General features: G+C 51.1%; 1 protein-coding gene across 1 annotated transcript; it reads left to right on the forward strand.

Moving 5' to 3' along the window:
• The first annotated feature begins 7,545 nt into the window (after window positions 1–7,545).
• LZTS3 (leucine zipper tumor suppressor family member 3) lies at window positions 7,546–59,243 on the forward strand. The gene is made up of 4 exons (XM_058803868.1): window positions 7,546–7,700; window positions 51,955–52,446; window positions 53,955–54,785; window positions 55,899–59,243. The coding sequence occupies exons 2-4, from the start codon at window positions 51,994–51,996 to the stop codon at window positions 56,610–56,612; spliced, it is 1,998 nt and encodes a 665-aa protein (XP_058659851.1). The 5' UTR covers window positions 7,546–7,700; window positions 51,955–51,993; the 3' UTR covers window positions 56,613–59,243.
• The last annotated feature ends 1,705 nt before the right edge of the window (window positions 59,244–60,948 follow it).

A 60,948-nucleotide genomic window follows, 5' to 3' on the forward strand; every position in this document is an offset into this window, starting at 1 on the left:
TGAGTGAACATCTCTGTAATTGACACACAGATGATATAGAGATACAGGGTAAAGATTAGGTTTTGGACCAAAATGTTGATGGACCAAAGGCCCAAATGGACCAAAATGTTTGGACTGAAGGCCCTGGAGCCTTTCTGTGGCAAAGAGGCAGAGATTTCCACCTTGCTGGAGTAGCTGATGTGGAGAGCCCAGAGCCTACACTAAGAAGAGCTGGAAGATGTTCTTCTGCCACTCAGATGTGTGAGGAGAGGGGCTAAAATGACCCCAGAAATCTTCTCTGCAGGGAAGTCCACATGAAAACTGGCTGTGGCTCTCTGGCATGAGTGTGGATATGGGCACAGGGAGCTGAGGTGGCCCAAACTCCATCTCCCACCTCAAGAATATGGAAACACTTGTACTAGACTTGTCCTAGACTCACAGAATTATTCAGGTTGGAAAAGAGCTCCCAGATCAAGCCCAGCCTTTGACTGACTGCCGCTCCCACTAAGACACAGCCCCACATCTCATTTTTTGAACACTTCCAGTCATGGCAACTCCACCACTTCCTGAGGAGCCTGTTCCAATAATTAACCACTGTCTCAGTGAGGAGATTTTCCTAATATCCAACAAAAACCTCAACTCAGTGAGGTTTTGACCTGAGCCTCAAAACATGCAGTGTTATCTCCAGCAAGGATCTCCACCACAGGTGATGCCAATGGAGACCCCATTCCGTGTCTGCCTCCTCCTTGTAGGTGCCTCAGATATTCTGGGACACCTACAAAGCCCTTGGACACCACTTGGAAAACTGAAATGAGCTCAGATCAACACAGACAAGGAGCTGGGATTGCTGCTCACCTGGCACTGGTGTGGACACCAAGGTGTGGTCAGCAGAATGTCCTTGAGGAGTGACAGCCTCAGGAGTGGCAGTCTGCACCCAGGAATGTCCAGCACTGCAGCCTGAAAATCAGGGATCTTGGTATGGAAAGATACTAAGGAAGTGCTAAGGAAGGCAGGAGCCTTCCCTGAAATGGAGAATGTAAACCCCCTCCCTCGGAATTGTTATAAATTTGAAATTAAGGGGCTCTCAGGCAAAGATAAGGCAATAGGAATAACAGTTCTTTATTAGGGAAGAAAATAAAAATAAAATAAAAATGCAGTGATACAAAACAACACTGACAGATTCAGAACACAACCTGACACCCTGTGGGTCAGGGTGGTGGCATAGTCCCATTGGAATTGTGGCTGCAGCCCTCCTGCAGTGCCAGCTGTGGTTCTGCTGGGGCAAGGGGTTCTGTGGAAAGGTGTATTCTTCCTCTGAAGATCCAGTGGAAGAGGCAGCTGCTGTTCCTCTGGGGAATCCAGTGGAAAGGCTGTGCTGGTGTTCCAAACCTCAGATTGTATCCAGGTAGGAATGCTTGGCTCCTCCCCTGGGTGGAGCATCTTCCCATGGGATGGTGGGATTGGATCAGCCGTGCAGGGACACTCACTGGCCATGGACAGAAGATAATTAATGATTAATGGTCCATGAACAGAAGAGATCTTCTGGAGAGAGGATTGGTGGTGGAAGAGATAAAGAAAACTGCCCAAAGAACAGAGGATAACTGCCCCACCTCTGACAGATGGGAACAGAGCACACACATTGCCTTGCAATCTGGGACATCAGGAAATCATAGAGTCACAGCTGGAAGGGACCTTAAAGACCATCCAGTTCCAACCTGGGGCTTTCCACCTTCCACCATCCCAGGTTGCTCCAAGCCCTGTCCAACCTGGCCTTGGGCATTTCCAGTGATCCAGGGGCAGCCACAGCTTCTCTGAGCACCCTGTGCCAGGGCCCACCACCCTCACAGGGAATGATTCCTTCCCGAAGGAGCAGCCCTCAGTGCCCAATCTTTGCTATCTTTAACAACAACCAGCTCCCACTGACTCCAGCATGATCCCAAGGATGCCCTGCAGCCTCCAGGGCTGCACACCCCTTGGAACACACTCCCAAAGAAAAGGTTCCTTGCTCTTTCCCCACTAAACATGAACCCATAGAGGTGTAAAAGCTGCCAAACCCGAGCTGTGCCTGCAGCCTGGCATGATGGATGGCAGGGCTCAGCTGGGAGCTGTTTAATTTGGGTGAAAGACACTGTGTGGGAAGCAGCCCTGCCTGAGTTCCAAGGTGTGTAGGAGCCAGCTCGGTTTCATCTCAGCTGATTCTAGCAGCAGAGCGTTGCTTTGGAGAAAAGCGAAATGCCAGGAGCTGTGGAGGGGGATGGAGGTCAGGACAAATCTCCCCATTCACTTTTGCAGGGATGAGAGAGCAGCAGTGATGCTTTCAATGGGATTTTTTCCATGAAAGGACTGTGAGAGATCTGGTGTGGTGCTGAAAAAGGAGATAACCTGCAGCCTGCCTGCCTTGGCCAGCTCACCAGGCTCATAGCCCTGCACCCTCACCTGGAGGAAGCCCTGAGGTTATTCCCAGCAAAGCCAGCAGTGTCCGCTGAGCATAAAATCACTGATTGGTTTGAGTTACAGAAGTCTTTTATAGGTCATTTAATCCCACTGCTGCCATGGGCTGGGACACCTTCCACCAGCCCAGGTGGCTCCAAGCCCCATCCAGCCTGGCCTTGGGCACTTCCAGGGATCCAGGGGCAGCCACAGCTTCTCTGGGCACCAGAACAAGTTGTTGTTCAACACCAACCCACAAAAACCTCTCAGGGCTTTCCCATCCTCACAGGGAACAATTCCTTCCCAATATCCCATCCAACCCTGCCCCCTGGCAGTGGGAAGTCATTCCCCTTGTTCTGTCACTCCCTTGCCCAAAGCCCATCTCCAACATCAGTTCTTCAAATTCCTTTGGAGAAGAAGAATTAAAGAGAACTTTACAGAACCCCATAACCCATAGATCTCTCCTTCTTTGCATGACTCCCCAAACATCTCAATTTCTGGTCCTTCTCCTCAAAATCCAGCAAAACCACCAATATCCCCAAGAAAGACCTCCTGCTTCTCCCCAATACTTGGAGAGACCTCCTTGCTCCTGAGCATGTTCAGCCTGCCATGATGAGACAGCCCTTGGCACTGGTATTTCTGAGCACCCCCAAACCATCTGCTCTCCTTTCATCCCTCTTCTGGGTCCCTGTGAGGAGGAGGAGACTCCAGCTGAGAGAAAGGGACAGGCCGCCCACTTGTGCTGAGTAACCATTGCCAAATTGGATGCCAGCACACACACACACACACACACACACACACACACACACGCACACGCACATGCACACACACACAAATATTTCCACCAAGGCTGCTCTGAACAATGGTCCCTTGATGATTTGTTGTCTCAAACTCTTCTGCCTTTGGCAGCGCTCCATGGGGAACAGGCAGTTCAGCACTGCCCTCCACATCCATTGTGCCACGGGCAAGGAACAGGACACAGTGATCCCTGCCCTGGGAATTTGCAAGATGAAGGCTGGCACGTGGGCAAGGGCAGAGCTGCATCCTCATCGGTGCTGGGGAGAAAATTCCTCCTCCTCCTCATCACCACTGGGCCTTCACTGCCCAATTGGAAAGCCTGGACACAACCCCAGCCCCACTTTGTAATCATCTTCCCAGATTTCCTTCAAACATTGCTGTAGTGTCTACAAACCCATGGGAAGAAGTTAGGGAATGCCCAGCCAAGGTTGGGCAGCCCATTTTTCCGAGGGTGTGACAGAGTAGTGACACCCTGAGTGGCACCAGAGTCACATCCTGATGATGTCCTACCTGGAAGGTGAGCACCAGTGACGGAGGAAGCACTGGGAGATGTGTGAACCCAGGAAATGGGGTGAGCTGAGCAAAGTCCTGCTTGCACAAGGTGAGAACGAGTTCATGGTTCAGGGAATGCAGAGATCAGAGCAGAGGGAAAAAGGACTTTTTTCTTCTGAGGTTCTAAGAAACCAAATGTTTGATCTGATTATTATTTGTGATATTCAGAGGTCTTTGCCCAGCCCTGGATTCTCTGCCCTGCTGGTTCCTGCTTGCCTGGAGAGATCCTTCCAGAAGAGACCCCATCCATCTGCACGCAGCGATCCCGGCTTTTGCACCGTCTACAAATAGTTGGTGCATGCTGAAAAGAGCAGATCTGAAGCCACAGTTGGCAAATTGCACCAACAAGCATATTCCCAGCGAGGCTTTGTTCCAGTTTGTATATGTCTGAAAAGAACTGTTCAGGCATATGTTAAAGTTGGCACCTTCTCCCAGGGACTCGCTGCAAGCTAACGGCTGGAGCATGATCACCACAGCAAGGCACACAAAACACTCAGCAAATAAGGGAAAACAGAGTCCACTCAGGGTTTGAGCAGGGCCAGGATGAGGATGAGGAGTGGGGGCAGAGTGCTGTCCCCTGGGGAGAGAGTTCATCCTACCCTGCCATAGGGAATCTGCAATGAATGGAGGGGGATTGGTGTTGAGGGGGAGAGTGAAAATCCTGCACATAAAACACTCAGCAAATAAGGGAAAACAAAGTCCAAATTTGGGGTTTTAGAAGGGGCAGGATGAGGATGAGGAGTGGGGGCAGAGTGCTGTCCCCTGGGGAGAGAGTTCATCCCAACCTGCCACAGGGAATGTGCAATGAATGGAAGGGGACTAGTGTAGAGGGGGAGAGTGAAAATCCTGCACATAAAACAATCAGCAAATGAGGGAAAACAGAGTCCACTCAGGATTTGAGCAGGGCCAGGATGAAGATGAGGATGAGGATGAGGATGAGGATGAGGATGAGGATGAGGATGAGGATGAGGATGAGGATGAGGATGCTGTCCTCTGGGGAGAGAACTCATCCCACCCTGCCATAGGGAATCTGCAATGAATGGAGGGGGATTGGTGTTGAGGGGGAGAGTGAAAATCCTGCACACAAAACACTCAGCAAATAAGGGAAAACAGAGTCCACTCAGGATTTGAGCAGGGCCAGGATGAGGATGAGGATGAGGATGAGGATGAGGATGAGGAGTGGGGGCAGAGTGCTGTTCCCTGGGGAGAGAGCTCACCCCACCTTGCCACAGGAGATCTGCATCTGCCAGCACTTGGAAAGGGATTGGTATAGAGGAGGAGAGCGAAGATCCTGCAGCCCCAGTGCTGGTCCCAAGATAAACCTTATCAAAAGGCTCAGTGATTGGAATGGGAGGGAATGGGGGTGTCCTACAGGCTCTGGGTTTCAACCCACCCAAGGAGGCAGCACCTTGCAGGGGATGGACTCACAGCACACTGAGGGTTCTCAGCTCCCAGGGATGTCTGGACCTGGCAAAAACTTCTTCCTTGGAGGTGCTGGAGACTGCCAAGAGGAAATATTGACCTGTTTCAGTCTTCCTTGGGTGTCCAATGACAGCTGCAGCTGGAGACAGAATGCTGGGCCTGGTGGAGCTGTTACACCATCAGAGCATCTCCTCTTAGCAGGGCTGGGTTAACTTTTGGACTCAGTGATCTCAGGGGCCTTTTCCAACCTAAATGATTCTGTGATTCTGATTCTCAGCTGCAAAACTGGACCTGTCCCAGCCTAGGAATGACCCATTTTGGGTTGGGAGACTCATGCAGGCTCCCTCAGGGTGTCCAGGAGCACTCCAGTGTCCCTTGCAGAGGGCAGCTGGAGCTCATCTCCCATCAGGTGCAGCTCCAGGTTGGTGCTCAGTCCTGGACATGTGTGGTGGGGTGACAACTGGAGCAGGGCTCATCTGAAGCTGGAGTAGCACAAAAATCTCCATGAGCTTCCTGTAGGACACCTCCTACCTTTGCATGGTCCCCAAAAGAGGCAGCACTGCCAGGCTCAGAGCAGACCAGGCTGCCCAGGAGGGCCAGGACAGACCCCTCCAGGTTGTCCATGCAGGATCTGAATTGCTCCACAGCTTGGCAGTGCTGGTGGGAAGCAGCAGAGTCCCACCCACAGCAGAGGTGGCTTTGCCCAGCCAGTCTAATCCTGGTCCTCAGAGGCTGTAAGTAAATCGGGGAGCCTCAGCTGCCCTTTCCATCCCAGCAGGATCACACACAGCCCCTGGAGCTCTGTCAGCAACAACCTGTGCAGGGAGATTCTCACAGCCTGAGGTTCTGGGGGAGCAGCCGAGGGCCTGGCCAGCACCATTAGCAGCAATAATTAATTACCTGCTCTGCTGTTTCACTGGAAAGCTGCAGAATTCAGTAGCAGCAATTCCTGCCTCTTTCCTCCCTCCTGGGACTCCTGAAGATGAGCAGGAGGGGTGCAACCTCCATCTATCGATGGAAAGGCTGAGGGCAGAGTGTGCTGCAGGACCTGAACTGGGAGCGTTGTGCCACCAACCTCTCCATGGGCAGCACCATGAGCTTTTCCTTTCCCTTTCCCTTTTCCCTTCCCCTTTCCCTTCCCCTTCCCCTTTCCCTTCCCCTTCCCCTTCCCTTTCCCCTTCCCCTTCCCCTTCCCCTTCCCCTTCCCCTTCCCCTTTCCCTTCCCCTTCCCCTTTCCCTTCCCCTTTCCCTTCCCTTTTCCCTTTCCCTTTTCCTCCCCTTTCCTTTTTCCCTTTCCATTTCCCTTCCCCTTCCCCTTCCCTTTCCCCTTCCCCTTTCCCCTTTCCCTTCCCCTTCCCCTTCCCCTTTCCCTTTCCCTTCCCCTTTCCCTTCCCTTTCCCCTTCCCCTTTCCCTTTCCCTTTTCCTTTCCCTTTCCCTTTCCCTCCCCTTTACTTTTTCCCTTTCCCTTTTCCTCCCCTTTCCTTTTTCCCTTTCCATTTCCCTTCCCCTTCCCCTTCCCCTTCCCCTTCCCCTTCCCCTTCCCCTTCCCCTTTCCTTTTCCTTTCCCTTTCCCTTTCCCTCCCCTTTACTTTTTCCCTTTCCCTTTTCCTCCCCTTTCCTTTTTCCCTTTCCATTTCCCTTCCCCTTCCCCTTTCCCTTTTGGACCTCTCATTTCTCCTTGGAGAAGACAATCAGTGCAGTGTCACAGTCAGGAGCTGCCCTGCCTTCAGCCCTTGCCCATTTAGATGTCCCTTTCTCAGCTCATCCGTGTCAGAGGGAATTTGGGAAGTTTTCCCCACCCCCTGCCAGCTCAGATCCTTGAATTCTCCGTGGGATGGGAGAAGTTGTTTCCTCCCCCACACTGACCTTACATCCCCATCGGGGTTCAGGCTGTGCCCCCTCCACCCCAAAGGGAAATGGGGGGGAAACAGGGACCAGAATGGGATTTTCATGGTGGATCCAGGCAGGCAGACTTGGCTCCCACCCCGGGGCTGCCCGAGCTCCTCCAACCCCAGCCGTGCCCCCCAGACACCCCCTGCCCCACTGCCGGGCTCTGTTCGGGGGCTCTTTTTTGGGGGGCATAAAGCAGGGGACAGAACCAGGGCACCGGCACACCCCAGACATCCCGGAGCCCTGCTGGGGGGACGGCGGCAAGGCGAGGGAGGTGCGAGCATCATCCCAGGCGGGTCGGCGGGGACAGAGCCCTGTCCTGGGGGTGGCGAGGCAAGAGTTAAAGGGAAGGCGAGCAGATCCTCCTCCATCCTGCCGGTGCTCGCTGTTAGGCTGCTGCTGTGACAGGGGGTGGGGTCGGGGCTGGCCGCCGTTTGCCGCAAGAAGGGGGGGGAAACGTGGCTGCGAGTGAATGTGAGTGTGTGTGTGTGTGTGTGTGTGTGTGAGTGCGAGTGTTGGTGACACAGGACAAAATGAGATAATGAGACCCCTCGGACGGGAGCGGCCGCCCGGCTGCCACCAGCCCTGATCGCGGCCCCATCGCTGCTGCCCGGCATCCCCGCCAAGAGTAAGGCTGGGAAGCGACTGGGAGCAACTGGGAGAGGGGGGAGGTGGGATGGGGATGGGGGTGATGATGAGGGGGGGTCTCCCGCGGGTGGGGTGCACGGAGGGAGAGGTTTGATCTGATTATTATTTGGGACCTGATGCTGGAGCTTGGCGCGCCCGAACCACCCACCCAGATGTGATTTGGGGAGGGGGGAGGGGAGGAGGATTTTGGGGAGGGGGTGGGGTGGAGGATGGGCTGGCAGCGCCGATTTCGGGTGTGATGGAGGGGAGGGAGCCGTGTTTGTGCCTAAAGTCGCAGCTGCCTGGATTTGGCCCCGCGGGGCCATCGGGATGTGACAGCACCCAAAAATAGAGTGCGAGGCGGGGAGGAGCGGCGAGGGGAGGGGGGGCAGACTCGTGTGCCAGTGCCAGGGCCGGGTTATTCCCCTTCGTCACCTTTCCCTCGCCTTCTCTCATTTATTTCTTTGATGTCGGGGAGGGGAGCGGTGCCTGGGGCTGGGGGTTGGACAGGAGGCTCGCAGGGCTTGCTGGCGGCCGGGTGATTAACGTGCAGTTGCTGGGAATTATGTCATTGCCTCGGTGCTGGGTGGCCCTCGCCCAGCAGCGGCGGTGGGGAGGGACGGAGGGAGGGAGCACGTCATGGCAGGGGGGTCCCCGCCTGAGGCTTCACCCCGGCTCGGTGGGCGCCCAGCGTTGCTCCCCATCCCCGCTTGGGACATCCCCCCAGGAGGCTGGGCAGGGATGGAACAGCGGCCCCCAGGCCAGGGGTGCACGCCCACCCCGCTGCCCCTGGGGGTCCCGGGCCCCATCTCCCGTTGTGGCCGCTCCCCGTGGCTCATCCCGCTCGGAGCAGGGGGAGGTGAAGGTGGGCAGCCCCTCTGCCACCTCCCACCCCGGCAGACAGCGGGGCTGGAGCTGCTGCAGTGCAGCACAGAGCCCCATCCGCGCCCTGGGTGTGCCCGGGGCGAGCAGGGACCCTCTTTGCCACCCCGTCCCCTCCTCGGAGCAGAGGAGAGAGCCTGGGGACCTGTGGCTGCCTGCGGCCCCCCGGGCCAGATTGGTCCTCTGCTTCAGAGGAGGGTGTTGGGCTGCTGGATGCTCCACACCCTCCTGGGCATCCCCCTGGACATTCCTTGAGTACCCCCTGAGCACCCTCTGGGCATTCCCTGAGTACTCCCCGAGCATCTCCTGAGCATTCCTTGAGTACCCCCTGAGCATCCCCTGGACATCCCCCTGGGCATTCCTTGAGTACTCCCCGAGCATACCCTGAGCATCCCCTGGGCATCTCCCTGAGTATCCCCTGAGCACTCCCTTGAACACTCCCCTGAGAATACCGTGAGCACCCCCTGAGCATTCCCCCCTGGTTATCTCCCCTTGAATATCCCCTGAGCACCCCCTGAGCATTCCCTGAGTACCCCCTGAGCATTCCCTGAGTACCCCCTGGGCATTCCCCCCTAAGCATCACCTTGAATATTCCCTGAGCACCCCCTGAGCATCCCCTGAGCACTCCCTGAGTATCCCCTTGAACACTGCCTGAGCACCCCCTCAGCATCCCCTAGGCATCCCCTGAGTACCCTGGAGCACCTCCTGAGCACCCCCTGAGCATCCCCATCCCCTTCCCCACATGTGGAGCTGGGGAGGGAGCACAAGGCCCTGCCAGTGAGCCAGGTACAGACCCTGCTGCCCATCCACAACCTCTTCCCTCTGCTCCACACCCCGTGAACCCCAGGGCAGCTCCGTGGATGCACAGGCAGCTCAGTGGAGCCCGGGGCAGCTCCATGGAGCCCAGGGCAGCTCCGTGAACCCCCGGGCAGCTCCGTGGATCCCCAAACAGCTCCCTGGATCCCGGGGCAGCTCCGTGGATCCCAGGGCAGTTCCGTGGGTGCCCAGGCAGTTCCATGAACCCCAGGGCAGCTCCGTGAATCCCCAGGCAGCTCCGAGCTCCACGGCAGAGGCTCGGACAGGGAGGGAAGCAGGCAGGAAAGCTGCAGGGAGATGAGCAGTGGAGGTGGGAAGGGAGAGCACGGCTCTAGCGGGGCATTTCTGGCATTTTCTGCCCCACAGGAGGGAGGGGATGCCGACAGCTCCCTGAATTCCAGCTGGGAGCCAGAGGTGCAATGGCAGCCGGAGATGCCGCTTGCCCCGCGGGATAACCTTTGGCATCTCCCTCCGCTCCCAACACCCTCCGGCACATCCTTCATCCTCAAAGCTGCTCAGGCAGAGGATTGTGCCGGCCAAGCCCTCCAGGGAGGTGCTGGCATGACGGGGGAGAGCAGGGCACCCCAAATTTGGGGCAGGCAGGAGCGGGAGGCCGCTCCATCCCCCGGCCGTGCCCTCTCCGGGCGGGCTGGGTTTGTTTATGTGTGGCCCTGGTTGGAGCGGCGATCTGGCGTGGCTAAATATAGCAGCGATGTTGTCATCCGAGTTCAGCCTGGCTGGGGAATTTATTTTCTGCAAAGGCTGCGAGGCGAACGGGCTGGGAACAGGCGTGGAAATGCCGGAGCCGTGCGGTGGTGCCCTGGCTGCAAGGGCAGCGGGCACCTTGTCCCCAGTGTCGCCTTTGTGATGGCAACAGGGCACAGGAGGGGTGGTGGAGGGGCTCAAATTGGCCCTGCTGGCTCGCTGGGCATTTAAACACAGCGCGGTGCCTGTGTGGCTTCAGTTGTTCGTGCAGGGATCCCCTCCTCCTCTTCCTCCTCCTCCTCCTCCTCCTCCTCTAATTCTTCCTTGCTGGCGTTCCTAGGGATCAACTCCCAGCCCTCTCAAATGGAAAAGTCCCACATGTGGCTGTGGGTATCTGTGAGAGAGCAGCAGCTTGTCCTACAAGAAGTGGGATTGGAGAGCCCTCCATCCCTGGGGGCTGCAGCATCAGCCCCGGGCATCCCCTGCTGCTTCCATCATGGTGAAAAGAGCACCTTTGATCACCCATCCCGGGAAAAAACGGGAAAAGAGAGAGAAAGACTGGTCCCCTGACTTGCAAAAACACACCAGGCAGATGGGGAGGGTGTTTTCCACACATGCACTGTGAAAACCACGTTGCATCAGCTGTCGGAGCTCCATGTGGATGGAGCAGGAATGTGGATAAACTGGCTGCAAAAAAAGTTTCTGAATGGAGTTCTATCGCGACAGGGAGGGTTAAGAGTTAAGGGGGTGTTGCTGGAGCTGGTGAACGGTTTAAAATCTGCTTTCTCCCAGGGCTGTCAGAGAAACCCAGCAAACAAAGGGTAAAACAAGGAGATTTCTTGTTTCCCTTCTCAGAGGATCTTTACCATTAGTCATTCCTGTCACAGGAGCTGGCAAACACGGTTATTATTTGAGGGATCTGAAAGTGAAATGGAGGCACACGAGGCCAGGAGCCCAGACACCCTTGTCCCTGGGATTGGGGAGCAGGCAGGCACCCCCCAATGCCTCTGGCTCCCCTACACCCCTGCTCCATGCTGGGTAAAGCCCCTGGATTCACCCTCTGGTTGTGGGAGCCCTTTCCAAGGTCTAGGGAGTGGTATCCCTGGTCCCTCCCATCCCAAACCCAGAATTCCAGGGTTCCAGCAGGACAAGGTGGCACCAGGAGCCATAGGTAGCCATAGGTGGTAGACCAAAACCTTGAGATCCTGCAATAATCCTCAAAGCTGCTTCCCCAAAGCACCCAAAACTCAGCTCTTCCATCACCCCATAGCCCTGGGCACCCTCATGGGGGAAAGGACCAGGCTGGGCCCCCCCAACCCCTCTGGCTCCCCCACACGCCTGCTCCATGCTGGGTAAAGCCCCTGGATTCACCCTCTGGTTGTGGGAGCTCTTTCCAAGGTCTAGGGAATGGCATCCCTGGTCCTTCCCATCCCAAATCATTCCAAGGTTCCAGCAGGACAAGGTGGCACCAGGAGCCATAAGTTGGGATGCTCCATCCTGGAGGTGGTGGTGGACCAAACACCTTGAGATCCTGCAGTAATCCAGGTGCTTCCCCAAAGCACCCAAAACTCAGCTCTTCCATCACCCCATAGCACCAGGCACCTCCAAGGGGGAGAGGACCAGGCTGAGCCATGGGTGGGAGGAAGGTCCAAGGAGCTCCCTGAAGAGCAAGGAAAGCAAAGGTAACTGTAAGGCAGCCATCAGGAAATTGGGATTGCTCGTGCCTTGTGATCTGGGCTGGAGCCAAGAGCTGTCCTGGCAGAAGGAGCTGAAGGTCCCCTTGGGCCATGCAGGAGCTGCAGAAGTTCCTGCAGGGCTGCAAGGCTGGGGATCAGGTTCTCAGGGATTGTGGCTGAGTTTCCAGCTCACAAAACTGTGGTTTTGCCATGAAGATGTGAGTCCTGTTGGCTTTTTCTGGTTCCTGAGGCAGAAGGATGAGTTTTGTCTGGGCCCATTATGAGCCTCTCTTTCCTGCAGGGTCAAATCCTGATCACAGGCCAATGAGAAGCTCCAGAGCCAGCAGATTGGTTTAGACAGGTGTGATCCCAGAATCCCAGAGTCACTCAGGCTGGAAAACACCTCTGGGATCACCGAGTACCAACCTTTGACCAAGAACCACCACCCCAACAAAACCAGAGCGCTGAGTGCCTCATCCACTCATTCCTGGGGTAATTCCAGGGACTGTGACCCCACCACCTCCTTGGAAAACCCTTTCCAATGCTTAGCAACCCTTCCCACGAAGAAATTCTCCCTGATGTCCACCCTGAGCCTCCCCTGGCCCAGCCTGAGGCCGTTCCCTCTCCTCCTGTCCCTGTTCCCCCCGGCTGTCCCCTCCTGTCAGGAGCTGTGCAGAGCCACAAGGTCCCCCCTGAGCCTCCTTTGCTCCAGGCTGAGCCCCTTCCCAGCTCCCTCAGCCCCTCCTGGTGCTCCAGACCCTTCCCCAGCTCTGTTCCCTTCCCTGGATTCTCTCCACTCCCTCCAGCTCTCTCTTGTTTTGGGAGGCCCAGAAGTTTCCCCAGCACTGGAGGTGCCCCAGCAGTGCCAGCACAGGGGACAGGCACTTCCCTGGCCCTGCTGCCACCCCAATTCTGAAAAATTCCAGGTGCCATTGGCCTCCTGCCCACCTGAGCACACCTGGGCTGGTGTCCAGCCCCAGCACCTCCAGCTCCTGTGGCACCAATGGGCAACAGAGCCCGTTCCCTTTGCAGGAAAAAGGCAATCAGATCATTAACACATGCTGCTCTTCACACAACCAACCTCACAAATATTTATCAGCTGGAGAAACACACGGGCTCACAAGTTGCCAAGTAACATAACAAGAGGAGCTTTTAAATAAATATCTGTGCTTCTGTGGGTGAGGAATTAACCAAATCCCTTGGTGTGTGGCCCAAAGAGCTGCTTTCCTCTGGAAGGAGGAAAATAATGATCAGGAATAAAAAGAATGATCCAAAGCAGGAATGAAAACCTGGGATAAGCAGTGACTGTCTGTCTGTCTGTCCAGCATTGGAGAGAATTCCTGCTGGGAAGGTCTGGGGAGTGATGCCAAAAGTTGGGAGCAGGATGGGATGGGGGGCTTTATTTAGGAGGGGAGGTGAGAACAAGCCCAATGCACCAGGCTGGGTCTCATCCTGCACCCTGTGCCTCTCCTGAACACCCACAGGACTCATCTTCCCTGTAGGCTCAGGATTTCTTGTTGTACGAGGTTGTTTCTACAACCTCATTGTTGTTCTCCATGTTCCCTCCAGCCCTCAGCAGAATCCATCATTTCCTCTCCTAACCAGCTGGGAATGTCCCAGAAATCCAGCAGGAATATTGGGGTGGGCAATCCCCCTGTCTGTTTCCCAGCAGAGCCCAGACAAACTCATCTCCTGCAGCTCAGGAGGCTTTGGGACCAGCCAAACCCAGCCTGCCCTCATTCCTCAGCCTGCCCAGGTGTGTTCTGCACTGCCCAAATAGCCAGGCTTGGTTCCCCTGGTGCTAAATCCTATTAAATCCTTGCTCTGAGGTCAGTTTGGAGGTCTTGGGGGTTTTTTGGGGGAGTCAGTGCTGCCAGAGGAGACCAGGTGGGTTTGCAGATGGATGGAGGTCTCTCATCCAGTTCCTTCTTCCATGGGGAAACTCTGACTTGTGGGGTTGGGATTTCATGGACTGGACCTTAAAACCATCTCTTTCCACCCCTTGCCATGGGCAGAGACACCTCCCACCATCCCAGGTCGCTCCAAGCCCTGTCCAACCTGGCCTTGGACGCTTCCAGAGATCCAGGGGCTTCTCTGAGCACCCTGTGCCAGGGCCTCACCACAGGGAGGAATTTTCCCCTAATATCCCATTTGAGTCCCTCTCCAGCTTTCTTGGAGGCCCTTTAGGCACTGGAAGGTGCTGGAAGATCTCTCCAGAGTCTTCTCCAATCTGAACACCCCCAGCTCTCCCACTCTGTCACCTCATCTTCTGGAGATGTTCCCATACAAATCCACCATCTCCAGGCCTTGGCCTGAGGGTTTTGCAAGTAGATTATAATTTTGGGCCCATTTGGGGTCATTTTGGGCCCATTTGGGGGCCATTTTGGGCCTATTTGCGGTGTCATTTTGGGCCCATTTGGGATCATTTGGGGGCCATTTGGGCCTATTTGGGGAAAATTTGGGGGTTCTTGCCTGAACCAAAACATGAGGAGACACAACCTGGACATGGAGCTGGTTGGTAAAGTCAACTTGGAGAGTGGTTTTGGGGGGCAGACGCTGCCCAGTCCCGGTGGGCCTGTCTGGGCCCAGTCCCCATTGGCCTTCCTGGGCCCAGTCCCAGTTGGCCCTCCCGGGCCCAGTCCTGGTGGGCCCAGCTGAGGGGGTGAGAGGACCCTGACTGGCTGAGGTGATGGTGGTGGGTGTCACCACCCAGAGCAGATGTAGATGCCCCATCCCTGGAAAATCTGGGATGTAGGAGCTCCTCCCTGTGCCCCAAACCATGGCAGTGCCCCCAAGCACAGGGGGAGGAGGTCAGAGCTTTTCTTAGCTCAACTGCTGGAGCTGGGAAAATCAGCCCAGCTTTTGGGCACAGGAGCTCATCTCCTTGTCCCTGCTTTCTAATTATATCAGCTGATCTAGCACAGGCTCCTTCACTCCCCACGGGCTGCTGCCTTCATTCCATCCCTGGCTGTGCCCTTGGCAAGCTCTTGGAGGAGCAGCCAAGGCATCCCAGAGGAGATGTTGGCATGGCAGGAGTGGCTGCCTCACCTCAGGTGTTCTCCTGCAGTGCAGTCCCTGCCTCCAGCACTGCCAGGAATGGCAAGGGGACAAGGGACAGGGGACAGGTGAAATATGGGTCTCTTTGAGCCAGCTCTCCATAAGCTCTTGGAGATCTATTTCACACCCAAGATAGCTCAGCTACCTTAGAAGGAATAAAATCAGCAGGATGGCTTCTGTGGCAGTGTTGGAAACAAAAAGGTTTTAATAAAAAGCAAAATAACAAAACTCTTTACAGGAAAAACCAAGCCAGGTGCAAGAGGTCTACTTGCTCTTGGTAAAACACCTCACAAAAGTGATTATTTCCTTTTGTTCTCTTCTTTTTATAGTGAATTACTCAGGTGGGACTTTTTGCCTTCTGTCCAATTGGCCATCCTTAAGTTTGAGGTGAAGTCTCCAAAGTCCTATGAGATATCTTTTCACTTAATTGAGGAGAGAAACTTCTGGGCTTTTTTCCTTTTTGTGGGGACAAAGGATAGTTTTGTCACTCTGTTAACAGGGGGCACATTCCTATATCTCACCCTTTCTATATATCTAAAAAGAAAGAGGAGAAAAGAATATGATTTGAAAAAGTTTTATTTTTGTCTGTAGGAATGGAAATATTCCTGTGCACCAAAGTGTGGGATGGGAAGACAGCAAATGCTGTTCCCATTATGGAGATTGGCTGGGATGGCTTCTCAAGGTGGCTCAGAGATACCAGGGCAGAAAGGAGAGGGTGGAAACATCCCCCAAAATCATCAGGGATGCTGGGATGAGATGGGCAGAGCTGCATCCCCACAGGCCCCTGCACCCCAAGGCTCTCCTGCCCAGGGGAGGGGGTCCCTGGTGGTCCAGGAAAAGACGAGGATCTGTTCTTGGCTCAAATCTCTCCCTCCTCCAACAAACACATTTCCCAAAAGGTCTCTGCTAGGAAAACCCACATCTCCACCCTGTGCAGCTCAGCAAGGACACAAACACCCGTCTGCAGGAGCAGGCTGAGCACAGTGCCAGGCTCAGGGAGGCCCTGATGCTCTCCCAGCTCCTCCAGCAATGTAAATAAATCACTGCTGCCCAGCTGGTGCCCAGCCAGCCCCTGCACAGCAGGACTTTGTTCCTCTCCTTCCTCCCATCTGCTCTTCCTCCCTCCTGGTGCTTTCCCAAACCTCAGGGCTTGATCTCTTTGGGGATCAGGGTGTCCCCAACATGCAGGAGTGTTTTCAGTGCTGCTGAATTCCAAGTGGAAAGTTTTTAATCTGTTTTTTTTTTCCCTGCTGCTGGCACTCAGCGCCGTTCTTGGCGCATTCCTCAACCTCAGTTTCCCTCTGCAGCCTCCCAAGGGGTTGTACAGACTGGGGGCTAATCTGGGGACTAGGATGAGGTATTTCCAAACCAGACTTTGTGGCTGCAGGTGTTTGGGGTGGGTAAATCCCCCTGTGTGTTTCCCAGCAGAGCCCAGACAAACTCATCTCCTGCAGCTCAGAAGGGCTTTGGGAAGAGCCAAACCCAGCTTGTTGACATTCTTCAGTGCCAGCCAAGAGCTTTGCCTTCCCCTCCACGCTCTCAGGGGCCCAAATTAGCTTTTAATAATAATATTTCATTAGAAAAAAAAATATTAAATAAATAAATCCCCGTGCAAACAATCCGGCCTTGGCGCCCGCCGGGACAGCAAACACTCCCCGAGGGGCACCAGGTGTGGTGCATTCCTGATAGCTGGAAAAGAAAGGAGCCATTATTCCATTATTCCATTCTTTCCCTCTCTGTGCCATGTCAGGGTGAGCAGGAGCAGCCAGCCCGGCTCCAGGCACTGTGGGAGGTGGGTACCTGGCTTTGGGAAGAGCTCCCTGAGCCAAGCCCTGAGCTCCAGAGCTGATTAATGGTGGCGTTTCTTTGTTCCACACGTTTCCTCCTGGCGGAGGTGAGGCGTTTCAGGCGATAAAAGGGATCTGTTTGTTTTAAAAACGAGCCCTGCAAGTCGCCCCAGCGATCCCTGAGTGCCCACGTTCCTGGCACAGCCATCCCAACCTTTGTGTGGATGTATCCACCACTCAGGTTATTCCTCACAGCTGGAAAACTTGATTTTTCCTTCTTTAATGAAGTTTCCCATCAATCCATTGTTGTCTTTCCCTCTCATCATCAGAAGAAAAGAAAAGCTGAGGACAGGCAGGACACGGTGTTACAGCCCCAACCCCAGCTTTGACCAGGATAAAAAGCAGGGAAAACCCTTTCCTCCAGCTCTCCATCCTTGCCTTTGGAAAGCAAAGAATTTTGCACCCCTCCAGGGTTTAAAAGGCAGGCAGAGATTTATTTGGGCTGCTGGATAATGTTTCTCTGGGCCAGCTGCTGGGATAAAACCAGGGCATCTGGCAGCTCCTGAGCCAGGCAGCTGAGCTCCTGCCTGAATTCCAGCATGGCCTCAGAATCACAGAATTCACAAAATTCACAGTCACAGAATTCACTGAATTGACAGAATCACAGAATTCACAGAATTCACAGAATCCACAGAATTCTCAGAATCACATAATCCACAGGATCATAGAATGCACAGAATCGCAAAATTCACAGAATCCAGAGAATTCAGAAACTCGCAGAATTCACAGAATTCGCAGAATCATAGAATTACCAAATTCACATAATCACAGAATAAGGGAATCACAGAATTCACAGAATCACAGAATAACAGAATTCACAGAATAATAGAATTCACAGTATTTACAGAATCACAGAATTCACAGAATGTGAGAATCAGAATTCACAGATTCCATAGAATTCACAGAATCACAAAATCATAGAATTTACAGAATCACAGAATTTACAGAATTCACAGAACGACCAGGTTGGAAGAGACCTTCAAGATCATCCAGTCCAACCCAGCCCCAACACCCCAACCAAACCCTGGGCCCCAGTGCCACATCCAGGCTTTGTTAAACACACCCAGGGATGGGGACTCCACCACCTCCCTGGGCAGAACATTCCAGAACTTTATCACCTTTCTGTGAAAAACTTTTCCCTGCTATCCAACCTGGATTTCCCTTGGTGCAGCATCCGAGGGGCAGCACGGGGAAGGTGACACCCACCCTTCATGGGGACATCCCAGCGGGAGCAGGGTCTCCCTTTCATGCCCCGCTGCGGGGACAAGAACCCCTTCATTTCCTTCGGATGCTTTATCCTCTAAGGATCTTGATCCCGGGGGCGAGCGACAAAAACACCCTTTAAATCCATCCCAGGGGCTTAGGGGAGGATTAGCAGATGTCTCTGCAGGCTTTACACCAGGGTGTCCCATCCTCATCCAGCTTCAGGCTTCCGGAGGAGAAATGATGGATAGAGCCAGCCTGGCTGGAATTGCCCTCGGGACATCGCTGCATCCCAGGCAAGCCCAGGCTGGTCACTCGTTCCCAAAATTTGCCATCGATTTTCACCACAGAGCTGGTTCCGGTGGGTGTCCTGTGGCACAGAGCTCTTCCCAGGGTGTTGTCACAGACATCTTTTATGAAAAATCCTTTCCTTAGGTTTTTCCCTGCTGAGAAGCCGAGATGCCTCAGGAACAAAATGTAAACAATGGTTATCTGCTGCTGTGGAATGCAACAATTAGATCTTTGATTAGCCCATGTTGGTTGTTTCTAATTAATGGCAAATCACAGTCAGCTGGCTCGGACAGAGAGCTGAGCCACAAGCCTTTGTTACCATTCTTTCCTATTCTATTCTTAGCCAGCCTTCTGAGGAAATCCTTTCTCCTATTCTTTTAGTATAGTTTTAATATAATATATATCATAAAATAATAAATCAGCCTTCTGAAATATGGAGTCAGATCCTCGTCTCTTCCCTCATCCTAAGACCCCTGTGAACAGCACCACAGGGTGTTTCACCCTGGAATTTTCCGGGAGGGAGAAGCTCCCCCGTTTCCAACCTTTGGGGGATCCCTAGAGAGGGGCCCGGGTAATTCCCCAGTGAAAATCTGACTTCTCATCCCAGCCTGGCTGGTGGCGATCGCCTCTCTCCATCACCCCTTTTGTGTTCACGAGTCATTAATTACTGCCTCACTTTCCATTCCCAACACTTTTCCTCCTTAATTTGTCTCAGCACTGGCGTTTTCTCCCCCTTAATTTCCCTGCTCCCCTCACATCCCTTTTAGGTCTCCTCAATTCCCGTCCCCGAGGGCTTTTTGACTCTCAGGATACCTTTCCTCCGGCAGACACAAGCTTGCATAATAGCTGTTGACACCACAACTTCATTTGAATCGATCTTGTTTGCTAATTAGCTGATTGCAGTAATTGGCATGCATTACCTTGAGGGATTCTGCCTTGCTGGGAGTGGTCAGTGGCCAGCCCCAAAAAGGTGTGAATGGCATCAGGAAGGTGATTCCTGCTCCAGAAACACCTTTTGCAGGTATCCCGGGGATTCCTGGAGCTGCAGAGGAATTTCCAGAGGGAAACCACAGCCTGGTGCAGGGGTTTTTAACTCCTCAGAGCCACCAAAATGTCCAGAGTAGTTAAAATGAGTTAAAGTTCCTGTTCCTGGGGCGAAGGGATGAGGATGTGACTCCACTCTGCCTCAAAATGCAACTGGAGATGACTCAAACGCTGGGTTAAAGACAAACCGAGTGAAGCAGCTTTTCTCAGAGGTCATAATTCCCTTCTGGAAACTCCCTGCCACAAATTCATGGAGGGTGAAACAGCATTAGAGTGAGCGAGGGGGGAGCAGGCAGCATCAGGGACAGTGTGCTCTGATGGCAGCAAACCTTGGGGGGATCCAAAGACAGCTTTGGGTGGGAGGCACCCCTGAAAAGCTCTGGGAAGGGATCAGTGAGGTTCTCATCTTCCCAGCCCCTTTTCCTCCAAGCAGCAGCTGCACAGGGAGGAGTGAGGATCATCCCAGTCCCATGGGATCCAGTCAAGATCCAACACTGCTTGTTGTGAAATTCAGTGACAAAAGGAGAGGGACAGCAAGGGCAGGTAGGGAGTGACAAGACAAGGGGAATGGCTTTAAACTGCCAGAGGGCAGATTTACCTAAATACTGGGAAGGAATCCTACCCTGGGAGGGTGGGCAGGCCCTGGCACAGGGTGCCCAGAGCAGCTGTGGCTGCCCCTGGATCCCTGGAAGTGCCCAAGGCCAGGATGGATGGGGCTTGGAGTACCCTGGGATGGTGGAAGGTGTCCCTGCCCACATCAGGGGGTTGGAAATGGGATGAGATTTAAGGTCCCTTCCCACCCAAACCATTCCATGCTTCTGGAATAACTAATTTTTAAACAACACCCCGAACCAAAGCTCCTCACAGGGGCACATTTCCATCTGTGCTGCTGCTGGGGTCCCCTGATCCTGACCTGCCCCTGGTGAGGCTGAAGGAGTCTGTGAAATGCTGTTTTTTTATGAGCCATCTATTTATATTGACAGCTTCCCACGCTCCATCCCTCTAATCCTGCATCCCTTTCTACCAGGCTAAGCTGCATCATCCCAATTCTTCAATCCCCACCCCCCTTTTTTTTTTTTTTTTAATATTGCCCTGTAATTATCATCTTTCCACCCTTCTGGGATCTGAGAGAAATCCCAGAACTTCTTAGAGAGGATGAGCACAGCCCAGAGGTCTCCTTGTCCTGTTTCCAGGGGCTCTTGGGAACAAATTAATCTGAACCTGCTGTTTAAAAATGTTTCTCCTCAGGCCATGCCATTTAGTGTCTTCCTGGGTTACTAATGGACTAGAAAGCACTTCCTTGTCCCTGTGCAATATGAGATCATCAGCTTGCTTTTTTCAAAGCCAGAACAAAAATTATTGAGCTTTTTTAAATTTTTTTTCCCCTTCGTCGTTATCAGTGATTTTCTGATCCCTAGCTTGAGGACAGGCATTGCTGCTGCTGTTGTTTTGCTGCTCTTAATTTTGTAAAATCAAATTAAAAGTAATTTCCTCCCTGTGAATGTCCAGGAGAGACCTGATATGGCCAATTGCAAACTGAATTGTGGAGTAAATTCCAGAGCTTTATTGAGCCAGAATGCCACTAAGTTTAGTTTTGGTTACCAGTGCTGATTCTTAAGTATTTTGGGTGGAAAAGAGAGAGCCCAGATGAAAACTGAGCTCTGTGAGACCCTTTGGTGGGTCAGGAGGCCACATCAGGTTGGGTATTAGGAAAAAAATGTTTATGGGAACAGTGATAAAGTTCTGGAATTTTGTGCCTGGGGAGGTGGTGCAGTCCCCATCCCTGGGTGTGTTTAACAAAGCCTGGATGTGGCACTGGGTGCCAGGGTTTAGTTGAGGGGTTGGGGCTGGGTTGGACTGGATGATCTTGGAGGTCTCTTCCAACTTGGTCATTCTGGGAATTCTGTGATCAACCAGAGCTTATTTTATTTTATTTTATTTTTTATTAATTTTTAATTTTTTAAAATTTTTTATTTTATTTTTATTCTATTTTAAATTTTATTTATTTTTTACTTATTTGTATTTATTTTTTAATTTATTTTTTATTTATTTAAAATTTATTTTTAATTTATTTTTGATTTATTTTTAATTTTATTTTTAATTTTGAAAGTTTTCTTAATTTTTTTTTAATTTTTAAAAAATTTTATTATTTTTTTATTTTATTTTATTACTTTATTTGATTTCATTTTATTTTCTATTTTATTCTTTATTATAAGACCTTGCAAACACACAAGAAGCAGCTGGCTCCACCTGTGGGGTCCATGTGGGGATTTTGTGGTGACTTTGATCAGAGGGTGAAGGGGCTGGGTCAGACCTGGCCAGGGCATGGATATCCCAATTTCCCACTCCACAGGAGCTGTGCTGGTGGAGCTGTCACCCAGCGAGGGTGACAAGTGACACGAGTGGGGATGGCTGGGGACACAGCAGGAGAAGGAGAATTCAGAATTCTCTGCTTTCCCCCTCCCCCGGAGGTCTGCAAGGCTGGACACAATGAAATTCCCTCCTCCCTCCCCTGCCCGAGGCAGCCACATCCCAGGAGGAATTCAATGCTGCCTCCGGGCCCATTCAAAACACGCCAGGGTCAAACCTTTATGAGGCAACAAAGAAAATAAACCCAAAGACAAAAAGCTATTCTGGAGGAGGGCAGGAGAAGGAAATGGCTCCCAAAATATCAGTGAGAACCTTTCAGTTGAGCCCAGCTGTGGGATGGGAGTCTGCTCTGGTGGGACTGAGCAGGGCAGGTGTGAGGAGATCCTTCTGCACCTTCCTCTTGGTGGGAGGTGACCAAAGTGTAGAGTTTTGGGAATGTTGGGTGAGGATCATGAGGATCTGGGTGCTGGAGAAGGGACAGCTCTTGGTGGGATGTGTCCTGCAGGGAGAAGGAGGTTGGCTGGCACCAAAGGACCATGGACCCCTCCTCTCCCCCATTTCCTGTGCTCACCACTTCCCTGATGGCTGTGAGGGCTCCTGGTGGCTTTCAGAGGTTCTGTTGCTCCTGGCTGTGACCCCAGAGGCAGCTGGACACACCCCCAGAATCATTTGGGTTTTTTCCTTTAATTTCTGTTTTATAGCTGGGAGCACTGAGTGAGGCTTTTTGAGAGATATTTTGAATTGTTCCTATGTGAAATTAAAGCTCTGACACATGGGAAGGGATGGGAGAGGAAATATCAGTGAGAACCTTTCCTCTGAGCCCAGCTGTGGGATGGGGGTCTCTGTCTGGTGGGATTGAGTAGGGCAGGTGTGAGCAGGTCCTTCTGCACCTTCCCCTTGGTGGGAGAGGTGCAGAGTTTGGGGAATGTTGGGTTAGGATCATGAATGTTGGGTGAGGACCATGAGGATCTGGATGCTGGAGAGAGGACAGCTCTTGGTGGGATGTCTCATGCAGGGAAAAGGGGGTTGGCTGGCACCAAACGACCATGGACCCCCTTCTCTCCCCCATTTTCTGTACTCACCACTTCCCTGGTGGCTGTGAGGGTTCCTGGGATCATCTGGTGGCTTCTGGAGGTTGTGTTGCTGTCCAGAGGCAGCTGGACAGACCCCAGGTCCCAACACCTCCAGACTAATTAGGGTTTTTCCCCTTCTTCTCTGTTCTTTCGCTGGGAGCACTGAATGAGGCTTTTTGAGAGATATTTTGAATTCTTCCTATGTGAGATTAAAGCTCTGGCACATGGGAAGGGATGGGAGAGGAAATATCAGTGAGAACCTTTCCTCTGAGCCCAGCTGTGGGAGGGGGGTCTCTGCTCTGGTGGGACTGAGCAGGGCAGGTGTGAGCAGGTCTTTCTGCACCTTCTGCTTGGTGGGAGAGGTGCAGAGTTTGGGGAATGTTGGGTGAGGATCGTGAATGCTGGGTGAGGATCGTGAATGCTGGGTTAGGATCATGAATGCTGGGTGAGGATCATGAATGGTGGGTTAGGATCATGAATGCTGGGTGAGGATCGTGAATGCTGGGTGAGGATCATGAATGCTGGGTGAGGATCATGAATGTTGGGTGAGGATCGTGAATGTTGGGTTAGGATCATGAATGGTGGGTGAGGATCATGAATGCTGGGTGAGAATCATGAATGCTGGGTGAGGATCATGAATGTTGGGTGAGGATCGTGAATGTTGGGTGAGGATCATGAATGCTGGGTAAGGATCATGAATGCTGGGTGAGGATCATGAATGCTGGGTGAGGATCGTGAATGTTGGGTGAGGATCACGAGGATCTGGGCGCTGGAGAGGGGACAGCTCTTGGTCCCTGCAGCAGGGCAGGGCTGTCCCTGGGTCACTCTGGACACAGCCAAGCTCTGTTTGGAGCAGAGCAGGAAAGGATGATTCCCCCAGAGCCCTGCTGTGACTCAGGGGTTTGTGGTCCGTGAGGGTGAGTCAGTGGGAGCAGGAAAAGCCTGGCTATTTTTAGGACCACTGACATTTTTGGGGGGGTTTAACCTTTCTCCCAGAAGCATCTCAGCAGTGCCTTGGTTGAAGAAGGAATAAAAGACATTTTCCAAAGCAAACAGGTGCCAGCCTCACGGGGTGGAGCTCCCTGGGATGAGGAGATGAGGGAGGCAGGATCACAGGGACCAGCACAAGGCTGCCAAGAGCCACAGAGACAAAGCAAGAAGCCCTGCCCAGAGAGAATCCCAGAATTGTTGAGCTTGGAAAACAGGATAATCCAGTCCAACCATTCCCCCAGCACTGCCAAGGCCACCACTGACCATGTCCCCAAGTGTCACATCCTGTGGAGGTGTTCACAGGGGTCCCAGGATGAGGGGAGAGATGAGAATCTTGACTCCATGTTTCAGAAGGCTGATTTATTATTTTATGAGATCTATTATATTAAAAGAAAATGATATATTAAAACTATACTAAAAGAATAGAAGAAAGGATTTTATCAGAAAGAATGGAATGGAATGGAATGGAATGGAATGGAATGGAATGGAATGGAATGGAATGATAATAAAATCTTGTGACTGACCAGAGAGTCTGAGACAGCTGACTGTGATTGGCCATTAATTAAAAAACAATCAGACCAATCACAGATGCACCTGTTGCATTCCACAGCAGCAGATAATCAATGCTTACATTTTGTTCCTGAGCCTCTCAGCTTCTCAGGAGAAAAATCCTAGGAAAAGGATTTCTGAGAAAATATGTCTGTGACAACATCCACATTAAATCCCTCCAGGGATGGCGACTCCACCACTGCCTGGGCAGCTGTGCCAATGCTTGACCACTCTTTTGGGGTGGAATATTTTGCAAATATCCAATTTAAACTTCCCCTGGCTCAGCCTGAGGCTGTTCCCTCTCATTCTGTCCATGTTCCCCGGCTGTCCCCTCAGAGCCACAAGGTTCCCCCTGATCCCCCTTTGCTCCAGGCTGAGCCCCTTCCCAGCTCCCTCAGCTGCTCCTGGAGCCCCAGACCCTTCCCCAGCTCTGTTCCTTTCCCTGGATTCTCTCCAGCCCCTCCAGATATTTTTCCCAAGCTCTGCCTGTTCCTTCTCTGAGCACCAGGGTGATCCTCCTTCTCTAAATGCACATGGATCAAGTTTTAAAGCTCCTCACCAAGTCATGGAGAGCTTTTCCAGAGTTTTCTTTCCTCCTGGCTCCAAGGGCACAACATGATGGCCATGTCCCCTCCACCTGCAAAAGTGACATGAGGGGACTTCTCCATCTTCCAGCTGAGCCCTGGGACAGCATTTCCTCTCCTTGTGTCCAGGGAAATCACATTTAGGTGGCCTGGGATCCACCAGGCTGTTGCTCCTGGCCTTCCCAGGGAATTGGGGCCTTCAGCATCTCCTCATGGGATGAGCAGCCTCTTCCCTCCCACGGCCTGCCCAAAAAATCAGCCCCCATCTCCCCCTCCCCACCATCCCACCTTCCTGCTGGAGAGGAATTTCTTGTCCTACCGTGCAGATTTTGCTGCTTTCATGACAGCTGATCCATGCTCAGCCTGGAAATCTCCATGGTTTTGTTTAGTTTAGCAAAATATGAACGTGTTTGGTAGTTTGTGTGGCCGGTATTTTTGGAGGACTTGGTTTTTTGGTTTTTGTTATTTGGGATTTTTTTTGGGGAGGTGGGGTTTTTTTGTTTTTTTGGGTATTTTGGTGTTTTATTTTGGGGTGGTTTTCTTGTTTTTTTGTTTTGGTTTTTTTTTTTTTTTGTTTGGTTTTTGTTTTGATTTGGTTTTGTTTTAGTTTTTTGTTTGGTTGTTTTTTGGGGGATTTGGGGGGTTTTGTTGGGTTTTGGGGGGTGGAGGGATTTTTTGAGTTTTTTTGAGTTTTTTGGTGTTTTATTTTGGGAATTTTTTTTGGTTTTTTGTTTTGCTTTGGTTTTGGTGTTTTGTTTTGTTTTTGTTTTAGTTTTTTGTTTGGTTGCTTTTTTGGGGATTTGGGGGTTTTGTTGGGTTTTAGGGGGGTGGGGGGTTTTTGGGGTTTTTTTGGGGTTTTGGGGAGTTTTATTTTGGGATTTTTTTTTTTTTGTTTTGTTTGGTTTTTGTTTTATTTTGTTTTATTTTTTGTTTTATTGGGTTTTTTGGGGATTTGGGTGTTTCTGTTAGGTTTTGGTTTTGTTTATTATGGAATCATGAACCCAAGCACCTCCACGTTACAACAATTTGAATTTTCACAGCTTTCTGCACAGTCTGTTGCATTCCTGGGACACAATGGGGGCACTTCATGTTTTAGGGATGAGAATCAATAGGAATTTTTGGGCTTGATGATCTCAGAGGTCTTTCCCAACCTTAACAATTCTATCAGCAATGGGCAGGGACAGGTGGAAAAGGATCACTCTGACAGCCTGCTCTATATTCCCTCAACACACTCCCAGATCTGCCTCCTGTGCAATTTACAGCAGATCCTGATGGATTTCTGTGCAATTTACAGCAGATCCTGATGGATTTCTGGTCCATGAACTCACCAAGTTTCCCCTCAAACACTGAACATCAAATGGCAGGGAGCTCTCCAGGCCACCAACCACTGCCTGAGGAAGGGGTTTCTTCCTTTTCTCCCTTATTTTTACCTTCATCTTCTTCCTGATTGGTTTATTTTTGCTAAAAAAAAAAAAAATGAAAAAAGGTTACAGCTCCACATCTGTGTGTCATGAAACGCTGCCACTGATGCTCCTGCAGAGCCCCCTGGCAATGTCTGAGCAATTTGTCAGCCCTGATTTATTTTTTAAAAACCCCAAAACTACCGAGGAAAAAGGCTGGGAATCCTCCTGGAGTGTGCACAGGCAGATCCCAGGGCAGCCCCTGTCAGCAGCACAGGTGAGATGAACGGTGTGGGATTGCTCCCAGCTCGGAGAAATTAATGAGGATGCTGTGCCAGGGTGAGTTCTGTCCCAAATAGATGAAGTGCAAGCCTGGAACATGTGCCAAGCTCCTCTGGAGCTTGTTTCACAAGTGCTGCCCATTTTCCATGCATGCCTGAGGAATTCTGCTTCCCCCAGCTCAAGGTAGGGATGAGAGGAAAGCTGAGGAGTGCAGAAAGCAGGTGCTGCTGCAGCCTCCTGATCTGGAAAATCCTTGCACAGAGCACCAGGAAGCTTTGCCTGGGTTTGGAGCACAGGTCCTGGGCTGGCTCAGCAAGGATGGACAACCCCAACTAGGAGTTGCTGCATTCCTTTGGAAATATCACATCACAGAATGGTGGAGCTTGGAAAGAACCTCCAAAGGTCATCACATCCAAGCATTAACCCAGCACTGAGTTCACAGAATTCACAGGATTCACAGAATCAGAGAATTCACAGAATCACAAAATTTATAGAATCACAGAATCAATCACAGAATTCACAGAATCACAGAATCAAAGAATCACAAATTCTCAGAATCACAGAATTCACAGGACTTACAGAATTCACAGAACCACGGAATTACAGAATCATAGAATTCACGGAATCACTGGGTTTGGAGAGACCTTCAAGCTCAAGTCCAACCCAGCCCCAACACCTCAACCAAACCCTGGCCCCCAGTGCCACATCCAGGCTTTGCTAAACACACCCAGGGATGGGGACTCCACTTCCTCCTCAGACAGCCATTCCAGAACTTTATCACCTTTTTGTGAAAAACTTTTCCCTGATACCCACCCTGTATTTCCCTTGGTGCAGCTCGAGGCTGTGTGCTCTGGGTGTGTCAGTGCTGCTGCAGACAGAGCCCAGCCCCAGCTGAGCACAGGCACCTTTCAGGAGCTGCAGAGTGATGGGGGCACCCCTGAGCCTCCTTTTCTCCAGGCTGAGCACCCCCAGCTCCCTCAGGGCTTCCTCACAGGGTTTGTGTTCCCAGCCCCTCACCAGCACCCCCATGTTCACCATGAAACCACCCAAACCACACAGGAGCTCGTTTTCTCTCCTGCAAATCACTGACCAAGCTGCTTTCCCTTTCTCCCTGCTCCCACACCACCCTTCTCCTGCCCAGGGCTGTGTCACTGGGGTATTTGAGAGATATTTTGAATTGTTCCCATGTGGGGTTAAAGCTTTGGCACCCAGGAAGAGCTGGTAGAGGACTGGGAGCTGCAGGAGGGAGTGGGAGTCAAACCAAAGCCACCCAAAATCCTGTGGGGTGGGAATGGACACACACAAGGTCCCACTTCTCCCACATTCTCCCTGGGACACTGCTGCTGAAAAGGGAAAATTCCCAAGGAAGAGGTTGTTTTGTTGTTTTTTGGGGTTTTTTTTAGGGTTCTCCAGGAGCACTGGGAGGGAAGCAGTGAAAACCAAACATGAGCAGGGTGAGGGCAGAAGGGCAAGGCCAGCAGCTTTTTGTCCCCAAAGGTGCAGCCACACAACACACCTCCACATTTTGGAGAGCCACAACAAAAAAATTTTAAAAAGCAGCAGTGAGCAGGGAATGTCACAAATTCTGCACCTAAAGGGGCTAAAAGAGAGCTGCAGATGGACTTTGGATGTGGGGGAATGGGTGCAAATCCATAAAGGGCAGAGTTTGATGGGATATTGGGAATAAATTCTTTCCTGTGAGGCTGGGGAGGCCCTGGTACAGGTTACTCAGAGAAGCTGTGGCTGTCACAGCTCTGGAAGTGTCCAAGGCCAGGTTGGACAGGGCTTGGAGCAATCTGGGATTGTGGAAGGTGTCCCTGTCCATGGCAGGGGTGGACTGGATGAGTTTTAAGGTCCCTTACAACCTAAACCAGTCTGTGACTCAGTTGTGATGATGATCCTCAGGCTGAGTGGGGCAGTGGAGAAAGGTTTGATATCAATCACAGAGAAAGGTTTGATATCAATCATAGGGTGTTGGAGAAAAGCACAAGAGAGGCTGCAGATATCTCAGTAGAGACATCATGGATTTTTTTTCCATGCTTGCTTTCTGACTCTGTGTTTTCCTCTCCTGGGAAGACCATTTCTGATCCTTGACACATCCAGCAGCTGCTGGGACTGGTCATGAACAGGAGCAAAAGGTGCTTTTGGGCAGGTCTCACCTCGTGTCCCCTGGGTTATTCATTCCTCACAGTTCTCATTAGGTCTGGCCTTAATGAAGGCTCTGCTGAGCTTTGGGCTCCTCCTCTCTCCCCATCCTCCACTTCTCTGCATTTCCTGAGTGGAATCAACACCAAACTGAGAAGCAGGGAGGAGCTGTCAGCACCCCACCCCACGAGGCCAGCACAGAGAGGATGTTTTCCCACTTGAGGATGGTTTATCCAAGCTGCACACACAATCTCTCACGCTCACACTCTCTCTCACACACAACACAAACGTTTTCTCACCAAGCCCTTGGGATTTTGGCACTCCCTCCCACTCTCCTGGTCGTGCACAGCCCCACTTCCCAGCTGAGGAGATGTGGAGAAATCTCCTGACTGTTTTGTTTGCAGCAGAGCTGCTGGTGCTTTCCAGGCTGGTTATGAGCAAATGGGAAACAGAAGGAAACCAAATTCCTCCTCCCATCCATCCCTGCCCTTGCTGTGTCCCTGGTGCTGCCAGCTCGTCCTGTGGCCATCTCCAGCTCCACATGAAAAGCCCTCCATCAAACCAAGAGCTTTTCAGCCTCTGCTTCCAGTTCAAAGCCTCTTTTATTCCTTTTGCTGAGGATCTGGAGGGAAGGGAGAAGTGTTCAAAGCCCAGAGCTGGTTCTGAAGTCCAAAGCTGGGGTTTGTTTTATATGACAGAGCAGAGAGCCCAGGAACCTGTGAGGGCAACACCTCCCTGCAAATCAGGTCATTTATTTAGCGAGGGGAAAAAAGGGTTCAGAGCATCAGGGCAGAAATCAAAGAGTATTTGAAGGAGGAGGGAAAGCCAAGCTCTGGCTTTGCCATTCCTGCCCTCCTGCTGGATCCCCACGGCCTGGCAGGCACTGAGGGAGACTAGGAAAATATTTCACTCTTTACAAACCCTCAGAGGTGCCCTTTCCAGGGGGACTCAGGTCAGCTGCCACACTAAACTCCAAATATTTTCCTAGCTGGCAAACGAAAAAAAAACCCTCCGTGTGTCTGTGCCTGGCTCTGAAGCCAACGTACACGGAGTGATCAAGCCCCTGGCACACATCTTGCAGGAGCTAATTATAGAATTTGGAAGGCAATGTGATAATATTTTCTTTAGATGTGTGGTGCAGATGTAATTACTTCTCCGGAGATGCCAGCCGCAGATGACGCAGGATGCCCTTATGTAATCACCTTTATTATGCAGCTATGGAAATTTTCCCTCCCTGGCCCATCCCCTCAGCTCCTTTTTTTTTTTTTTTGTTCCTCACCCTAAGTTCTCTGTGGTTCCTTCAGAAGGTGATGGGTGAGGGCCACAGGGCAGCTGTGACTCCATCACCTCCAGAGAAATTCCATTCCTGGGTTTCCCCATCCATCATCCCTCCGTGAAGGAGCAGGAGGAGTTGGTGGCTGTGCATTGGCAGGGCTGGGAAAAGGAAACCTTGGAGCCAGGTTTGCCCCATCCCTGGCATCTCCTGTGGCTTGGACCAGGAGCCAACTGCTCCATTCTCCTGATGAGGAGGAGCACCCTCCCAAAAAATGGGCTGGGGATGCTGAGGATGCAAGAAAACTGCAGAGGAAAGCTGGTTTGTCCCTGCAGGGTGAAGGCTTGGTAGGGCACAAACACTTGAGGTGCTCCAAAGGTTGCTCCAGAATGAAGGAGGATCTCCCAGGTGATCCACAAAGAAATTCCTGACAGGAATCACAGCATGATCGCAGCCAAAAATGCTTCCAACACAAGAGGGAATTCTGCCTCTGGATATTTTCTGAGGTTTCCCTTTTTGCCTGTGGATCCTTACCAAGATTTTCCATTTTGCCTGTGGATCCCTACCAAGATTTTCCATTCTGCCTGTGGATCCTTTCTGAGCTTTTCCATTTTGTCACTTCCAAGTCTCTCTGTCCCCACTACCCACTGAGGTCCAAGCCATGGGGATCTCCAGGACAGAGGTGTCCCCCATCCCCATTGCTGCTCAGAGGGGACATAATCCCCTGGCATGACCAGTAAAACCCTGCCTTGGCCACAAATATTCAGGAAAAAGGGTTGGTCAGCAGCTTGGAGGCATCACCCTGTAGAGGCAGCAAATGTTTTGGCTCTGAGCTCCCACCCTCTTCCATCCCTCTTCCTGACCAAACTGGATCCTTCCTTGCTGTTTTTAAGGATTAATATGTAATGCAGAGGGGTCATTCTGATTTCTGTGACATGCTGATGCCACCAAAGTTGCAAATCTGGGTTCTGAAGACTTTTATTTCTTTTTTTCTCTGCATGGCATCTGAGGCAGGGCATGGATTGAGGAGGAGGAGTCTGGAGATGAGCAAGGCTGAATCCCTCAGTGTCTGGGAAGTTCAAAGAGTTGGGAAATGGGGGAATTGGCCACACAGCCCAAAGGAAAGGAAGCCAGGGAGATAGTGGCTGGAGCAGAACTGGAGGCAAAATCCTGGCTCGCCCTCTGGGGAAACTGGTTTCCAGTCACGGGTCAGTGCCAGTGCCTGCCAAGGAATGTGTCCTCAGGGCTGGGAATGCCCACATTCCTCTGAGGACAAAGAGCCAGGGAGGCAGGAGCTGGGGGATGTGTTTGTGGCACTCAGGTCATTCATTAACAGCAAATTCCAAACTCCCAGGAGTCCAGAGCCATCAGGTGATGATGGATTCAGGTGGCATTTCAGCCCAATCCCTCCCTGTGCTCCATGGGCTGTGACAGCTGGGTCCTTGTGGCCTGGAAAGGGACTGACAACCTTGTGTCCTACCCAGAGAGGCCTGGGAGCCACCATAAGGGTGCTCCAGGCTTCCTGCTCCGTGTTCCACTGCCCCTCTCGGAGATCTTCCCCAGAACTTGAGGATTCTCATCCCTCTGCTTCTGCTGAGGCCACTCAGCCACCAGTTCCTCCCCCGAGCAGGGGCTGGCCATGATGGAGATGAGATGGAGATGGAAATGGAGATTGGAAATGGAGATGGAGATGGAAATTGGAGATGGAGATGGAAATTGGAGATGGAGATGGATGGAGATGGAGATGGAAATTGGAGATGATGGAGACAAGAGATTGGAGATGGAGATGGTGATGGTGATATATGGAGATGGAAATTGGAGATGGAGATGATGGAGATGGAAACAGATGGAAATGGAGATTGGAAATGATGGAGATGGAGATTGGAGGTTTTGGAGATGGAGATTGGAGTTGATGGAGATGGAGACTGGAGATGATGGACATGGAGATGGGAGATGAAGATGGTGATGGTGATAGATGGAGATGGAGATGGGACATGGACAGGGACATGGACATGGAGATAGATGGAGATGGATGGGACAACATGAACACACACAACTTCGTCCTGAGCCTGATGTTCCTCCTGGAAAACACCTCCCAGGCTGAGCCAAGGGGGCTGTGACAAATCCCTAATTCCTGATATGGACAGAAGGGCAATTCCCAGCAGGATCCTTGAGCACCTGGTGGTTTCAGTGTTAATCTGGCCCTCCTGGCTGCAAGCTGCTTTGCTCCAATTTAATTTTGCTAGGCCTGGCCTGATGCTTTGGGACTGTGAATGGGAGATTTGTTTCCTTCACTCTGGATAATCTTCCAAGGATGGATGAATGAATGACACACAGAATGAATGACCAGGTTGGAAGAGACCTTCAAGATCATCCAGTGAAACCCATGCCCTAAACACCTCAACTAAACCCACCCTGGCATCCAGTGCCACATCCAGGCTTTGTTAAACACACCCAGGGATGGGGACTGCACCACCTCCATGGGCAGAAAATTCCAGAACTTTATCACTCTTTCTGTGAAAAACTTCTTCCTAATATCCAACCTGATGCATAAGGAACGGCTTTAAACTAAAAGATGAGAGATTGAGATGAAATATTAGGAAGGAATTCTTCCCTGTGAGGGTGGGTAGGCCTTGGTAAAGGACCAGAGAAGCTGTGGCTGCCCCTGGAACCCTGGAAGTGTTCAAGGCCAGGCTGAGGGTTTGGAGCAATCTGGGATAGTGGAAGGTGTCCCTGCCCATGGCAGAGGGTTGGAACTGGATGATCTTGGAGGTCTCTTTTAATCCAAACCATTCCTTGACTCTTTGATTCCACAATTCCCTGGCCTAGACATTATCTGGGAAACCTGAGAATTCACATCCTCCCTGCAGACACCTCAGACTTGACCCAAATCCCGTGGCCAGGACACCCAGCACCCACTCTGGGCTTTCAGCACGCACGGGGGAGATGCTGGAGCCTCTCCTGATTTATGGCAAGAGCCAGCACTGTGAGGCTTTGTCTGCTCTGTGCTGGTACAGGAGGACACAGCTTCTAGCAGCAGGGATGTTTATTCCAGAATAGGAAACCATCCCTCTGGATGACATAAACCAGAGGCTTTTGGCTTGCTCGTGCTGGCTCAAGCTGTGCAGGCAGATGTCATGGATTGGAGATGGAAAATGTCCCCCAGCGCAGCAGCTGGCATCAACCCAGCTTTTTGGGGTCAAGCCAGCCTCAGGACCCCCTGTGGCAGCTTGGAGAAGGTGCTCCCCTTCCCCAGCTCTGTGTGGGTGTGAGGAGGTCTCATACAGGCTCAAATGATTCCACTTCATGAGGAGGAAAAGCCTCTCCCAGCATTTTAACTTGCAGAGCAGTGGGGTGTCCCTGTGCTGGTGAACCCCCAGGTGCAGAGAAGGTTTGTTTGATCACACAACCAGTTTATTCTGGTTAACTGATAAACAAACTCTGGGTGCCATGCTGCTCATTTCTTCTGGGAGCTCAGCCACAGAGCCTGCTCAGGCTGGGATTCTATCAGCATTCCCAGCAGAAAGGTTGGATTTCCTGGTATGGCACAGTCATGCTCCCCTACCAGCCCCATCCTGCACGTTTGGCTGTGGTCCCTGAGATCTCTCACAACAAATCAGGCCAGGCAGAATCTCTCCACAAACACAGGGAAGCCCTTGGAGGCTCCACACCCATTGACTGTCACAGAAAAAAGGGGATTTCCTCTGAAAACAGGGCTGGAAATCTCTGTTTCAGCAATAGAGAGGGGGGAAGAGCTTCAAGCAGAGCCTGGCAAGGAGGTACTGCAAGAATACTGATTTCGGTGCCCCAGCCTGATGGTGTCAAGCACTTACAGGCACAGCCAGTTCACAGCTGAGGTCTGAGCTGGGTTTAGGTTGTTGTGGTGCTGGCTGGGAAGCTCTGGAGGCTTCCAGCACAAATTCAGAACTGTCTCCATCACCAGACCTTGGCATTGCCCAGCCAAGGCACTGAGACACCCTGGGATGGAGACGCCACTTCATTCATGGCCTCAAAGTGTGTTCAACAGCCAGAATATCCTTATTTAGGGGTTTTTCTGCTCCTCAATTTGAAAATGTTCTTCCCTCTAAATAAATAGTCTGGGTGAAGAGAGGAGGGAGGCTCTTGCTCACATTGGGATGTTTTGTATGGAAAAGGAGCTCCCCAGAGGTCTCCAGGAAGAAATCTCAGTGCAAGGAGCTCCCCAGAGGTTTCCAGGAAGAAATCCCAGAGCAGGGAGCTTCTGTGTCTGCTGCCATTCCCATCTCCACCCCCACATCAAGGCTTTCCACTCCTGTTCCCTGGGGAATGTCCTAACCCATGGATGCTCCTTCGGAGCTCACTGAGCTCATGTTTTCCTCCTTCTCTGATCAGTGCAAAGAACACTCAACCACCCCAAGGACCTCAGAGAGCTTGGGGATCTTGAAATGGAACAGCTTCAAGGGAATGGAAATCACCCAGCCGGGGGGCTGCCAGGAAAAGGGAAAAGAAAACAGAAGGAGATGGGAACAAAGAGTTTGAATTTTGGAGGAGTAAATTTTAAAAAGAAGGCATTGGGTGGGTGTTCAAAGCCTCAGCCCAAGAGAGAGCAAGGCCATCATGGCTGGGTGGGGAAGGTTTTTAGGTGAGTAAATCAATCCTGGAGGGCACCTCAGCTGGTTGGGTCTGGGTGACACAGTTTGACCATGGCCACGCAAAAAGGGCAGAGCAGAGAAGGACAAACCCCACAAAGGGCTGAGACCAGGTCCTGGTGGCTGTGTCCCATGGGGACAAGGGAGCACCATGGCCTGGGAGCAGCTGGCTGTGCAGGAGCCCTGGCACAAAGGGGTGCTGGGTGAGAACTGGGGGTCTCTGTTGGCTCCCAGAGGTGATGGAGGGGCTCTGCTGGAGGTGGGCAGATGTCTTTGTTTGGAAAGACAGGAGTCCGCTAAGGAAGGCAGGAGCCTCCCCTGAAATGGATAATGTAAACCCTCCCCACCCCTCTGAATTGCTATAAATTTTAAATTAAGGGGCTCTCAGGCAAAAATATGGGAGCAGGAAATAACAGTTCTTTAACAGGGAAAAGAAAAGAAAGGATAAAATAAACAATGCAGTATACTAGAACAACACTGACAGTATCAGAACCCAACCTGACACCCTGTGGGTCAGGGTGTTGGCAGCAGTGCCATTGGAAATGTGGCTGCAGCCCTCCTGCAGTGTCAGGGGTGGTTCTGCTGGAGCAGGGATCCTGTAGAGAAGGATGGATTCTTCCTCTGAAGATCCAGTGGAAGAAGAGGCAGCTGCTGTTCCTCTGGGAATCCCGTGGAGAAGCCGTGCTGGTGTCTCAAAACCTCTGGATTATATCTGGGTAGCAATGCTTGGCTCCTCCCTCTGGGCTTACATCTCCCAATAGGATGCCGCAGTTCTTATCAGCCATGCAGTGACATTCCATAGCTGTTATCAGCAGATGTGCCCTCCTGAGGGAGGTGTGATTGTGGTCACTCAAAGAGAGAGATAAGGCAAACTGCCCACTTGACAAAGGTAATCTGCCATACAGATGGTAACAGAAAACATTTTGCATTGCAGTCTTCAACAGCACAGAGGTTCCTGGCTCAGCCACCTGAGCCCTGGGTCAGAAATGAGAGTTGGGGGTTCAAAATTTACACCCCATCTCAGAGCATGGGTTATCCTGGATATCCCAGCCTTCTCCAAAGTCTCTTCTCTCATGATTTATTCATCTGTGGAGAGTGCTAAGGCAAAACTCAGCTCCCAAAGGCAGCACGAGCAGTGTCAGGAAAGTGCCTGTCTCCAGTGAGACCTGAAACTGCAGCAACTCCCTCAGGGCAGCCACAACCTCCTGTGCTGCGGCAGCCTCCCCAAATCCCACTCTTGGGAAGGCTCCCTGTCACCTCAGCCACCTCTGGTCATTGCCAGAGCAGGGATGGAAAGGGCTCTCTGTCTGTGTGGCTGCTTCCAAGCTGCACACACACCCCCAAACCAAACCATTTGTCAGAATTCTCTGCTTCTGGAGCTTTAGGGCAAAATTGCAAGGTTGAATCTCCACAGGAATGCATTTTGGTATAATGTACACCTTCCTTGTGCACCCCAGCAGTGTGTTTTACCCTGGTTTAAATGCACATTAACTCAAATGTGATTATTTTGGCATTATTGCTGTTTTACTGCTCTCACTGTTGTTTGCCCACCAACACCAGCCCCGTGACCAGCGGCTCCTTTGATCCCCAGACATCCTGCCAACAGAAAATTCACCTCAGCAAATGTGTTTCAATAAGTGGTTAGCTTTGTGTGGCTTTTATTTCCCTCCCTCCACGACTGCAAATAATCCAGAGTAAGTGCTGAGGCTGGATGGCCCCCCATGGGAAGGCTGATTGCTCTCCTGCCACTGGGAAAGTGGGAAAAGGAGCTCTGGGCCATTCTCTGGATGCTGGAATGGGACAAGGGCAGCATCCACACCCAGCTTTTGGCCAGGTGGATGGAGCTTGGGGCAGCCTGGGATAGTGGGTGTGAGGCCCCCATGAGATGGGGTTTAAGGTCCTTTCCAAACCAAACCATTCTGTGGATGCATCATCCCATTCATCCCATCTGTCCAATTCTCTGCCCTTCTTTCAGAGCTCTTCACAGCCTTTCACTTCAGCCACACAGCTGGGAAATATCTCCAGAAGGAAGGGAAAGTGCAGAAGGTTCCCCTGATAGAAAGGTCCCAAAATTAGTATTTGAGTGAAAATGAGCTGCTTTGAGCAATCCCCACTTGAAAAAAAGACCAATTTGTCAGGCCCCAAAATTCCATTTGAAAAAAGTCCAGCCCCGAATCTCTATTTGTACCCAAACAAGCCCCCCAGACCCTAAAATCCCCCTTGGAAAAACAAACAAAAAACAAAACAGGCAGTCAGACTCCAAAGCCCTATTTGAGGAAAACCCAGCTGCCAGACCCCAAAATCCCCCTTTAGCCAAAATAAGTTACCTGATCCCAAAATCTTGATTTGATCAAAACCAAGCCATCAGACCCTAAAATTCCCTATTTGTGAAATACCCCAAACCCCAGCTGTCTGATCCTAAAGTCCCTGTTTGAGTAAATGATCTTAAATTCCTCATTTGAGAAAAACCAAGTTCTGGGAGCCTGAAATTCCCAATTTGAGAAAAAAAAAGTATTAAAACAAGAGAACCCAACAGTCAGATCCCAAAATTCCAGTTAAGCAAAACAAGCTGTCAGACCCTCTAAACTTTCTCTGTGCAAAACCAAGCTGTCAGACCCCAAAATTCCCATTTGAAGAAAAACACACAGTCTGACCCCAAATTCCCTGTTTGAGATAAAACAATCCTCTGAACCCCAAATCCCTATTTGAGAAAACCCCAAAACATCCCAAATCCACATAACTCTATTTGAGCAAACCCCAAATCCACAAACCCCTATTTCAGCAAACCCAAAAACCTTCCAAATCCACAAACCCTTATTTGAGCAAATACCAAAACCTTCCCAAAAATCTGAAAATCCCTATTTGAGCAAACCCCAAAACCTCCCAAATCCACACATCCCTATTTCAGCAAATACCAAAACTTTCCCAAAAATCCACAAATCCCTATTTGAGCAAACCCCAAAACCTCCCAAATCCACAAATCCCTATTTGAGGAAACCCCAAAACCTCCCAAATCCACAAACCCCTATTTGTGTAGAAACAAGCCATCAGACCCCAAAATCCTCATCTGAAAACAGAAAAAGGTGAACTCCAAATCCTTATTTTGGAAAACCCAGGGTCTGACTCCAAAGTTCCCATTTCTGCTAAATTCAGCCCCAAATTCCCCTTGGAGGAGGACGGAGCCATCCCTTCCCCAAACCCCAGCCAGAGGTGGGCAGGGGTTGTGGGAAACCCAAAACCTCCCAAATCCACAAATCTCTATTTGAGCAAACCCCAAAACCTTCAAAATCCACAAATCCTTATTTGAGCAAACCCCAAAACCTTCCAAACCCACAAATCTTTATTTGAGCAAAACCCAAAACCTCCCAAATCAACAAACCCCTATTTGAGCAAACCCCATAACCTCCCAAACCAATATGTCTCAATTTGAGCAAACCCCAAAAACTTCCCAATCCACAAACCCCTATTTGAGCAAACCCCAAATCCACATATCTCTCTTTGAGCAAACTCCAAAACCTCCCAAATCCACAAATCCCTATTGTGCAGAAACAAGCCATCAGACCCCAAAATCCCCATCTGAAAACAGAAAAAGGCAAACTCCAAATCCCTATTTGAGGAAAACCCAGCTGCCAGACCCCAAGTCCCCCTTAAGCCAAAATAAGTTACCTGATCCCAAAATCTTGAATTGATCAAAACCAAGCCATCAGACCCCAAAATCCCCATCTGAAAAGAGAAAAAGGCAAACTCCAAATCCCTATTTGAGGAAAACCCAGCATCTGACTCCAAATTCCCATTTCTGCTAAATTCAGCCCCAAATTCCCCTTGGAGAAGGACAGTGCCATTCCTTCCCCAAAGCCCAGCCAGAGATGGGCAGGGGCTGAGCAAACCCCGAAACCTCCCAAATCCACATATCTCTATTTGAGCAAACCCTAAAACATTCCAAATCACAAAACCTCCCAAATCAACAAATCCCTATTTGAGCAAACCCCAAATCCACAAATCTCTTATTTGACCAAACCCCAAACCTCCCAAATCCACAAACCCCTATTTGAGCAAACACCAAAAACCTCTCAAATCAACAAATCCCTATTTGAGCAAACCCCAAAACCTTCAAAACCTACATATCTTTATTTGAGCAAACTCCAATACCTCCCAAATCCACACATTCCTATTTGAGCAAACCCCAATCCACACATCTCTATTTGAACAAACTCCCCAAACCTTCCAAATCCAGAAATCCCTATTTGAGGAAACCCCAAAACCTCCCAAATCCACAAATCCTTATTTGAGCAAAACCCAAAACCTCCCAAATCCACATATCTCTATTTGAAGAACCCCCAAAACATTCTAAATCTACAAACCCCTATTTGAGCAAGCCCCAAAACCTCCCAAATTCACAAACCCCTATTTGTGTAGAAAGAAGCCATCAGACCCCAAAATCCCCATCTGAAAACAGAAAAAGGCAAACTCCAAATCCCTATTTGAGGAAAACCCAGCTGCCAGACCCCAAGTCCCCCTTAAGCCAAAATAAGTTACCTGATCCCAAAATCTTGAATTGATCAAAACCAAGCCATCAGACCCCAAAATCCCCATCTGAAAAGAGAAAAAGGCAAACTCCAAATCCCTATTTGAGGAAAACCCAGCATCTGACTCCAAATTCCCATTTCTGCTAAATTCAGCCCCAAATTCCCCTTGGAGAAGGACAGTGCCATTCCTTCCCCAAAGCCCAGCCAGAGATGGGCAGGGGCTGAGCAAACCCCGAAACCTCCCAAATCCACATATCTCTATTTGAGCAAACCCTAAAACATTCCAAATCACAAAACCTCCCAAATCAACAAATCCCTATTTGAGCAAACCCCAAATCCACAAATCTCTTATTTGACCAAACCCCAAACCTCCCAAATCCACAAACCCCTATTTGAGCAAACACCAAAAACCTCTCAAATCAACAAATCCCTATTTGAGCAAACCCCAAAACCTTCAAAACCTACATATCTTTATTTGAGCAAACTCCAATACCTCCCAAATCCACACATTCCTATTTGAGCAAACCCCAATCCACACATCTCTATTTGAACAAACCCCCCAAACCTTCCAAATCCAGAAATCCCTATTTGAGGAAACCCCAAAACCTCCCAAATCCACAAATCCTTATTTGAGCAAAACCCAAAACCTCCCAAATCCACATATCTCTATTTGAAGAACCCCCAAAACATTCTAAATCTACAAACCCCTATTTGAGCAAACCCCAAAACCTCCCAAATTCACAAACCCCTATTTGTGTAGAAAGAAGCCATCAGACCCCAAAATCCCCATCTGAAAACAGAAAAAGGCAAACTCCAAATCCCTATTTGAGGAAACCCCAAAACCTCCCACATCCACATACCTCTGTGTGTGCAGAAACAAACCATCAGGCCCCAAAACCATCAGACCCCATCTGAAAACAGAAAAAGGCAAACTCCAAATCCTTATTTTGGAAAACCCAGGGTCTGACTCCAAAGTTCCCATTTCTGCTAAATTCAGCCCCAAATTCCCCTTGGAGGAGGACGGAGCCATCCCTTCCCCAAACCCCAGCCGGAGCAGGACACAAAGAGTTAATTAAAGCTCCTGCGGGCTCCGTGGCCAATCCTACCGAGCCAAGGGCAGCCCTTGGCCCCAGCCCAGCAGCAGGTTGCTCTCCTCAGGTATTATTTTGGAATTTTCCCGGGATACCACGCAGGGAAACAATGAATTTGGCGCTCGGAGGAGCATGGGGAGCAGCAGGATGCACCCCTGGGCTGCCCAGGTAAATCCCGGATTTTTGTGGGATTTTTCTTTTCCTCTCCTTCCCCCTCTGGCTGCGTGTCTTTGTTTGGGGAAGGGTTTGCGGTGGATTAGGGCAGGGCTGAGCTGGCAGGATGCTTTGCAGGTGATTTTTTGGGGGGCACACCGGATGATACAGGTAGGAACCTCTTTGAGCCAGGTCTCATAAGCTCTTGGAGATCTATTTCACACTTAAGGCAGCTCAGCCACCTTTGGAGGCATAAAATCAGCAGGATGGCTTCTGTTGGAAACAAAAAGGTTTCATAAAAGACAACATAAACAGAGAAAAAACGAGCCAGGTGCAAGAAGTTCTTGCTCTTGGTAAAACACCTCACAAAAGCGATTTGTTTCTTTGTTCACTTCTTTTTCCAGTAAGTTGCCCAGCTCCTGTCCAATTAGCTATCCTTAAGTTTGAGGTGAAGTTTCTCAGGCCTTTTTCACCTAATCGAGGAGAGAAACTTCCCCAAACAAAAACCAGCTTTGTCACTCTGTCAACAAAACCCACATTCCTATAACCGGGCTGCGCTCCTGCGCGGGTCAGGGATGGGGTGGGTGGGAAAAACTGCGATTTTCCCCTCTATAAACCCCCTCTGGATCCAGCAGGGACCCCTCAGCACCGAGACCTTACCCCTCGGTGGATTTTAGGGCATCACTCTCCAGTTTAGCAGCGCTAATTCAGCGGTGGGGACAAGGGTTTGCTCCAAGCGCGGTGTCCGGGGAGGAGCGAGCGATTCCAGGGCTGGCTCCGCGCCCAAGAAATTCCTCGGGCCGAGTTAATGATAAATCACGGGCTGGTGAGGGGTCCCCACTTTGTCCTTCCTGCGGGGACAGAGGTTTGGGTGAAGTTTGGGGGTGGCAGAGCCGGGCAAGGCTCCGTGGAACCGATCTGGGGGTGATGGCTCATCCCAAAGGGCAGGATTGGGTTCCCCCGCTGCAACATCCCGTCTGCAGGTGACAAAAAGGGGGATGCCCTGGTGTTTGGGGCCTTGGAGCTGGGGATCACATCGGGATCCCTGAGATTTGGGGTGTGGGGATGTGTGAGAGTGCTCAGGAAGGTGCTGGGAGCCAGGCAAGGGATGTAGCTCCGTGCTGGGACACTCTCAGTGGTCACCCCATATCCCCTGTGCTGGGGAGTCCCACGGGCTCTGCTGGCATCACCCCATCTCCAGCCACCTTCCCAAAGGATCTTCAGTGGATTAGTGCAGGGCTGAGCTGGTGGGAGCCTTTCCAGGTGATTTTTAGGGATGTGATGTACCTGCTGGGTTATGTTTGCACCAGGAGATCTTTCCAAATGATCTCCAATGGATTAGTGCAGGGCTGAGCTGGTGCCAGTTGCTCCAACCTTTCCAGCTGCTTTTTAGGAATGGGAAGTACCTGCTGGGCTCTGTTTGCACCAGGGGCTCAGAGCAGAGATGGGGTGCACACAGATGGATTGTTCAGGGCGGGGAAATCTCACCCTGGATCCCACTGGCAGCCCCTTAGCAAGGGGAAACTGAGGCACACAGGGCTGGGATGAGCCCAAGCAGTCCAGCCCATGGAATGGGGCATCCCAGACCCTCAGGGCTTCAGCCAGCACTGAGGCTGCTCCATCAAACTGCCCTTGTCCTGTTCTGATGGAATCCAGGGGGTTTTCCCTGTGCCACCAAAGCTGGTGCTTTTCTGGGCAGAGGTTGCCCTCAGGACCACACTGGGGACAATGACACAGCTGGCCCTGACTATCTTCTGGGGGCAGTCACAAGGGCCACAGATGAGGCCATGGATGAGCCCTTCCTGATGGACACATGGGATTTGGGAAGGCAGTTTGGGCTGAGCTTGAAATAATCCTGTCCTGTTGTCCCTTGGGATGATTAAGGGAGGAAAATCCTTCCATCTGCCCTCACGTGCATCCTGGAGGATGCCAGCCTGGATCCAAACCCAGGACTCTGAGAGCAGAAAAAGGGGGAAAATCCCCCTGAGGATGAGGACTTTGGCCAGGGGAATGCTGGTGGATATCCAGTGTGGCTTGTGAAAAACTCCATGGCAGGATAATTCCTGGTGGGAAGGACCCCAGGAGCTCTCCAGGCCATCCTGCTGCTGGTGGACCCTGCCTGGTCCATTCAGGGCTTGAAAACCTCCAAGGATGAGACAGATAAAGCCTCCCTGGGACTGTACAAATGTGCTTTGTCACACCTCCCCATCACCTGCCGAGGTTTCTCTGGGGCTTTGCCCACCTTGCTGCAGCCTCCAGAAAAATTTTGATTTCTTCCCTTGCTGGAACAGCTCAAGACTGGCATGGACTATCAGGTGTTTAGCTTTTCATTCCACTCTGCCTGCTTTTTCAGATCCAGAAAATCCTGTGGGTTAAAACTGGGATAAAACCCCCAGAAATGAAGAGCTGGGATGGAGGAGGTGGGATTGGGACAGGGGGAGCAGCTTGCTCAGGGTGAGCAATAGCCATGCCCAGATTGATTTGCTGATTATTTTACTGTCAGAGAAAGGTTTCCAGGAAGCTGTGGCAGGGTGTCCATTCCAGGAACAGCCTCAGGGAGCTGAGAGGGAAGGAGGGACAGGCAGGAGGGCACATATCCAAGGCCACGGTGCAGATTGTGGCTGTGCTTTGCCACCATTCCCCCTCCTGCCACGTCCTGGGGGATGGGGACAGGGTGGACTGTGTCCCTTAAACACAGCCAGCAACTGGGGGAGGAAAACTGATAGCAGAGTGGGAGGGAGGCCAGGGAAGGTGGAGCAGGCTGCTCTGTTCTGGCTGTGCCAGGAACAATGGGGCCTTTGTTGGGGAAGAGAGGTGGTGAGGCTGGCAGGGACAGTTTGGTGCTCAGAGAGCTCCTTGGCCAGCTGGGGCACAGGGCACTGGTGTGTGGGATGGGACAATGTGGTGGGCAGTGTCCCCCCAGGCAGCTTTGGGGGACAGGGAGCTGGGACATGGGGTGGGACAGGTTGGTACAGCTGGGGGTGGGGAAGGGGAAATAATGGGGAATGGGAAATAATGGGAAATGGAAATGGGAAATGGGATGGGACAGGTTTGCATCCAATGCATCCCTTGGCCAGCTGGGGGGACAGGGAAATGGGCTGGGACAGTCTGGTACCCACCATGTCCTTTGGTCAGAAAGTGGAGCAAGGAACAGGGATATGGGATATGGGATATGGGATATGGGATATGGAATATGGGATATGGGATGGAGCAGTCTGGTACCTATAATGTCCTTTGGTCAGAAAGTGAAACAAGGAACAGGGATATGGAGTATGGGACAGTCTAATACCCATCATGTCCTTTGGTCAGAAAGTGAAACAGGGGAAGAGGGACATGGGATATGGGATGCAGGATATGGGATGGGACAGTCTGATACCCATCATGTCCTTTGGTGAGAAAGTGGAACAGGGATATGGGATATGAGATATGGGATGTGGGATATGGGACAGTCCGGTACCCATCATGTCCTTTGGTCAGAAAGTGAACCAAGGAAAAGGAATATGGGATATGGGATGTTGGATGTGGGATGTGGGTTGGGACAGTCTGGTACCCATCATGCCCTTTGGTCAGAAAGTGAAACAAGGAACAGGGATATGGGATGTGAGATATGGGATATGGGACAGGCTGGTACCCAGAATGTCCCTTGACCACAACTGGAGGAAACTGGGACATGGCAGATGGGACAAGGGACAGGCCAGTTTGGTACCAAACATCCTCTGGTGGTGGGACTCATTTCCAGGTGCCTCTGTGAGCCCCACACATGCTGCCAGGACTCTCCTTGATGTGGGTCTGGGTTCGTGGCCACCCTCCCAAACCCTCTAGCATCAGGAATTGCAGTGAGTGGTTTAAGAATGAGCTGGTTCTGAGACCCTGGGGACCCTCACAGCTTAGAGTGAGGAGCCTCCCATGCTGGGGCCATCCTGAATCAAGAGCTGCCACCCACTCCGGACCAGAGGAGCTCTGGGGATGCAGGAATCTGTCACCCAGGCTGTCCCTTGGCAGCTCAGCAGAGCTCCCTGAAGGAGCTGCCTGGGTCCTTTCATCTCATCTCTTTTGTTTCAGCCTTGTTATGTAAATAGCTGATGCGGCCCCCATAATGAGAAAGTCGTTCCCCAGAATACAAAAGGCTGTAATTATCTCATTAGCAGGAGGAAAGGAAAAGGAAATGCTTCTGAGCTGGCTCACTTGTATTTCCCACAGCAGCCTGAGGAAGCACAGCCCCCAAAAGCCCCCCAAACCCCCCAAAATCCCCCAAAACCGGGACCTGCCTGCCCCTAATACTGCCACCCCCTCTCTTCAGGAGAGAAAAGCAAAGTGTGATCCTCCTGTCTCAGAAATGGGAAATAATGGGATATGGGATATGGGATATGGGATGGGACAGTCTGGTACCCACCATGTCCTTTGGTGAGAAAGTGAAACAAAGAACAGGGATATGGGATATGGGATATGGAATGGAACCGTCTGGTACCCACCATGTCCTTTGGATAGAAAGTGGATCAAGGAACTGGGATATGGGACATGGGATGTGGGATATGGGATATGGGATGTGGTACTGGGAGGGCTGAGGGCTTTGAACTTGGAACTTTCCAGTTATCCAGAGGATGCTGCAGGTCCCTGTGCAGACCCCCCAGTGCCCTCAGGTGCTGGGACAGGCTGGAAACTGGGGGGGGGTCACAGAGGGACAGGGTGGTCCCCACATTCCCAAATTGGATGTTCCTCGGCAGGACTGCCATGCTGGGCAGTCTAAGTCCAACCTCCCTGCTCCAGCAGGGTGCCCTAGGGCACTTTACTCAGGATTGGGTCCAAAAGTAAATCCAATCATAAATCCTTTGCACAGAAGGATGGAAAATGTACAGATACACAGCAGCCCCACAGCCCAAGAGGTGTCTGAGGGTGGCTGCAACAATCTGTCACTACTTGACCCTCCATCCTGCCTTCCTGAGTTTGATTTTTAGCTCTGAATGGGGAGAAAAAGATCTGCAGTGCAGGGATAAATGGGAAAAAGAGAGGTCTGTGACCTGGGAAAGGGGCAGGAGCTGTTCTTCTGAGTTCATTTGGCTTTTGGTAGTGGAAAAAGCTTGTGGTTGAAAAGCTGGAGGTCTGCATGTTTTTGCAGACAGGTTCAAGAGTGTTCCTACTGTATTCCAGTGGCAGAGGAAAACCTGGCAGCCACCAAGCCAGGATGGGGGGAAAGGAGCAGGAGGAGGTGCAGGAAAGAGCCACAAGAGTTACTTGAGGGCTGGAAAAAACGCCTGTGAGAGACAAGAAAAGCTCATTCTGTTCCCCTCTTCAGACTGAGCAACTTGAGAAGGGTGTAGGAGAACAGGAGGTGCTGGGCTCTGGTGCCAGGTGGGAGCTGTGGTGTCCCTGCTCCTGAATAAATCCCAGTGGAGCAGCTCTCAGCCAGGTTTGGGACAGCACAGCCATAAGGAGGGGGCAAGTGGTGGCCTGTGACACACAGGAGGCAGAGCAGTGGCTGAGTGGCCTTTTTGGAGGATGTGGTCCACAAGAAAAGCGAGGGAGAGGAAGAGGGATGTGACTGAAACTAAGAGGACAAGAGGGAACAGCCTCTAAACAGGAGAGGTTTACATTAGATATCAGGGAAAATTTCTTCATGGAAAGGGTGTCCAGGGCAGTGTTGGAGTCCCATCCCTGGAGGGATTTAGAAGCCATGTGGATGTGGCACTTGGGGACATGGTCAGTGGTGGCCTGGGCAGTGCTGTGGGAACAGTCAGACCCCACAGCCTTAGAGGGTTTTTCTAACCTGAATAATTCAGTGATTCTATGATTCTACAAGTGCAAGTCTTGGCTTTCAGTGGTGGTTTTGCCCCAGGGCTTGTTAACCCTCACTGGACACAGGTGGCTTTGCTCCCTGCAGGGTCTGTGTTCACTGCTAACCCATTCCTGTCCCTCCCTTCCCACTCCATATCTCTTCCTGCATCAAGCTGAAATTATCACAGCCATTCTTTTTCCAACCTGTTCCACCACCCCAGGACATGTTGACTTTTTCTCCTTCAACCAACCCAACCCCTTGGCATTGCTGCCAACAAACTGGCAGAGCCAACCTGAGCTGTAAACACAGGGCAGGTGCAGCCCTACCCCTACAAAAACAACAGAGCAGGGTTCATGGTGTCACTAATTGCTCCCTCATTAAGCAAACAAACCCGACTAATCAAGGTCAGGGGCACACCTGTCACCACAGTTGGCAAGAGAGGGAATTTTTGACCTTCAGGTGCCTTTGTTGCCCATGCTGGCAGCACCTCCTGCCTGGGATGGGCACGAGTGCCAAGCCCTGTTTGCTCTGGGGCTCTTTGCCGGTGCCTAAGGGCCATGGCTGATTCCCTTCCCTCATTCCCTTTTCCTGATTCCCTTCTCTGACTCCCTTCTCCCTTCCCTTCTCCCCTGGCACCGTGCTGAGCTGTGTCTGTGTGTCTGCCTCCCCAAAGCCTTTGTTAGGAGAGTGTTAACAATTAACCTCCTCAGGCAGCAACAGAGCCAGGCCTCCATCATTTAGTCTTGGTTAACCATTCAGCTGCTTATCTCAGAGCAATCTTTCTTCTTTCTTAACTGGAAGGCATTCACTAATGGTTTGGGTAGAGCAAGTTGGAAGATGAAGTTGTTATTTTACAAATGCCTGTATTGACAATAACATCTAGGAGTGTCCTGGAGCTGCAGGCAGGGCTGGAAACCTTGGTAAGAGGTGGGCATGCAAAGTTTGCCTGGCATAGCTGGGGAAAAGGACATTCCACTCCAGATTTTCTGCATCAGGCATCAGAATATTGCTGCCTCTGAGGCAAGGCTGCTGCCGGAAAGGCCAAGAGGCCACTGGAAGTGGATGGATGGGATGGGGAGGTGGTGCAATGTGGAGTGTGTGGATTCCCAGTGTCTCTGCTCAGAGAAGGTCACCCAGCCATGCTCGAGGGTGACTCTGCTTTCCTCCTAAAGGATGGACTTGGGAATGAAATGCTGGTAAATGTCACAGACATCTTTTATGAAAAATCTTTTTTTTAGGATTTTTCTTTTTGAGAAGCTGAGAAGCTTCAAAAATAAAATGTAAACAATGGTTATGTGCTGCTGTGGAATACAACAGGTGGATCTGTGATTGGTCTCATGTGGTTGTTTCTAATTAATGGCCAATCACAGTGAGCTGGCTTAGACAGAGAATCTGAGTCACAAGCCTTTGTTATCATTCCTTCTTTTTCTATTCTTAGCCAGCCTTCTGATGAAATCCTTTCTTTTATTCTTTTAGTATAGTTTTAATATAATATATATCATAAAATAATAAATCAGCCTTCTGAAACATGGAGTCAGATCCTCGTCTCTTCCCTAAGACCCCTGTGAACACTGTCACAGGTAAAGGCAAACACTTTGCTTCCCTCAGGCTCCCTGTGCTCATGGACAGGCTCAGCATCCCTGGGAATCACAAACAAAGCTTGTGAAAAGTTCAAACATGAACTTTCAATTCATGCTCCCATGAGAGGGAGGCAGTTCTCATGGAATCATGGAATAGTTTGGGTTGGAAGAGACCTTAAAGATCATTCAGTTCCAATCTCTTCCCATGGCAGGGATGCCTTCCACTGTCCCAGGTTGCTCCAAGCCCCATCCAGCCTGGCCTTGGACACCTCCAGGGATCCAGGGGCAGCCACAGCTGCTCTGGGCACCTGTGCCAGGGCCTCTCCACCCTCAGTCAAGAATTTCTTCCCAGTATCCCACACAACCCTGCCCTGTCAGTCTGAAGCCATTCCCTCTTGTCCTCCTGCCCCAGAGATTATGAGATTTAAGGAGAAGAAATGTCCTGGGGAAGTTTTTAGTCACACATTCCCCCAAACCTGGAAGGAGAAAAAATATTACTCTCCTGCTCTGTGCTGGAGCGTGGCAACATTATTCCTGTGCTCAAAATTTGATTTCACAGTTCAGCTGAGGAACAACCAGTGTAAAACCTGACTGGGAACTGGAGCTGGCCAGAAGATACAAACCCAGGGGTTGTTGTTCTCAGGAAAAAATGGCCCTTTTTGGCAAACAAAGCTGTACTGTCAGGGAGCTCTTGGCACTTCTGGAATCTCCTTAATAACATATTTGTAACACTTGTCTGTATGCTCTGTTTATCAGATCCCGGGTTTGCAGTAAACACAAGCTGAGAACAAGGGTTTTTTTTTCAGAATATTTTCTTGGATGATTCCCAGTTAAAAGAAAAGCTTCTTGTCGTGTTGGCCTTTTTTTTTTTTTTTTTTTTTTTTTCCTTTTGGAAGGATCAAACTTTCCAGTGACCTCATCCCTGCCCTCAGAGAGTCAATGTAAATGTGCAAATGTCACCGTGAAATTTACCCAGTGAGGGAAAAGTAACCTGGATTTCTCCCTGGCTGGCTGGGGAGCACTGCAAGGAGACAGTGCCACATCCTTGTCTGGAGCTGAGACCTTCCAGCACATCCCTCCCGTGGTGCCTGGTGTCCCATAAAAAGAAATCACAGCCTATAAAGATTCCCAAAGTCACCGAAAAGCAGGTTGTTCCTAAATTAGGAGGACAAAAAGTCTTCCTTTGACTCATAAAATCCAAAGGCACCGTTGGTTGAGTGTGGCTTCAGGTGGGTGTTCTCCATCCTTCCTCATCACCCCACAGCCCAGCCAAGTCTCCAGGTGCTCCTTTTTCTCTCCTGTATTTTGCTGCTTTGGAATGTGGTTGGAGATTGTTTGTCCAACATGTGAATTGTTTTTACTTAATGACCAATCACAGCCAGCTGTGTTGGGAATCTGGAAGCAGTTCATGAGTCTTTAATTAGTATCTTGTTAAGCCTTCTGTAAGATCATTTCTATATTCTTTAGTATGGTTTTAGTATAATATCATATCATATAATAATAAATTATGCTGATGTTCTTTGGGAAGTGTCTTTAAGGTGTGACAGGGTCATGAGCCTTTGAGTGCTGCTCAGAGCACATGTCCAAACATCACATGCCTCATACATGACCAGACCCTGCCACTCCTTGCTGCTGGCAGGGGTTTTGTCACTTATGGCCAATAAACACTCGTGTTTTGGCTGTGGGGGATCCCCCCACGTGCTCGTGTGATCCTCCTTCACTGCCAGGTCAAATTAGGAGGACAAAAATCTTCCTTTGACTCATAAAATCCAAAGGCACCGCTGGTTGAGTGTGGCTTCAGGTGAGCGTTCTCCATCCTTCCTCATCACCCCACAGCCCAGCCAAGTCTCCAGGTGCTCAGCAAGCACCTGGATTGACCCCTGGGCATGGTGCACTCATGAACCATCAGTGATTATGTTCTTTGGGAAGTCTTTAGGGTGTGACAGGGTCATGAGCCTTTGAGTGCTGCTCAGAGCACGTGTCCAAATGCCACATGCCCCATACGTGGCCTGACCCTGCCACTCCTTACTGCTGGCAGGGGTTTTGTCACTTATGACCAATAAACACTCGTGTTTTGGCTGTGGGGGATCTCCCCATGTGCTCATATGATCCTCTTTTACTACCTGGTCTTTAGACTTTGATCAGGAAATGACATGAGATCATCTGCTGGGGACAGAGGTGCAAAATGCAGGGTGTCCTCAGCAGGGAACACAAAGTGCTCACTTAGTGCTTGTTGATCATAAAATCCCAGAAATGGGATTACAAATGGTCATAAAATCCCAGAATGGGCTGGGTTGGGGTGGAAGGGACCTTAAATCCCATCACAGCACTCTGTGTCCTCTCCCTCTGGCACAGCAGTTGGCACATCTGCCACTCAGGCTGTACTTTGGACAGGGCTGGGTGCTGGGAAAGAGGGAGGAGAAGCCTCCAGAAATGCAGTTTAATAAAAGCAAAGTTGAGCAGCACAGCCCCTGTGCTTTAACCTTTTTAATTCTTTTTCCATTCCATTATTAGTGCAAATAGCAAGGCCCTGTGAGACACCACATGGGAGCTGAGCTCCAGACCTCAGCTTGCTCTCCAGGGAAATAAACCCAGCTCCGCTTTACTCAGGGAGGGCTGAATGAGCTTCCCTACCCCAAGGAGAGGGAGAACCCCGCTGAAATGGGGATTTTCTCCATCTCCCCTTCCTGTCTGACTGCTGCCATCCCTGAGCCTTTTTCCAAAGGGCATCACTATTTTTATCCCTTCCACAGGGAAACTGGCAGCTTCTGCTGCCCTTAAGTCCTGCTTTAGCCGCTGGGTTGTCAGGATGGATTATCCTGGAAATCCTGGAACTGAGGGTACCTGAGACAAAAGAAAAGCATCAATTCTGGCCCATGGGGACTGAGTCAATGAACTCAGTAGGGCAGGTGGGCAATGGTCAGCTGAGTGGCCACAGCTGTCCACAAGCCACTGGCCTTGCTCCTCCAGGTTTGGTTCAATCACTCAAAATTGCAATGCACCTTCTCCCTTCCCTCAGGGAATGAGATCCTTGGCTGGTACAGGTTCATATTCTCCATTATTCAATGAGGCAACAACAAAAGAACAAAGCTTGTTGTGGGTCTTTTATTTCCATAAATAAGATTTTACACCTTTGTGTAAAAGCTGATGAAGAGCATCGAGACAGCTGAGAATTGGTCCCAAGGATAACTGGTCCCAGGACAACCCTAGTGAAAGACAACTTTTGAAACCATTATTTCCATGTTATCCCTGTCCCATGGCCTAGTTTTGGCCAACCCAAGGCACAGCCTAAGTAGGAATCAAATGGAGAAGGGGAATAAAGATTTAAAAGAAAATTTAGGATGACACCTGCACAAAAGCATCTGTTTTAAAGCTCAAGTTCAGGCGAGCAACAATCCCAAGAAAGAGATGGAAATTGTGTTGCTTAAACCCTGTGGTGTCATCCCTAAGGGATGTGCTGGAGGGAGCACTTGTATGAACCAGGACCAGGGATGGAGACCTTCCAGCCCCATGGGAACACAAACTTACTCAAATCTGGGAAAAGTGACAGAAATAATTCCAGCTTCAGCACAGCAAACAGTTGTGTCTCAACAGTGCTATAAAGCTGCGCCTACTAAAATCCACGCAACTCACTCCCCTAGGAGCCACAAACCCTTGGATTCAGAAAATTAGGACCTCTTTTTGATAACAGTGGGTGGGGTTTGGGGAATGCTGCTCCTCCAAGGGATCTGGGGCTCCCAAGAGGAGAACCCACGTGTGATATTTGCTGGGTCCCCAGGTCAAAGGAGGAATTGAGAATCTGACTCCATGTTCTTAGAAGGCCAACTTATTAATATATATTATATTATATTATATTATATTATATTATATTATATTATATTATATTATATTAATCTATACTAAAGAATACAGAAAGGATCTTGCAGAAGGCTTAACAAGATACTAATTAAAAACTTGTGACTGCTTCCATAGTCCCGACACAGCCAGCTGTGATCAGTCATTAAGAAAAAACACTTCACATGTTGGATAAACAATCTCCAACCACATCCCAAAGCAGTAAAACACAGGAGAGAAAAATGAGATAATATTGTTTCTCCTTTTCCTCTGAGGCTTCTCAGCTTCCCAGGAGAAAATCCTGGGCAAAAGGATTTTTCAGAAAATAAGACAGTGACAATCAACAGGATTAGGTTTGAAAGGGCACAGCACTTTTTTTCAGAAAACAGTGACAATCACCAGGACGTAATTTCAATCTGCAAAAGGGCACGTCAGACAAAAATCACCTCTCTAACAACCCTTTTTTCCTCCTCTTTGTCCCAGTGCCACTGAGCTGCGCCTCCACCTCACCCCGACGCTGCCATGGCCACGCTAGAGACGCTGCCCGTCCTCAGTGACCCGGCCTACCCCAGCGCGCAGAGCTTCCACGGCTTCGCCCCGCGCTACTCCCAGACCATCCCCCGGAGCGCCATGGGGAGCGTGGGCAGCGGCGTGGCCAACGACCAGGAGTTCGCCATGAAGAGCGTGGGCACGCGCACGCAGAGCGGCGGCCGGCCCGCCGATGGGCCGCGCAACGGCTACTCCGGCCGGGACATCCCCCACCGCTACTCGGGCGAGGAGAAGACCTACAAGTCAGAGAAAGTCTCCAATTCGCTCTACATCAACGGTGAGGCGCGCAAGAGCGAGAAGGTGAAGGTGGACATCTGCGGGAACGTGACCGCCAACAACGAGAAGAACCTGCCGCCGCCGCCGCCCCAGTACCGAGAGCCCGGTAACCCACCAAAGATTTTGCCGATTTCCGGCAAACTGGACCAGGTGAGCACCTCCTGGAGCAGCTGGGTGGCCGTGGCACTTCTCTGGAAGCACGGGCCAGGAGGTCTTGGGCGACGGCGCAGTCTTGATGGTCTTGTTTTTGTTTTGTACATTTTGATGTAGAGATGAGATAATTCTTATGACTTTCAGGGGTGTTGTTAGTTCTTGAGGAACCCAAGAGCAGGACCACAGGTCTTCTACACACAGCTCATTTAAGTCACTGGCTGTTCCAGCTTCCCTGAGATATGTTTACCTCCCTGAAGGATGAGGAGGGAGCTGGAGTTGGCCCCCTGTTTCAGCATCTGAGTCCCATTCTTGTTTTGTGTGTTTTGTGCCTTCTATAGGTAATTTTCAACCACCCACTGACACTCAAGCTGTTGTTTGAAAGCAGCCACGAGCATCTGTTCCCAATCCCAGTGCCCCTTGTGAAAAAAAGGCTTGGGAACTACCCCTGTAAATGTTATCTCCCAGCCTAGCCCATCCTCATGGCTCATATCGGCTTCAGGGAGCAAAATCTCCCAGGCCTGGAGGAACAGAGCCCCAGAGCCTGCACAGTTTTATGTAGCCTGCTGCTCTGCTCCAGTGACTTCCATAATTTGTGTCCATTATTATTTCTGCAGCATTTGGTGGCCTTTTCTCCTGGGTTGTTAATCCAACAGCCCCTGCAGTCCATCTCAGTCTCACACTTGGTCTCCAGCCTCCAATCTCTTCAGTGGGGCTTTTGCTGTTTCTCCTAAAAGGCATTTCAAATTACCTTTGGTTCCTCCAGTTTAATTTTCACCTAAAATCCAATCTGCTGTAGGGGAGACTCAATTCCACTTTGAGGAAAATTTTGTTTCTAATGGTGCATTGATAGGGTGAGGAATGTGCAAGGCTTTAAAATCCTTTCTAAATCCCTTACAGCTGTGGTCTATTGTCCTCCAGCATTGCTTATGCCACAGAAAACACAAATTTCAAATGAAGAGCAGCTCCAGCATGTTCCTTGCCTGGTGTCACTGCTGTCACAGCTCCTACCTGCTCCTGTCTGAGGACAAGCAGGACATGAGGTCCCCACAGGCACAGGTTACTGCTGGCAGGAGGGAGATGTGATTCTCCTGGGGGCTGCTAATCCAAGGGTTCAATTCAGCTTTCAGCAAAAGGGCAATGCAACCTCAAGGCTAGAAATATAAACAGCAAAAATGAGAGTTATTTTGGTCAGCAAGGGCCAGCCCTCCTTGTGACAAGCACTAAGAAAACCCAAGGAGTATTCTAGACAAAAATCATGCAGGTTTGGGGTGAGTCATGCTGGTTTGGGGTGAAAAGATTGTTTCCTTTCAGCTAGAGGAAGGGAAGACAGTGTTGCCCTTTGAGTGATCACAGGTCCCTCATGTGCAACCCCAAATGTGTAACAAGGTGGGATAAGGAGCCAGCCCAAGCTGCATAACCCCCACCCCATGATGATGTGTCTCTTTTATGTGTTGCTACCGAGTCTCCTGCTGTGTTTGATGCCTGCTTCTTTTTCCTTTTTGCAGAGCAATGAGCCCTTAGTTAGACCCTCAGCCTTTAAACCAGTAGTTCCTAAAAACTTCCATTCCATGCAGAACCTCTGCCCACCACAGAGCAACGGGATGGCAGAGAACAGAAAGAGCTTGAACCACGCCAACAGCAATAGCCCGTCCGCGCCCAAGGGCGGGCTCGACAAGAGCAGCCTTAACAGGACTACAAACCAGGGCGGGGGGCTCTCGGATTCGGGCCGTAACTCCCTGACCAGCCTGCCCACCTACGGCACGGGCTACAGCCAGCACGTGGGCCCCATGAGCGCCTCCACCAGCCACATCAACCGCATCGGGACCACCTACGTGGAGAAGAACATCGTGGGCTACAACGGGATATCTACCTCAGACAGCGGGCGGTCCTCAAGCAAGAGCACCTCGTCCTTCAGCAGGCTGAACCATCTCAACGAAACCATGCCCTTCCACTCGCCCTCGACCGACGACATCATCCAGGACCTGGAGGACAGGCTGTGGGAGAAGGAGCAGGAGGTGCTGCAGATGAGGAGGAACCTGGACAAGAGTGAGGCGGCCATCTTCCAGGTGTTCGAGGAGAAGCAGAAGATCTGGGAGAGGGAAATGGAGGACCTGAGGCAGAACTATGCCAACAAGTTGCAGCAGGTCTCCAAAAAGGCGCAGCGGGCTCAGCAGGCTCTGCAGCTCCAAATCTTCAAGCTCCAGCAGGAGAAAAAAAAACTCCAGGATGACATGGGACAACTCCTCCAGCAGCGAGAGGAGCTGGAGAAGAAATTTGTGGCTTTCAAAAAGGAGCAGGCTGAGTTTCTCCCCAAGATTGAAGAGACCAAGTGGGAGGTAAGTGGTTGTAACAGGTCATAAATGAGGTTTCCATTGTGGAATATGGTGACCCAAAGTTCCTCCCACATGCCCACAGATAACAGCCATGGGTTGGTGACCTCCAGGTAACAGGTGACACTTGTCACCTCACTTGTCTGAGCCCCAGGTCTGCTGATTTCAATTAAGCTAAAATAAGCACAACTTTTTGTGCATACCCTCCTGTGCTGGTTAATAATTTGACTTCACAGTCTGGTCACTCCAAGTCATGACATTCAAATCCAGTTTCACGGAATACAGGTCTTTCCACACAGGTACTTGTGCCTGCCAAAAATGGGCTTAAGTCTATTTTAATTAAATTCTTTTACCATTTGCATTTGGGCAAACCTTGAAACCGGTTTTCAGATATTTGCTTTGTTTTAAATTGAAGATATAAAAGGAACTGAGCTAAGAATGACATCGATAGAGCCATGTTTACCTCATGTTTTCCATTGTAACACACTTTTTTTCGTTGTTAATAAGTTGATCTCTCTCAAAAGGCTGAAAGACACATTCCTCTTTCTAGTTCTCCTGTTGAGTCCTACATAACTTTTTCCTACTGTTCCTATTTTTAGAACATTTTATCAAGGTCTGTTTGTATAGCCAGTGCTAACATACCGTTTTTTCAGCTTGATCATGTGAAGAATTTTAATCCTTCCATGCAGAGGCTAGAAACTTTAAATTTATTAAGAGTGCGGAGGCAAAACATAGCTCTAGAATCCAGACGACCTTATTCTGCTAATCCTGATGGAAAGTCAACGAAGCTGGGATTAATTAGGCTCTGAAATGTGCCATTCGCAGATGTTCAGCAGAAGGTTTGGGATCGAGCCCTGTGGGTTTGTGGGTAGGAGAGGAAGATGAAGGCAGGAGAGAAGCATCGCTGGTGGGGACCACATCACAGGGCTTGGCTGTTTGGGCAGCTCCAGCTGGGAACAGCATCAGATCCCTGAGGGAAAAAACACAGAGGTGGGGACAACATCTAGGTCTGTGGCATGGTGAGGGCTGGGTCCTTGGGCAGGGTCATTTAATGGGCAGCTCAGGGGACAAGCAGCTCCTCACTGCCACCGACCAGCCTCACAAGTGCTCTCCCCACAGGTGTGCCAGAAGGCAGGTGAGATCTCCCTGCTCAAGCAGCAGCTGAAGGACTCCCAAGCCGACGTCTCCCAGAAGCTCAATGAGATCGTGGGCCTGCGGTCGCAGCTCAAGGAAGGCAAGAACTTCCTGCGGGAGAAAGAGGAGCAGATCCTCACCCTGAAGGACTCCTACAGCTCCAAGAGCGTCAACCTGGAGATCTGCGAGGGCGAGCTGCAGAGGAAGATGAGCGAGGTCCAGGTGCTGAGGGAAAAACTGAACCACTGTGAGCTGGAGGTCTCCGGCCTGAAGCGGACACTTGCCAGCATAGGGCCCACGGGGTCTTTTGGCGGGGACCTCGGGGACAAGCTGCGGGGGGACCCGCTGGCCTGCGAGAGCGACGAGGCCAAGATGCAGCGGCAGAGCGAGGACAGCGTGAACAGCCTGAGGAGGGAGGTGGAGAGGCTGCAGACAGAGCTGAAGCTGGAGCGGCAGCAGCGGGAGCAGCAGGTGATGGACTTCGAGGAGGAGCGGCGCACATGGCAGGAGGAGAAGGAGAAGGTCATCAAGTACCAGAAGCAGCTGCAGCTCAACTACGTGGAGATGTACCAGAAGAACCAGCTCCTGGAGCACAAGGTCAACGAGATGAACACCAAGGCCACCAGCCCCCCGCACACCGAGGAGAAGAAGACATGGACTCCCTCCAGGCTCGAGAGGATAGAGTCCACCGAGATCTGAGGGGAGCCGAGGTGACACGACAGAATTTTTTATTGCTGTGCATGTACTACCCACTCAAGCCAGAGATCTTCCGAAGGATAATGCGCTCCCGTGGGAGCGGTGTGAGCGTGCTCCCACCAGGCTCCATCACCCTCACTCTCCACTTCTGTGCTCTGTAGGTACAATAACTGTGGATGTGCGTTGGTTTTCTATCGACAATGCCACATCTCGGCTGGGGTTTTTTCCTAGTACAGCTGGTGAGGGTCAATTGGCTCTTTTGTAATCTGCCCTGACTGTTACTTCACTAGAGGCTGCCACCCCCTCTCCTACAATTCACCCTTTTTTGGTTGGTTGTTTTGGAGGGTTGTATTCAGTTTCTTTGGTTTTCCAAGCATTTACGTGCAGCAAAACAGTTCAAAGTGGCAGGTTTGTTGTTTTTTGGGTTTTGTTTTTTTTTTTTCCTGGACGTTTTTAGCCACATTGGCTAATGGAGCAAAGCTCTTGGGATCATGAGCAAACTCAAGCGTTCTGCATCAAGTATCCTGTCTAGACGGTGGTCTTAGTGAAGTCAGTGTGAGCTTGGCCACTGATTTCAGTGAAACCAGACATATCTCTACCAGACGACTCCCTCTTGCCCTGGCTGCAAGAGGTTAGGACATCCTTGAGGAGCAGGATGAGCCTGTCCTGCTAACAGAAGCCAACAAGGAATGATGTCCCAGCAGGAGCCTCTCTGGAGGCTCAGCAGAGCTTAACACATGCTGCGTTTTCACTTCCTTGTGGTTTCCTCCTGCAGTTCCACTCCTCTCCCAGGCTGTGACCAACCCTGGGAGCAGAAACACCCTCCCACCTCTGCCTTGGCCCCCTTACTCTATACCCAAGCTGGCTACAGCAAGAGAAAAGCTTGGAAATCCAAGCTAGTTTCCCTTCCCAACAGCCCCCTTACTTCCCAAAGTCAATGGAATCAAGGTTTGGGGAAGCCTCCAAACCCATGGGATGTTTATGCAAACTGAAGCTTTAGCAATCTGCCCCAGAAGCGGGCAATTGTGCCACCCTGTCCCCAAACGAGTGACACCTTGGTGCACTCTCTTGGGCCAGGATCTGCTTAAAAACAGCACTCGAGCCTCACTCAGGAGTTGCAGGGGGGGCACAGCAGCATCACAGCTGGATTGCAGCAGTCAGCCTTCAGTTCTGCCATTCCAAACAGCGCCCACAGCCATCCCACACCCCAGGGATGGAGAGAACAACTCGCAGGCCTGGCTCAAGAAAATACTCAGCTACTAACTCTGAGCATGAAAGAAGTCATAAGAGGGGGAAAATGCTTAAGATCACGCAAGTGCTTATGCCCTGGCAGAATAATAAACCAAATCCTATGTGCACAGTCACTAAGGCAGCAAAACCTGGCATTCTGCTTGAAAAGGTGGGCAAGGTGAGCTCAGTTCTTCTGTCATGGACAATTTTTTACCACAAGTCACAATAAAGAGAAGAAAAACGTTGCAAAGTGGAGTTTGTACTGGCCAAAGGATCAATAGGAGTGGGGATTTTGGCTCTTTGCCCTGGGGAGCAGCTAGAAGAGAAAAGTTAGGATTAGCACTGGGATGTCTGGAAATGTTTCTAAGGTGACACCAGGGTGAATTTGGCCAGATTAAATTTCATGTGCACACTAAGGAAGAACCTGGAGGCATTGAGGGGCTGAAGACCTTCCAAACAAAAGCCCTGCAGCTGCACATTTTCCATGTTCTGTCTACCCAAAACTCTCCAGTTCACAACCAGGTGTGACCTTCGGTTTGAGAACAAACATTGCTGTGATGAGCTCCAGCCTGAGCAGAGTGGAGAATGCAGTTAGTCCCACCAGCCCAAGTCATGGGACACTGCCACTGGCCAGGAGCTGGTGGTGGCTGCCAGAGACCCCTGGAGCCATTGAAAATTGAAAAGCGCCAAGACCAGGGCATTTCAAGACCCCAGTTGACAGCTCCTCTCTTTTCTCACCACTTCTGCCCATGTCTTTGGAGCTGGAGAAAGACAACTCATAGAAAACACCAGGGCAGCTCAGGCTAAGCCCCTTTCCTTGGACCAGCCATAAAAGGGAGGTTAGGTCAGGTTTGACCACTGATGGCTGTGGGGAAGAGTCCTCCTGCAAATCCTGAAGATCTCCAGCACTCCTGGACATCAGCCCAGCAAGGAAGGAGCACAGCTGCCTGCCAGTGCCACACAGCTGCAGACTTGGCCATGGCAGGGCAAAATCCACAGTCACCTGGCCAGGCACATCCTAGAGCTTCCTCCATGTCATACTCCAGGCCTTCCAGGCACAATCAAACATCCCACAGTGGCAGGGCTGGAGATCTGGTGTCTCACCTCCCAAAGCAGGTGTTTGGTGTCTGCTCTTGTGAAGATTGTTCACCTTGGAGGAGGAAAGGCCTCCTCCCTCCACCTTCCTCACTGCATCACATCGATCCAGAGCTTCAATCCAGATCTGAGACCTCGACTGTGGACATTCCCTGCATGACAGAGCCTTCCAGGCACCCACTAAGACACTCTGCTGCTGGTTTTTCCTCTCTTGGGATTCTCCCAGGATCCCCCCAAACAGCACCCCCAGCTGTCCTGCAGAAACCACCCCACCCCTGCTATGGTGACAGAAAACACAGATGGTTTTGGGAGCCAAACTGCCACAAAGGATTCCTGTGCTCCAGGATTCCTCCCCACAACTGGATGTGCTGCTCCCCATCAAGTCCTCTCCCCTGTGCCAGCCCTCTGCTCAGCAGAGATGGAGCAAAACGATGGTGAGACACCTGGATTCCTCTTGTTTGTGCCCAGGTGGAGCTCACCTGGCTCCTTCCAGATCTTTCACACTTTCACAAGTTGATTAAATCTCCCATCTAAAGCTTTGTTGAGGCTCTGGGGTCTTAGCCCTGGGTTAGGACAGCCAAGGGGTGCCAGGCTGGTGTTTGGGAATCCTGGGAATGGCCAAGGAGGCTGGCAGTGTGTCTCTTGGAGGCTCAGGCAGGGCTGATGAATTGTTTCTGTCCCATGGAATTCCACCCAGAGTCTGGGTTTGACCATCCTCCAGCTGTTTCCTGCACCTTGGAGCTGGTGGAATTCAGTGTGACATCCTGGCTCTCGTGTCATTCCCCAAGTGCTGCCCCCAAAATCCTCTCCAACCTGCCACTGGCCACCACCACAAGCTGTGGCCGTGAGGGTCTCAGCTCAGTTGCCCACACATGGGGTCCACAAGGGTATCTGGGATATCTGGGATATCCAACACATGCATGATCCAAGAGTTTTGGGAGAGTGGTGGCAGTCCTGGAGCAGCTCTGGTGTCACAGGCCCCCCATGTACAGAGCCCAGTCATGCTCCAGGCACATCCACACGGCCAACAGAGGACAATGATCAGCTCCAGAGGCTTCCACCCATGAGGACGTGGGCTAAGCAGGGTGTCCTGGTGCCAGGGAAGGTCTCACTCTGCAGTGGGCACAGCTGCTCTGCTCCACCACCGTTCCAAGGCTGGCTGCTACCACTGTCCCAGCAACCCAGCTGGGCTGATTCCAGCACTCCCCTCTCACCCCCAGGGTGATCATCACAACCAGGGCACGTTGTTGTGCCCCACACAGCCCCACTGAGCTCCTGCCACTGTCTGCTGGCAGCTGGTGGCCCCAGTCCTGCTGTCACTGGTGGTGGTCACTCACCTCCAGGTTTCCATGCTCCAGAGAGGAATGGAATTGTTGCTCTAACACTGTTGTACAGAGAGAAGTGTATTTGGATGTAAATAAGAGCCCAGCTCTGTGTGTTGATGATTAAAAGGAGACAAGAAGGCTCTGTGGCTTCTCTGTTGGCGAGCGGGGCCGAGCGCTGCACACAGGATGCTCAGCACCCTGACCTGGGCCTGGCTGCACTGGGAATGGGCTCCAGCACCTCCCAGGAGAGCAATCCACTTGGGATTAGCTCAGCCTGGTGTCCCTCTGTCCTGCTTTGATGCTTGCTGTCACCCTGAGCCAGGTTTGCAGCGACCCCCTGGTTAAGGGTGCCCATCTGGTGTCACAGCCAGACTCCAGGCAGACAGTGGTTTCCAGAGTGTCCCCCTGAGCTCTGCCCACCATGGCAAGGACCATCCTGCTCCCCTCCTGCCCCTTGCAGTGGCACTTTACAGCTCGCTCAAGGCAGTGGGCTCACGAGCAACGTGACCAAAGATGTCTGGAGAGCGCTGGGCTCCATGCCTGGAGCTGTGTCCCGGCTTTCCTGCAGAGACCTGAGGCTGGTCGGGGCTGGAAAAGGGGAATGAGAGCTGGCAGGGGACATGATTTCCCTGTGTCCCACCTGGGAATGTCTACAGGTCCATAAGGGCCTTTTCTGTGAGAGATAGGAC

This window comes from Ammospiza caudacuta, chromosome 4 (assembly GCF_027887145.1).
Source record: "Ammospiza caudacuta isolate bAmmCau1 chromosome 4, bAmmCau1.pri, whole genome shotgun sequence".
In the NCBI taxonomy this organism is placed as follows: domain Eukaryota; kingdom Metazoa; phylum Chordata; class Aves; order Passeriformes; family Passerellidae; genus Ammospiza; species Ammospiza caudacuta.

Bases quoted from the DNA above. Each gene is read 5' to 3' on its own strand.
- LZTS3 (XM_058803868.1), top strand. From the start codon at position 51,994: ATGGCCACGCTAGAGACGCTGCCCGTCCTCAGTGACCCGGCCTACCCC. The intron at 52,447-53,954 runs GTGAGCACCTCC...TCCTTTTTGCAG, and splicing joins TTTCCGGCAAACTGGACCAG to AGCAATGAGCCCTTAGTTAG. The intron at 54,786-55,898 runs GTAAGTGGTTGT...CTCTCCCCACAG, and splicing joins TTGAAGAGACCAAGTGGGAG to GTGTGCCAGAAGGCAGGTGA.